Source organism: Pollicipes pollicipes, unplaced genomic scaffold (genome assembly GCF_011947565.3).
Source record: "Pollicipes pollicipes isolate AB1234 unplaced genomic scaffold, Ppol_2.1 Scaffold_7261;HRSCAF=8764_pilon_pilon_pilon, whole genome shotgun sequence".
In the NCBI taxonomy this organism is placed as follows: domain Eukaryota; kingdom Metazoa; phylum Arthropoda; class Thecostraca; order Pollicipedomorpha; family Pollicipedidae; genus Pollicipes; species Pollicipes pollicipes.
Window position 1 is genome coordinate 14,585,002 of NW_023597054.1, and position 71,045 is coordinate 14,656,046.

Here is a 71,045-nt window from a genome sequence, read left to right on the forward strand (position 1 = left end):
ACTTTTACACAACCCAAACGAGTAGTATCTTACGTCATCCACAATCTCGAGATCTGCTTCCTCAATCTAGGGTGATGCAAAGGCTGATACAGCTTGCTAAGTGCTGCAAACTCTGAGCGACACGCGCAGTTTTATCCTGGATTCTGGTTTGGCGTATTGATTGACGCGAGCACTCGGCCAAGCCGATATTTTGCGTGTTAGTATTTTGCGTGTCGTTAATTCGCGTGTCGACGTTTCGCAGTCGGTATTTTGTATGTCGTCACCTAGCATGTCGATATTTTATCCAGATATCTGCAGAAATGTAGTCACGAATTAGTGTCGATACCAGCTGCCCGTGTGCGATTTAGCATGCTGCTAGGCCAGCAGGATTGTATCATTTCAACACGTTTGGGACAGGATACGAAACGTGGGGCGCTGTCGGCGTGTGCAAACGTTTACAATGCTTTACACTGGGATACACAAAATGTTCACGTTATCAAATATTGTCGCAACGAGTATGGAAGCTCAGCTCATCGTTCGGCAAACATCGAGGGAAAACGGGGCCAGCACATCTCGAATGAGAACGGAACGGGGAATCGAATGGGTAAAAATGCGGGCCGATTCGCACAGTCACGCATATGCACCCGTACACAGACATGAGATTTGGTGTTGTTTTGGTTTTGGAGCCCTTTTCAGAGTTGATGACCGATCAGATCGGCGACCCGAGCAGACAACGACGTGAAACAAACTGTACCGTGGAGGTACACGCACCGTCCACAAATCATCCTACAGCCCAGTATTATCAGGCCTATACCAATGCCTCATCTGACCGAGAAGCGACTAATATATCGTGCTCAAAAACAAGCTAGAATGCAAGGCCCTGGCGCCGCGCCTAAACCGAGCAACCTAGGGTCATGAAATTAACACAGAGGTGGAGAGCAGTTCATGGTGACCAACATCTTTCCAAAATATTGGCACATCGCACAATATCTTGGTCACAGTCCGTCAGTGCAAATTTTCCCGTTTCGTCATTGCGAGATGCCGCAATCATTTGCTAGCCTGCCGTCGCCTGCACGTTGTCATTCAAATCGCTACTTTACATCGCTGGTCCATTGTGAGGGCGGATATTCAGATGTGTTGCTGGGCATTTGGCGATCCACGGTCGTAGGAAAATGGTCGGTATAATGATCGTTGCTAAATGGGACGAAAACGATTCAGCTGGAACGGTAGCACGCATTTGCACTAATCATGCTTCTGTGTATCACATACCATTGCTGCGGACGATTACATGTATGAAGAAACATTCGGCAGCCCTGAGCCATGCCGACGTGGGACCAAAAAAAGCTCGAATGAGGCAAGAAAATGTAATTGTATTGGTACACATATTATCTGTATACCAGTTCTGGCGTAAGGATGGCCAAGCGTTGTCTAACGGAATGCGTGAAATGGCGTGTGCCCCAGTGAGCCTGTCAAATTTCGAGCGAAACGACTGAACATGAAGTACAGCTAGGTCAGCTGCAAGTAAATTGAGTACAGATATGCTGCTCGAAGCTCCCAAAAATTATCCTCGTATAATCTAGGCACGAGACTTTCAGGTCATCAAACTGTCAGTCGTTGATGCGATGAAACTCCAAAATCAAACGATACCTTCGATCAAAGGAACCACCCGTGAATTACGTTGCGCGTGAAAGGGGAGGGGGACTTGGTGGGGCGTAGCCAAAACGAAAAATGGGAGGCGGGTTTTGCACAGCGTAACAAACTTTACGCTGCGCTACGCTCAGGTGTAGCTGCAACTCTTGCCAAACATAAAAACTTTTGTTAAACTCTTATCTGGATGGCCTTGGCTCTCCCATGGCAATCATTACGTGTGCATTTGGCTCGCACCTCTAGCTCAATTAGGGGCCAAACGGCCATCACCTTTTCGACGCTACGCTAAACCCAGCGTACCAGGGAGAGAGTTCTGGCACAGCGTGATAGTGTATAAACTGACGGACCAAGCATGACCAAGATTGTTTAACATAATGTGTGGACGGCGCAAAATTGCCCATCGTGAAATGCTACTCCTCTATTGACTATCATTTCGAGCTCACGCAAGCGCTGCTAAGTGTGAGTTCTGTTCGCAGAAAACGAATGGATATTCCACAGGTTCTGACTAATTTTTTTCAAGTGTGTGGGTCTGTGTGCCTTGCACAGAAGTCGTTGCTGCTTAGTGCTGTGCCCGCTGGCCGTATAACATTAAGCACGCGGACCCCCCAGACGGGTCGCATCATTATTATTGTCGCATCGCGTTATTTGGGACTAGAACCGATCAGCGGACGCCGTTGGCGCGTGAAAACGCCTTCCTTCTCCCGCCCCCCCCCCCCCCAAAGGGCGACGACCAACACGGCATGACCGAAAAAGCTTAAAAAAGTAGATGAAGAACCGCAAATATTTTCGAGGCGCCATTTCCGAGAGTTTGAAAAAGGCTTCTCAAATAATGAAAGCACATGACAAATAACCACCCGAGCTTTAAGGCATGCATGTGTTCAAAATCAAACAATAGCCCGAGAATAATTAAGCACCGAGAATGTTTCAGGTCATGATAAGAGGCAGCGGGCATCTACCCTGACCTTGCCTATTCACCTAACGTAGCCAGACCGGACCGGACTGGACCGGACCGGACCGAACCGAACTGAACCGGACCGGAGCGGAACAGAACAGAACGGCACGGGACGGGACGGGACGTGACGTGACGGGACGGGACGGAATGGAACGGAACGAAATCGAACCGAACGAAACCGAAAAGAACCAAACCAAGCCATACCGAACCGAACCGAACCGAACCAAACCTAACATAAACAAACCTAACCTAACCCAACCCAACCTGACCTAACCTAACCCAACCTGAACTAGCCTAACTTGACCTAACTTAATCGAATCGAATCAACCCTTATCTCACCTAGCCTGACCTCTAGCGTATGTGCAGAAATACATCACCACAAAGTGCCCGCCTGTCAACAGTTGCAATGTTTTCCCGTCAGTGACGCAGCGACGAGCGTGCCTTTGCCTCCGCCGCGTGTCGCTCGTCGCCAAGGCGCCACATGAAGGAGCTATAGCACCACGCCGGCTGCATAACAGATTAGCCGTCATTTGCAATGTTGATGAGACGGGCACAAGGTCGGCTTTTGGAACACAATGGCAGTGGGCAGGGCAGCGGCGGGGCTGCCGCGGCTGCCGGCGGTGCCGCCCGGGCCGAGCCCCGTCCGCGGTGGCTGTCGCCACCCCGAGCCGGCCGCGTCGCCCGAGCAGGGCCGAGTCGCAGGTGCCGGGGACGGCGCCTTCCGGCAACAGGCGCCGAGGCCACGGCGCCGTGTACACAGACGGACAGGCGGACAGATGGCGAGGCAGAGGGGACCGACGCGCACGAAAACACCCACCGCTCACCGCGCAAACACCCACATGCTGATGCACAACTGTGGCACACGCTTCCGCACGGGAACGCGAGGGCGTGGGGCGGTCGCCTGACCGGGACTCATCTCGCTCCGCCCATCTCATTCCATGCCGCGATTTGTTGCTGAGCGTCTCCGGCATTAATGGCTGGAAGCAGCTGGACGGATTTACCGCCACCCCAGCCTTGCATCTAACTGCTGACCGCCGACTGCGGCCGCGGCGACCTGCTGCATTCAGGTCACCGTATCATTCAGCGGCTGTCTGCTCGGGGTTCGAGGTTAACAAGTGAAGCAGAACTGCGACATCAAATACGAACCTCGCGTGTCGTTGGAGGGTATTCGGATAAAGAATGCAGGCGTATTAAAGGCATTTACAACTCAACGAAGGGAGTGATGCGGGCTTAAAACTATATGTTTAGGCTGTATTAAGCCGCCAATCCAGCATTTTTGTTGATATTTTAAGCATAAGACAGAGGACGAGATCAGCATTCACAAGTATGCTTTTTTTGGTTCCTGGCAATCGATTGCTCGTCCTCTCGCACTGCCGTTGGCAATTTTTTTATAGCTCTGTTCAACCTTTGATATTATTGGGAATAAAACGAAGGTCCAGTTAAATGTCTCACCTCCATTTGATGGGGCTTACTCTTCAGGATGGCGAACCAGAGCAAACAAGGATACTCAAAGGAGCGTACGCAGGGTCTCACAATGGGGATGCAGGTGGGCCAGGTGGGCATTGTTCAGGAAAATGATTATTGAAAACCTGGTTTAACGAGTCGCAGGCATGGCTGATTTCTGGCGCTTCGTAAACAACATCACATGTACTCCATGGCTTTAGTTTTATGTCTTCACCTGATGTCTTCGGCTGCCAACATTTATTCATGTACATCTTAATGCGTGCCATACATACGGTACGGCGTGGGACACGTGCCCCCTAAGGCACGTGTGCACATGTCCCTGGAACACCACACGGAACCACCTCTATTCCGACCACCGGAACAGAGCTGCAACACGGAAGCACAAACCGCAACAGACCGCCACTGCGCACGGTCCGACAGGCGTCGGCTGCTTCGGCTCCTGCTCAGAACTGGCAGAAAGACGGGGATCAGCACCGCGCGGCCGGCGCGCCGGGCGTCGCGACAGCCGGCCATCTGTCAGCGAGTCGTCAGCGGCCGCGAGCCGTCAGCCGCCCCCCCCCCCCCCATTCCCCCTCCCCCACAGGACGCTCTGCAGCACTGGCACCGTCGCAGAGGTGACCCCGCTGCTCTGGCGGCGACCCGGCGGAAGGTGACCCCGAGCGGCGCCGGCCGCCGCCGCCGAGACGGCGGACCTGGCGCTGCGGCGCCCGCCGCCCCCGGCACAAACCGCTTAGTCGCTGGAGAAGCTGGACGGCCGTGTAAGCTGCTCTCGGCTCGGCAGTGGACTTGGCGTGTTATTTGGCACTGAGCAGATCACTGAGCTGCAGTCGTCCGTGGTCGCGAACTCTCGTTTCACGATGCCTTGCCACGATGCCTCTTTTCACGATCACGATATGCCTTAGTAAATGGTTAGCTTAAGATTTGGTTGGTTTGGCTGGTGATGCCACCAAACGGCCGGCCTTGAGCCCAGCCACTGACACGCCCGATGGGTGGGTTGTCGCACTCATCTAATTGGTGACTTCTGATATGGCTTAAAAATAATGCTTCGTTTCGTTTGCCCGCAACCTGGCGATATAACGAGAAGAGAAAAGGGAGTCAGCTTTAATGGGGCATGCTCGCTGCGTATGCGACCGGTTGACGTATGCATACACTGAACAAACTTCGATGTGTCAGCTACCAATCTTGCCTGGCTATCTGAAAATTTGCATCTTAGCGATAGGAAGAAATGATTCTGATGGCATCATGTTGCGTCAGCTGCCGTGTGAAAGGAGAGTTTTCGCAGCAATATCGCCGCTTTAAGCATCGTTGACGGATTGAAGGATCGTTGACGAGCACCATCAGCATCATCTTCAATTTTGACACCTAAGCACGCAAGAACATAGCGTGCTACACCATGTTCTTGGGAGCGGCGAAGGGGGGGGGGGAGCTCTGACCCGCGGTTACAGACCGCTGGCGCAACCGACGTCAGCACATCGGGTGCGCCAGCCAGCAATGCCGCCCGGCATACCAATCCCAGACAGCGCCCCGCGCGCCTCCCGGGCCGCGGACCGCACGGAGAGACCGGATCTCACGCTCCCCTCGGCCGGCGGCGCCCGTCATATGGACGCACACAGACATCTGATGGCCATGGACGGCTGTCACGGGACGTGTGTAACTGACCAGCCCGCTGGCCACGGCCGGTGAGGATCGAGCTCTCGGCGACGGTGCTGCTCGGGCCGACCGTGCCGGTCACCGGCGGCCAAGGACGGGACGCCCTGCGCCCGCGACGGCCACATCCTCCGTCGGCGCCCGGCACCGAACGCAGGCTTGTGTTTGCGTCCTGTCCGCACACCGGGCCGAGTTGTAATGGTGGGCTCGGACAGTGGCAGAGTAGCAGGCGGTTGGATTGACGCCATGCCTGTCGGTCTGTGGGCCGTGCTTCTGACTGCAAAAGGGTTAGTTAATTGAGTTAAGGGGCGCGTCGACGGCGGCCGTTTTGCGCTCTAACTGGCTTCAGAACTGCACCATTCCACTCACGGTCAGCACTGTAGCCAAGTTCGGTGTGAGGTTAAGTGCTGAGTGACTTCCAAGTCATACTCTTCGAAGTTTGTGACGACAGCCGGATTCTTAAGAGGGCGGGCGGTGTTTATACCTTCGGGCGGTGTTTATACCTTCCCACCACGGCAATGCCTAGGAGAGGTAAATTGGAGACATGTCTTTCATAAGGTCTCGATGTTTTTTCAACGTTAGTGTTGATGACGGTAACTGGGGTTTTAAAAACAAGAACACAGCGTTATGCGCCGTCAAATGTATTGTCTGCATTCTCTGGCTCGTTCTTGATGTCACAGTGCCTTATAGAGCTGTATTTGCATAACAACGCTCTCAATACCTAATGAAAGCCTATGTCATTGCCGAACAGCTCGACTGTATTGAATGTCACTTGTGGGGTTAGTGATTTATGCTACAATAATTTTAATACGCGTTATATCAAGGACATGTGGTGCACTAAGCATTGAACATGGGCAAGAACAGATGAAATCCTGACTAGTAGTGTTGTGTTTGTCCTTTTTACATCTCTCAAACAATCACTCGGAATCGTCAAACACTGATCAAAATTGATGTGCGTGAAGCAAAAAACACCATACCCACATTTTTAAGAACCGGTTTATGTAGTGGACCAGAATGGAAGCTCGGATCAGTCGCGCTTCTGAAATCTGTTTGATCTTTTGCGATGCCATTTGCATATGACCTTGATATTCCGACCATAAATGTGAGATTCAATCTCTCACCACGACGAGCGACAAGAACCATGCGGAAGGACATCCAGAAAACAAAGGTGCTTTCGCTCCAATTAACATAAAATACCTTGAGAACAACACAATAAGGATATCATGCTCCAAGACATATTTAAGTCACACATTCGTGCAATACCGTCGTGATCGTTTCCCGGCGCTTAAAAACTGCACTTCAGTGAAAGAAGGCATTTTCATTTGCCTATAAACCACGTTTGAACTGGTTGAATGGGCTGAATCATGTGCTCCTCCTCACTTCCACTCCTGTGGCCTTCAAATGGCGCTCAGCAGAAAGGGGTGGAGAAAGCCGACAAAAGGTGGTAGACAATCCCGTCATAATTTACACTTTCCAACAGGTGATACAGGCATGACCATCCCAATGAGAGGTGGTGCGACCGTCGCCACACTTACCACGCCGTATTCTCCATCCCTACTGGCGTGTCCTGCCCAGTGTCGTAGTCACGATCTCGCCAAGGAGGAGCAAAAATGGGACACAGGGGGCCCTTTCAGGCGAGCGGCGCACTTCGACGCTACAGAGACCCTGTTTCGGATTCGGTGTACGGTTTTTAGGTTTGAAATCCCACTTTGTTTCCCGACCACCGGTTTCAGTATCTAAGAAGTCCTACGGTTTTTAAGATGCTAAAGTACTGGGGTCGAACCGCCATCTCCAACAGGGGAGACATGTCCCAAAAGCCCCCCTCTTGCCTTCGTGACTGGTTCCGCCGGCTCGTGCCCTACGGCGCATTGGGCGCTCAGCTCCCTGGCGGTGGCACCCACCATTCTCAGCCTGCCGGCGACGGCGCTAGTGTCGGCAGTGAACCTTAAGGTGGCGCTATTTTCGCCCCACCAATGGCTTGGTGGCGCTGTCGTCGCTCCATTAACACGGCACGAGGTCAGCGCTCCCCGATGCTATCCGCCACACCCCGGCGATAGCCATTTACGTACATGATCAGTTCTGCTGGAACATAGATTCTGCATTGTTGCACTCACTTATGATGCAGTAAATATGTGAAGTTGACCCGACGGGCTACGACCCAGCGGGTGAAATCTGATCGCATTTTCAGCCGCTTCAGCTGTTGTTTGTACTGCTGCTGCTTGTTGCCAGGGGTGTGCCTGAGCCGAGTCTGTCAACGGCGGCACACAGCTGCAGGAGTGTTGTGAGGCAGCGGGACCCCAGTCGTGCCATGACGGATCGATGTACTAGACTGGATCGTCAGCGATTGTCCAGGCGGACGGCAGCCGCGGACAGGGGCGTGCCGATTGCTGTTTCTAATTGAGGTCTTAGGGTGCGCCGACTGTAGAGGTCATATTGTGCTCAATGGGTGCACAGAGTGATCACGTTGTGTTCAGGAGAAATGCATCCTGATCCCAACATTTCGGAAGCTTTAGTGAAGGACGTATGACGTACACGACAGGAAAATTAAAGAGCAAAATTACGTCCGGCCGAAATACCGCTGAGCTCTCTTCTCCACTGCTAAGCCCACATTGTTCGCTATGGTCTCGCAGACGATTTACACCAGTTTTGCCCAGTTACGCTGCCAGTTTCTTTATGGGGCACTGTAAAAAGTGAATGTAATATCCAAAGCTACCACGATAAAGCTCCACCTAATCGACTTGCGTCACACGCTTATACTTGCCTCCTTCGCCTTCCCCTCCCCCCGCCGCCGGTGACCAGTGACCTTGACCTTAGGCCCGAGGCTAGCCGACGGCGGTTGTCCCCGCAGAGCCCTGCCGTGGTTCGCAGTGTGGTGCCGACCCGCTGCCGCTCCGCGCGTGCCCCCTTTGGCGGCTGGGCCGGTCTGTGTCCCGGTGCGTCCGAGGTCTGTTTGTTGACGCTGCCAGGTGCAGTCGGGCCGCTTGTTGTTCGTTAGCTGTCTGTTGGCCCAAACAGCAAACAGAGAGCGGCGCCGACCGGCCAGCGGCGGCGCGCTGCCGCCACCCGCCGTTTTTGCTTGTTTTCGCGCCCTTTGCGAGGCGCTCCAGCGAGCGGTGGTGCGACACGGCTCAATTTCGGCGCGACATTGACGCTCTGATCGACGGCTGACGGCGACCGGACGCGGGCGCTGTGCCAGCCGTCAGCGGTGCCGCAGTCCGTGCCGAGCGTGACATCAGGGGCTCGCCGGGGCAGGGGTGACATTAGCCGGCGGCCGGCACGCGGTGACCGCGACGCCAGCCACGTTCGGCGTGGCCGGTGGCCCGACGCCGCAGCGTTAACCGCGCCGCGCTCGCCAACGCCAGTGTCAGTGACAGTGGGCGTTGCTGCGTCAAAACGCGTCTGCGGTAGTCAGCGATATTCTGGAGAACGGCTGAGCAGTGTCGGGGCTTGTCGAGGCCTCGAACTCCAGCGCCGGATCGTTAGTCGGCATCAGCTCCTGTGTCGGCTCGAGGTGCGGTCGGGAGCGTCAGCGCCAGCACGAGCCGGGTCCCAGCATCATTTCCGATCCCCGGCGTCAGTAGCGGTCGCCACAGCAGCCCCATGAGGTGGATACACCAGAGCCAGCCGGTCTTCGGCGGACCCGGCGGCCGGCTGCGTACCTCCCAGCTGTGAGTACGGCCGGCAGCGCTGCCGTGTTGCGGCTGGCGTCGCCGGTGTGGTGACGGGTGCGCGATGGTTGACTCAGAGATGCAACCAGAATGAACGCGAACCCGTCAAAAGTGCATTACCAGGTTCATGGCGTTATGTAATGGCTGGCTTAAGATGTCACACATGAATAATTCAGGAAGCAGTCGCAGGTTTAACATCGGCCGTGGATTTGGGACAGCACACGACGTTGTTTGAAAACTAAGTTGCTTTCTGAGTTTCACTTCATTTCTTATATGGTTGATGACATTTGCCGTACTGATTCTGCTGCAAGGGATAGAAGCTTGCAAATTGCACATGGCTGCGTGACATGCTTTGCCAATCAGTAACCTTTCCGGCCTTCCCCGCGATTTATGCAGGCACTTCACGCCATTTCGGTGCGTGCGTTGCAAAGACGTGACACCATACCACAAGGACGTGTTCTGCAACACACTTGTCACAGATTGTGCAGCTATAGTGATCATATTTGCTACTTTCATTAGTCCTTTGGTGTCATCCGTGTCAGGTGTGACTAGTGTAGATGTGTGTGGTGCAAGTCTGCAGTTATACGGCAGTGGTGTATGACGTCACCGGCCCGGCCGGTGGTGTCAATATCGTGCCTATGCATGCGCTGTTTTTATCGCTTCACACATAAATCGGTGATCGACGAAAAATCTTCAAACAATAATGCCAGAGTGACTAAGATAAAGCATTCAGTGAAGCTCTCCGTGGGCCCAGTGACAAGTGACCCCTGGGCCCGAAAATCGTCAAAGATCTTTTAAGTCATCTAGGCCTGCAGAAGTTTGTCGCCGTGAAGTGAGTAAACCCTCCAAACCTTCAAAACCTAGTCAAGTAAAACCGTCAAGCCTGTTAAGCGATTGCAGTCAACCATTCCTGAAACATTCAGTGAGGCCTAAGACGGCAGACAGTCCAAAGATACAACATTTTTCAAACCACCAAGATTTCTAATAAGAAGATGCGATCACACAAGTCGTTAGATTGCATTTGAAACCGTACACAAAACAGATTGTGTGCTCCTGAACATTGATGTGGTGAAGGTGGAGCTCCAGCCCCCAAACGTTCACACAAAAATGGGCCGAATCCAATGAGAAGACCATTTTTGCGTATTTTGAGGGTAGGCTTTCCGTTTTACCCTGCTGACGCCTTGCCAGGAAGGATTTTGCGAAACGACACCCCTGCGTTCACGCCTTAAGGTGGTTGGTGCCGAACTGTTTCTGCCCGGTGGGTGCCGCCAAACACCTCAGGCCAATCTAGCTGGACTAGCCTAAACTCAGATGAACTAGACTCATTGAGTTTTTATGCTTCTTAACAATTCAAATCAAGCGTAGCAACTTTGAAACTGCTTTACACACTTGAAACTCGAAACGGCGTGGGAGGCAGCAACAGGAGCCGATTTGGGAAGCATTTTTGCACATGTGGAACAATTTCGAAAACTGAAGATTAAGATGGCTTCAACGGTGTTGCGCCGGGATGCATTTGGCACACTCTACACTGATTTTCGTGACGGGGGTGTATTCAGGGCACACGGTGCTCGAACTATTTCAAAATTTATTTCAGAAAGACAATTGTTGGCATGCAATAGTGCATTCAAATGATTGATCCTTAACTTTCTCGCAATGCCTTCATTCATCTTCACTTTCTTTTATGTTTATGGTTATATAGCTGAGTTCCATGATGTGTTAGGGTTTTTTCTCAAACGTTTCAGTTGGATACTGTCAGGGTTATAGCTTGATTAATTTTACGTACGCATATAACTCATTTTACGGTTAACTAGGTGAATACTTGATATATAATCTATATCTTCGTGGCTAACACATAATGGTTGACGCGTATTTATTTCATTCGAGCAAATTTATGTCACACTTCTATGTATTTACATACAAGCGCACAAACCACGAGGTCAGTTCCCTTAAGGCCTCTGTGTTTTCATGACGAGGGCGAAAACTTTGTTTAACTATATTCTAACTTCTTCGCCGCCATGGTTGTTTTTGTTTAGAAAATATATTACAACAGTTAACCATTGAAAAATATCGGATGTCCAATAAACGAGCTCTTTGTTTCAATAACGTTCTTCTGTGGTTCTTTATTTCAGCTCAAGTGTAACAATATTGCAAGGCGCTGATTTCGCACGTTACAAACGGCTGAGTGAATTTTCGCACCCACCGACTTCATATTTGATTCCTGATTCATCTTCAAGCGGGCTGACCATGTTCACACACTGTTCGCTGGCGCTATACATTGAAAGCTAGCTTAACTACATAAGATTAGAGATAAAGATAAAGTTAGATAATAGGCGTTTCACGATGAATTAGTGCACTGAAAAGTTTCAATTTTTTTGAAAATGCATCTATGAAGTTTCAGTATATACTTGTCACTGTATATACATATATATATATATATATATATATATATATATATATATATATATATATATAATATATATATATATATATATATATATACACATACATTTCTCTCTATACTTGACACTCTATCATATACTCTATTTCACTCTAGTATATAATATGATATACTTAACACACAATCCACATTTCAAGCATGCTCGTAGTATTACGTCTGTATATCTGAATCACTGTATCATGTCATATCGATTTACCATAAGTGTCAGCATGAACACATACGCGCCATTTGCGATGAATAAAATAAAGGCCATACCAAAGTGATTTCGGAATGGCCTGTCGTCATTATATGTGCCGGCATATTTAGGGTGCTGTGACATTTATACCCATCCATAGAACGGCAAACGAGCATTAATTATCACCCCGTGTCTGGTGTCTGGGTGCGTGTCTGGTCCCCGAGCGCGTGTATCACGTGTCTGGTCCCCGGGTGCGTGTATCACGTGTCTGGTCCCCGTGCGCGTGTATCACGTGTCTGGTCCCCGTGCGCGTGTATCACGTGTCTGGTCCCCGTGCGCGTGTATCACGTGTCTGGTCCCCGAGCGCGTGTATCACGTGTCTGGTCCCCGGGTGCGTGTATCACGTGTCTGGTCCCCGGCGCGTGTATCACGTGTCTGGTCCCCGGGTGCGTGTATCACGTGTCTGTTCCCCGTGCGCGTGTATCACGTGTCTGGTCCCCGTGTGCGTGTATCACGTGTCTGGTCCCCGGGTGCGTGTATCACGTGTCTGGTCCCCGTGCGCGTGCATCACGTGTCTGGTCCCCGAGCGCGTGTATCACGTGTCTGGTCCCCGAGCGCGTGTATCACGTGTCTGGTCCCCGGGTGCGTGTATCACGTGTCTGGTCCCCGGGTGCGTGTATCACGTGTCTGGTCCCCGGGTGCGTGTATCACGTGTCTGGTCCCCGTGTGCGTGTATCACGTGTCTGGTCCCCGGGTGCGTGTATCACGTGTCTGGTCCCCGTGCGCGTGCATCACGTGTCTGATCCCCGAGCGCGTGTATCACGTGTCTGGTCCCCGGGTGCGTCATTGCTGTATACACAAGCACGTTGGTATGTAATGATACCATATGAAAGACTTATGACAATGGTTAGCTTCCACAACAATACCTGACAACATTTCAGGTACGATCCAAAACACATCAATTTCATTATGTAGATCTCCACCTGTTCCTCCTGTCACTGCCTGTGACAACACTTCTTGATTGAACATTCCGAAATGCAGACGAGGGTTCTACTTTTCGTTTGGGCTACATTGCACCAAAATCGTCTTTTTTGTTTAGAGGGTCTCGCGCTTTCGGAGACCTCACAAATGGATCGCATCTAACCAGAAGACCGCAACTTTAGCCGATGTAACGTTTGTTCAAGTTGTGTGTTTACTGAGTGCTCCAAAATGTAATATAATATAATATGCTCCAAAATAATCGGACAGTAATACGTTAAGCTGTGGGTTCGAAACATAACCAAACAATCGCAGATGAAATAATGAGTCGCACGCTTGGTGATCACTACAATCACTCAGCCCAGAAGCCAGTTCACTTCAGTTCACATATTTTTATAATGCAACATGTCAGCAGTTCATCGCAGTTTATTGGAGGGTATCATATGGGGTTCGGTGCGGATGATTGGCTGCTAAATTCAACAACTGCTTTCGCTCGGACGCCTTTTGATTGGGTGAGCGGCTTGCACGTGGAAGTAACACATACCTACACAGTCCTAATTGTTCAACTTTCACGGATGTTTGGGGCCGTGCCCCAAGCCAATATGGGAGATGACGCAGGCCATAAACGTCATATCGCGACACTTACCACACCGTGTGCTGCTCACATGCCATCGGCGTCAGTTACAAATGGTAAGAACCGAGCGGGATGCATTCCACGATCTGTAGAGAGAACTGGCACCAAACCGGCACCAAACGACACATTTGTCGACGCGTACAGCTGGCTGGCCGCCCTGCAAACTGACGGCGACCTGTGGAATCATCACTTTCGCTCCAGTCCGGAAGCAAGGCAGGACCATCCAGAACAGGCGACGGACAAAAAAAGATATGACGTCACGTATGACGCATCGCCTGGCGACAGCTGGTTCAAACGTCACACACCATCCGCCTTTTGCCACATCGCCGACGCCGACCAAAGGGCCGGACCGAGCCGCAGCAGTGAAACAACTTGGCCAGTTGCGTCATCACGTTACTACTGAGTCACCGCACCAATGCCGGTTTCTGGGACCGCGGGCTTCCCTGCCCGCAAGGCCACGCACGCCGGCATGCGGACGGGCACGTACACGTGCGCGGCGAGACAGGGCGATCGCACCGAGCTTGCGCGCAGCCGTGCATGCCTGCAGGCTCAGGGGCGGCGAGACGGAGCGTGGCGGTGGCGCGGCCGACCGTTCTTGCAGTCGCAGCGGACTGCGAGTCGCCAGTAGGGCGTGTTGTGCTGCGGACCGCCGGCGGGCGAAGGGCGTGACTCCTGGGAACCGCGCAGCTGGAGACGACTCCAGGAGAAGCCCTATCTCCCCACGTTCGCCTGAGGGCGAGAGACCCGTCTCGGACGGGGTTTCTCCCTCCCGCTGCTCCCGGACTCGTGAGTACGCTCCGCCTCCGTGAGGACCGGCCGGCAGCCGATACAACTGCTGGAAGAATCGCGAGAGGAGCCATCTGAGCGAGCTCTCTCCGGGCCTCACCGGCCGCCGTTGTCTCGTGACTGGACGTGGTTTGGGGGCGGTGCTCGCCAGAGCGCGCCGGCCGCCGGCGGCCGCTTGCCCTGCGGGTGGGTCGGCCCGGTCTCTCTCGGGGCCAGCACGCGGCCGGATGCGTCAGTCCCCGCGCACCGGTGCTGCACTGACGTCATCCGGTTCGAGGAGGCGGTGCGGTCACATGGCGTGGTGAACAGCCGGAACTCGGCACACGCCTCGTAGCAGTGTTGGACCGGGTCCAGGCGAACCGCCCGCTCGCTCACTAGACCTGGGGACCCACCAGGAGCGCCCGTCTGTCGGAGAACTCCCGCGGGACCCTCGCGCTGCCAGAGAGCGCCGCAAGTCCACCGCTGCGCCGGAGGACGCCGTGCAGTGACGCCGTTAGGAGCCCCTCCGGGCTGCCGAGCCTCGCGGGCCAGGGGGCTGTTTTTGCTGCCGACATGCTGCTGGAGAAGCTGTCGGCGCTGGCAGCCTGGCTGGGCGGCGGCGAACAAAGTCAGGGCCAGACCTCGCCCAGCTACTTCACGGCCGCGGCATGGAAGAGAGCTGCTAACACCGTGCTGGCTGCCAACTATATCTGCTCAGCAGGGTAAGATGGAACGGCCTGGGCCGCCCAGACAGGGCGTGGTGTCTGCTACGCGCAGTCGTCGCGCACCAGGGTGCCCGTGCCCTTGGGGTTGTTTAGACGGGACGTACGGAAGTGAGCGCACGTGGGAATGCGAACTGTGTGCGGCAGTGGCAGCGCAATGTTTTTGGCGTCGAGGGAAGGAGCAATGTAGCCTGTTTTCCATGAACACCACACGTTTGGCGCTAGATTATCGCAAATCTGGACGACGGGTTTCCCTCTTCCACATGAGGCCTGGTGCGCGATTGGGTGGGAAATAAAACGCCATAATAAAGCTGGGCGAGGATAATTTTGAGGCATTCCACATCCGCCCATGCCTTTTTACGATAGTGGTAAGTGTGCCGTGGAAACCGTCACCTAACTTCGAAAGTGCCTGCTACATTAAACATTCTAACCCACGATCGCATCTGCAATGCGTCGAGGACGCTCTTCAGAGGTTTTTACGCTAACTAGATGCTGTGCCAAGCAGGCGTAGTACGAATCGTGCACGTATCCTGTGCGGCGGGTAAGGAATCGTTCGCATTGTAAACGTTTTGACGTGGTGGGCTGTCAATCAGGAAAGTGTACAAATTAGCAACTGAAGACAGATAACGTGCGAATGGCTAATTAACCACGCCGTATTTATTGTTTGCAATCACTACATAATTTGCTCTCAGCAGGCTTCCCCGTTTTTCCACTGTTCAAGCACTTTGCGCCGCGGCTAAAACCTTGCATGCAGGCGATCGCGTAGACCGCTTACAGGCGATTGCTTACACGCTATTCTATAACAGCAATCGACCACGCGTAGGCGGCTGTTAATGGGCGCCTATAAGGTGTATCCGATTTTGTTACTGCGATGTGGACAGCCAGCACCGAACAAACACCACTGACAGCATTGGTTTGGGTGCCCCATTGGCTGGCAGCTCCGTGACTTCCCCGATAAGTAACAGGACATGCTAGCCTGCTCAGATCCGGCGAAGGATTGGGGTAACGGTCGCCGGTGCCAGCCGACCCTCGCCGGCTCTAGGGTCCGTGGACTGACGAGCTGGCCATGGATCGACACAGCCAGAAGGTCGATGCTGGTGCCACTGGTGTCGACCCCAGTATTAGTCGTATCGTCATTGAGAGGTCGATGCTGGTGCCACTGGTATCGACCCCAGCATTAGTCGCACCGTCATTGAGAGGTCGATGCTGGTGCCACTGGTGTCGACCCCAGCATTAGTCGCACCGTCATTGAGAGGTGGATGCTGGTGCCACTAGTGCCGACCCCAGCATTAGTCGCACCGTCATTGAGAGGTGGATGCTGGTGCCACTAGTGCCGACCCCAGCATTAGTCGCACCGTCATTGAGAGGTCGATGCTGGTGCCACTAGTGCCGACCCCAGCATTAGTCGCACCGTCATTGAGAGGTCGATGCTGGTGCCACTAGTGCCGACCCCAGCATTAGGCGTACCGTTACGGATGGCATACACTGGTGCCAAGCCTAGAGCCGGCCGCTGCAGGGGCGGCTCCGGGTTCTGGGCAAGTGCCGCATCTCTGGTGCCTGTACCCCTTTTTTAATTTCCTTACGTATACGTGAATGCGACGACGTACTCTGTGTGAACTAGTAAGTTCTATATACGAGGTGCAGCCGTAACAAGTGATCTTATCCTGATACGCGGTCAACTCGAATTACCTGGTATGCTTACGCCTAGTAAGATTCCGTGCTGTGATGCAACTTATTCGAAAGGTCACATTACTGTCTGCCAAATCATTGTTACCAGACAGCTTTTTCTCACAGGTTTTAGCAAACAAGTAGGAATTTGCCGTATTAATGCGAATGGCTTGCATAAAACCTTCAAAAAATATCACGGCAAGACGCTCTCTTGAATTATATCACTGTTCCTTGCGATCTCGTTCAGCTCAGCAAACCAGAGGAGGATCAGGCATAGTAGATGAAAGGAAATTTCCTGCATGACTGAGCCAAACTGCTGAACGTTGTAGTTAAATAATGCATAAATGTTGGCTGCCTTGGATTTTCTACGCAACGACACTGGGCACTGGGCTAATACGCTCGTATACCATAACCCTGGGTTATCCACCAAAGGTGCCGAAACAGTGCGGAAAACCCATGAACTCTTCGTGAATTCGAACGAAATGGCATTTGGCAACTCTCGCAATCAGGCTCTTAAGCCGTTCAAGAACAACTTTCAGGTAGCTCATCAACACTCAGCTTTGTTTTAATTGCGTCAGTGAGCTTAATATAGCGAACGGGCCGATGATTCAACAGAATTTTCGGTGACCTGGCCTCGCTTCGGAAGACCTATGCTCGACGCGTCACGTGGGGCTCGGTCAGGGCTCAGTAGCATCCAAGTCTCAGCCATGCTCGGCTGTACCTGAACACCAGAGGGGTGCGAAACCAGGAGGAATCCTGTGACTCGTCGGCCATGCGCCCCACCGGAGGCCGCCCCAGCAGACAGCGGTCCGTTCCCCGCGGCCGCGCCCAGCAAGGACCCTCCACGGACGTCTGAAGGCCGCCCGTGACGCTTGTGTGGACCGTCATGCTCCGATTCATCCTCCGCGGACGCTGGCAGTCCCCGATCACGGCCTGGTCTCACCGTATGGGAGCTCACCCTGAGTCACTGTCCCGCGACGCGGAAAATGACCCGTCGCCAAGAAACACAGCATCGGTTTTCCTCCGCATGTTAATGGACTCGGTGCCAGTTTGCCATCCTGGCGGAAACGTTTGCGGCAGGTCCAATCCGGGCGGCCATGACCAGACGCGCTCCACGGTGTGCGGTGCGCCTCTGCTGTCGGCTTTCTGCGCCGCTAAGATGCGAAGTCACGAGAAGGAGAGATGTCTAGGAACACAAAGCGCGGGTTTAGAATGTCGGCGCGCCCTGAATTCCAGAGTTCGATTAGCTTTCGTCGTCGGCGGCGTGAGGCTGCATCGTTCAACGAACGACCTCTGCTGCCGACGATTGGTTCTGTGGTGTTGTTCGCATCTGGGATTGTTACCCGCCGCAATACTGTGCAAATTTGACGCCGTGAAATATGACTGCTTAGATGCACTTCCTTCGTATTTTCCTCATGGTGAACGAATCACTCCTTCTCACAAAAAAGCTATGATGAGGTGGAGTACGACACACGGCAAATGTCGCGCGTAGCGTTTTGAGCATTCGAACATATTCATGACATCGCTATTTGCTGCTTCCACCAACTGTGCTGCTGTTCTGAGTGGTCTATAGGACGTCATCACTTAAGTTGCCTTCCATGATCACATAAGAGCTAAAAGGAGTGTCCCAGATTTGTATGAGGGGGGGGGGGGGGTTGAACTGAAACAGCCAACCTGAAGACCAGTCGGTGCAGTTCACAGCCCTGTCCTTCTTAAGAGACCGAACCCCGTATAGCTTCTGAGTTACGCGCCTGTGGAGGGGTACAGACTATTTCGGGGAGACCGTTTTAATTTACCCAGTCATGCATGACGCAATAATAACATCATTTAAATCCCGCCATTCCATTGGTCATGCGGCGATCAAGACCCAAGCAATATAGTTGTCATTTCCTTCACACCTGGCATTCGTGAGCAAGATTTCCAGACCAAATGACCGTCAGTTGGCTAACAGTCAATGTTGTGCAAGGTAATCGTAACCCGACGACGAAATCAAACAATGGCGTATTGAGGAGCATGTTCACTAAACGGAGAAATTGTGAGAAACTGAAAAAGCTCTGAGTAGTTTTTCCACTTCAAAGCATATGAATGCTTGAATGCTTCCGATGCTTGCTCAAGGTCAGGTCAAAGTTTGAAAATTCCCTTCACTTCAATCATGGGCTTTCATATGTCTGCCGCTGCATTAAAATACAGTTACACTTGCACCTGTGTGTTGATTGGCAGCAAACCGCGTATCTGCCGCCTATCGCAGTGAAGTGGAGCTGGCAACTATTCCGAAGAGTCGCAGGTGCAGTGCCGTCGTCTTGCGTTGGCCACGGGCTAGCTAATTTGGGTGTATTATTTAAGTTTTGTGACAGACATCGCACGCCGTAGTCCCCAACTTAAACACGTTTGTGTTTACATGCTCCTCCAAGCAAACTAAAACCAGTGAGATGCTATGTATAGTGTGGGGCGAGCGTGGCGACGGCCGACGTTGGAGTTGCCGAGTATTATCACACATAACGTTGATTCGAAAATGTCCGGCTATGGATCTCGTAAGACGCGAGATTTTCAGTCCCGAAATCTATGAACTTGCGGTGATTGACGACCGCAATCATGGCCAAACCTTTATCAGGAACACGCATCTTTGTGGTGGACATTGGTCATCATCAACGGCATCGCAAGCCTGCGTAATTTCCATGAACCAGTCTCCCCTGGCTTAGAGTCCGGCATGTGGTATTCGAGATCAGCTCGGAAGACGTGCCGCTGACCGTTTTCCGGCTCACTATTGGCGCGTCACCCCGGGCGCGCGGACAGGTTCGGTTGGCACGTGGTATTCGGGATCAGCTCGGAAGACGTGACGCTGACCGTTTTCCGGCTCACTATTGGCGCGTCCACGGGACGGACAGGTTTATGTCTGGGTGTGCAACCATTTTTGTTTGTGGTTGCGCTCTAAGTGAGAAGGGGTGCATTTTTAATTCTCCCTCACCGTGAAGTTCGTCTCACATCTCTATGGTCTCCCGCTTGAAACCTGGTCTAAATCCTTGAACATGACCCAAAACGACGAGCAGACTCATACTTTACGTACAAAAAGGTGCTGTGCCGGTGCCCGCTCACGTACATCGAATGGGAAGGTCAAACTGCGATGATATAATGTTGCAAAAAAAGCCCGCCTGACTAAGCGCGTTTAATGAGGCACGTGGCGTTCTTGGCATTAGTTTCAACAGAAATGTGTCGCCGCTTATGTAGGAGAATTGTTAAGGAGTTATCGCTGAAAACTGCTGAAACCTAGAACCAGTGATTGGACAAAATTAGCTTCTGGAAGGCCGGCTAACGTGCCGGGCTGGGCCACTCCAGCTGAAAATGCCCACATATATTGAGAGGAACTCGCTCAGTCTTCGACCTCGCTTGCAACAAAGGTTCAGTGTTGTCCTCCATGGGTGGGTGGGCGGAGCTCTCTGCAGTGGGATTTACATCGGACTCGTCATCCGTGAAATGGAGGCCGTTTCTGTCCAGTAGCGGGATGACGGCCACTGTCTGGTGTGAACCGGGAAACGAAAAACGGCCACCATTCGGTGTGAACCGGGAAACGAAAGACGGCCACCATCTGGTGTGAGCCGGGAAACGAAAGCCTCCATCTTCACGGACTGCAACAGCTGATTGCGGTGGACGTGCGTGGCGCCGATAAGTCAATTCGTGACAGACATTTGCGGGTGATGGATGTCGATGAGGGTGTTTCGGGTGAGGTTATTCATCCTCGGCGATCGTGATTATTCTTTATTTATCTCCAGATTTACATGTCTTCATTCGGTGAATGCGACAGCAATGTGATACTTGGCTAAAGGTTTCGACAGTGGTGGTTCTTTATAAGTCATGAACGACAAGGATAGCGTAGCTCCAGTGTTTGCCCCACGACCGTGAACGGACAGTCGTGGGTTCGAGCCTGGTCCTCAGTATCAAGAGTTTCGTCGTCCGCCGCGGTATTCGGCTTAAGATATGGCGGCGTCACGTAACCTTAGATGCTGAATGCACTGCTAAACCTATATAAGTACTGTTAAACAATTGGTAGCAAGTGCATAAGATGGACTCCTTATGTGAGACCTAGGTCAACTTTTATTCATGCGTGTGCACAGCCAAACCGTCAAAATGCTATATATATATATATATATATATATATATATATATATATATATATATTGCTAATTATCTTGCCAAACCCGTGCAGCCGTCAACACCAATGAGGCTGACTACAGAATGTTGGCACCCCTGAAATGTTGATCAACACCACAAATGACATTGGTGTATCGTTTCCCCAGGCGGTCGGACTTCGGGACACATGTCACCGACGAAATTTCAGAGCGTGACGGCTCTGTCAAAGCTGTCAGACGTGGCTCTGTGGGGAGGAGATTCCTTTGACCCTTACGAGCTATTACGGGCGGTCACGACAAGTGACGAGTCCAGCGTGACCCCCGCTTTAGCCGATGGTTGTATGACGGTCCGCCCACTGACCCCGCTCGCGCCGCGGTGGTTGTATGACGGTCCGCCCACCGTCTCCGCTCGCGCCGCGGTGGATGTATGACGGTCCGCCCACCATCCTCGCTCGCGCCGCGATGGCTGTGTGACGGTCCGCCCACCCGCGCCACCGTCCTCGCTCGCGCCGCCTCTTCCCCATCTGTCGTATTCTGGCGGCCTGGCCGGGCTGGGCCGGGTCCTGACCCGTGAGTCAGGGCTCCGTCTCCGTCCGGCGGCGCTGGCGGCGGCCAATTGGACGCGGCGGCGAGCTCTCAGACGGCCCCGGAGCCTGGCACTGGCGGCGAGTCAGCCGTCTGCACCCACCGAGTCTGGCGGCCCGGTGGTATGCCCCGGGCAGCCGTCTGCACCCACCGAGTCTGGCGGCCTGGTGGTATGCCCCCGGGCGGGCCGCGGTGAGGAGCCCACCGAGTCTGGCGGCCCGGTGGTATGCCCCCGGGCGGGCCGCGGTGAGGAGCACCGGCTGTTGTTGTTTTTACTGGAGCTCTTTGCGGCTGGGCCGACTGGCCAATGGCGAACTTGTGTGTCTATCGGATTGGCAGGCCTCAAGAGGCTGTCTTTGCTATAAGAAGTCAGTTGACTGCTCTCTGAATGAAATGCAGCCTTCCTGTAAAATATTCCCGAGGCCCATTTCTTGGCTTTTTGTAACAAACTGATTATCATCATCATCCATCACTGCGTCAGAGCGTGGTGGATAGTGCTAGATTTGTCAAAAGGTCTGTTAGAAATCTATAGCTATTTATCCCTGAGCGAATTACTTCACCTGGCGTTTTGTAAGAGAGAAGCTTTCTTGCCAGCAAATGGTTCAATGCATGGTGTCAATATCTTCCACGTGAACACACATATTTTGCTTTTCATTCGAGCCCGCAACCCAGCGCATGACATAAGTATTGGCTGCAGTTTTGGCAGCGTTTCACAAACGGCGCGAAAAGCGTGCCGCGTTGTGCGCACCAAAATCCAAACAAACGTAATCACAGGCTGGCCGCTACAACCACCAACCGACTTTAAAGAGCGCTAACACTACACAGAAGCCCCTGTCGGAAACACTCCGTCGCCCCGACCGCCGGCACTGTCCTGCTGTCGACACCATTAGCGGCATTAGTCTGGGCCGCATGGCGACAATGCCACCGAGCGGCGGTCAGCGGCGGCGCGGAAGAGGGCGCCACGGGCGGTCGGGCCGAGCGAGGGGGCGTGTCCCGGACGGCACGCGCCGTGCTCGGCGGGGCGTGGCGTGGCGGTGGCGGCCACGCGTGCTTCCCGTCCGCCCCGGCCCTGTCCGACCGGGCAGGGTCAAACACCCCGCGCCGTCCCACCGACAGGCGCGGGAGCTGGGGGCCGTCGCGGACGCGCTGATTGCCACAACGAGCGTCATGGCGTTTTTCACGTCGGCGGCGGCGGTTCGGTCTGCCCTGTCTGTCCCGTCTGGCCGGCGGCTGTCGGGCCGGCTCGCTCGGTCCGAGCGGTCGCCAGAGCGGTACGGTGGCACGGTGCAAGGCGGTGGTTGGTGACGGCTGCCGACTGCGGGGGCGACTACACGGTGCAATACTACCGGCCTCAGGTAACACGTGCTCCGGGCTTGCTCCGCGGTGAGAGGAACGGGAGAGTGCAGACAGACGAGGAGGGCGGCGCGACATCAAAAGCTGCAGTAGGGTGGCGTGACCGGCAACGGTGCAGCACGGAGCTGGAGACGGCACGTGGCGGCCTCGGTCAACGTCGCAACGGTGACTGCGTGGGAAACGAGCGATCCCATGACTATGAGACCAAACACCTGTTACGGTATTAGCAAGAGGCACGGCGGCGCATGCTATAGCTGCCCACAACAATCGCCGCATCATCACAACTATGCGGTGGTCTGATTAACTGGAGGGAACAAACGCTGCCTGACACCGGAAGTGGAGCAAGATCTTCCTAAACATGAGGTTCATGACCCGCTGGGGCCTGTGACTCGGCTTCCGTCGACATCAACACAAAGACCGGTAACCCGCCGCATTCGCCAGCGAAGTGCGCAGTCTTTAACATTGGAAAACTGAGCTTTCAGCCGGACCCCGTGACCCTCCCCGCTACCGTGACTCCCCCGTTACGTCAGCGGGGTGAACGGGCGCCAGCTGCGGCGCCGCGCCCGGTGGGCGGGCGAGAGGCGGGGCCGCTCCGGCTCCGGTTCTGATCACGGCTCGAACGGCCACCGCCTGCGGCCTTCACAGTCCAGCGGGCCGCGCGGCGGGGCAGACTGCCGCCGATGAGTCACGCTGCCGCCCCGGCCCCTGTCCCGGTGCCGCGGTTTAAATGGCCGCGGGCGGCGGGCCGGCACGGGCCGCCGGCGTACGGGTCACGCACAGCGCGCCGGCCGACCGCCACTGCCGCGCCGGCCTGCCGCGCGCGCACCACCGACGCCGGCGCGGTTCGACATAGCGCTGACAGACGGCGCGACGGTCCCGACGGCGCCGACGACGACGGCGCCGACGACGGCCGCCGGCCGGCCGCCGCCGGCTATTAATACGGCGCTGGCGGCGGCGATCAGCTGCGCGGCGCTGGACGGCGCTGGCGGCCGTGAACGCTGGCAGCCGGCCGACGCCGGCAGCGCCCGCTCGCACACCATGTGCGGCTTCGAGCTGGGGGAGCGGCTCGGGATGGACCGGCTGCGGAGGAGGCTGCGCTTGCCGCCGCTGCGCGCCGCCCGCGTCAGGCCCCTGTTCGCCCGCCCGGCGGAGCACTTCGAGCAGCATGTGCACAGGTGAGGCGAGAGAGAGAGCTACGCACCTGTCCACCCCCCACTGGCGGGCGCCGGGGGTAGCGGGTTAGGTGTCAGTGAACCGGTGTGGTCGGGCGTGGGGAAGGCCGTCACTCTGCTGTTTATAAAGCTGTCACCTGATCTTTTTTAATGGGATCGCGCCGCCGTCTGATTTGTTTTGATTCGTTCAGAGGCGTTGTTGGCGGGACGACGACGCTCCGAACTCACATTCATCCGAGATCTTTGAACGCTTATAGCCATTTCCGCACACTTCTTGTGCCGTCAGAAGTGCAAAACGATACGTAAGGTAAAGATCACTTGGCAAATCACCGATTGCGTTTGTACTGATGGTTGGTTAAAGTGGCTTGCTGTTGGTTCTGGTTTGAGTGTGCTGCCAGATCTTTTACAGTGATATCATGCCGTTCTTTGATCATCTGAATCCAATACAATCACTGCATAATCAATTATTCATATTACGCGCGGGAACCATTCTGCGTGACTCGCTCGTATCCACTGTGAGAAACAACTACATATTCATTTGTTCACTCTCCGCGCTGATTCCCTGTCTGTCTCCCTTCTGCTCACAAAGAGAAGAGGAGCAGGTGGGGTATGTAAACCTCAGCTGTGATTCAGTCTGCACGCTCTGTGCACCTGCATGCGAGCTGGACACACACAGAGACAGAGAGAAATAGGGCAACGCCCCCTACCGCGAACTGTTGAGCCCTTGTAGCATCGATTGTTGATACTGAGACTCGCTGGTTGCCATGACAGCCGTCCACGCTCGCTGCACATTCCGCCGTGATGGTGGACGGCTGGCCGGCATTGTCGCCCTGTCGCCTGGACGGATGTAGCCTATTCAGGGGTCGGTAGAGGGGGGTGGGGGGAGGGTTCGCTCTCCGCGCTCCGTGTGTGTCCGCGCATGGTCGTCCCCGTCACGTTCCACCGCGTGACGCACCGATCACGGCCGCCCGTCGTCACGGGGCGCTGCCCAGCCTAACGCACACCCCACGCAGCCACCTGCCAGCAGCGCCAGCCTTTTTGTCCCCGCTGAACGTCCGTCTGTTTGGCAGAGCTCGGGAGGCGCTGCTGTCCAAAATAGACCGCGTGCGACCCAAGTGGCGGCCGCGGTCCTCCTCGCTGCCCGGGGGCCGCTCGTCCTCGGACCGGACGAGCACGGCGGCGGCGGCGGCCGGCCAGAGCGTGTCCAGCGTCGATCTGACGCGCCCCGAGCCGCCGCAGCCGGACCTGCAGCCGGCGCACTCCACCGTCTCCGTCGAGACGTCGCACACCTTCCGCTACCGGCGACCAGAGAGCTACGAGAACATCCTGCTGACCGAGCGGCGGCGATGTCGCTCCGAGATCTCGCTCGACTCCGGCGACGAGGTGCTGGCGCGCCTGCGTGCCATGGACCGCGCGCGCGGCTTCGGCCGCCTCCAGCCCGACCTCAGCCTGCCGACCGCGCGGCCCGTGGAGGTGGTGCGCCCGATGCGCGGCCGTAAGACGCCGCCGCCGCGGCCGCCGCCGCCCAAGCTGGAGCCGTTGCGCGCCGCGTCCGTGGCTTCGCTGCACGCGCCGCTGCCAACCGTGCAGGAGGAGAGACCGGGCGCGGCGCCGGCGCGGCGGCCGGACGCGAACCACAGCGCTCCGCAGTCGCCACTGAAGAGCCCCGCACAGAGGCTACAGTACCGCGAGCCGGTGCACCCCACCACACCGCCGCCGCCGCCGCCGCCACAACCGCCGCTGCAGACCCCGCTGCCAAAGTCAATGTCGTCCCGGCCAAAGCCGTGCACAAACAGCCCCGATTGCTCGCGGCAGGCGGCGGGCGTGGGCGCGAACGGGTCGCCAGCCGGCCGGCCGGACCGGCGACTGTCGGGCCGCGAGGCGCCGCAGAAGCCACCTCGCTCGCGCTCTCCGCGCATTGCCTCGCCGGCGCCCTCGTCGTCGCCGTCGACGGCGCCGTCGTCGCTGCAGCTGGGCGCGCCGAGCGACCTGTCGGACGCGTCGACGCCGGTGGCGCGGCGCCGCGAGAGCGAAGGCGCGCCCTCGTCGCCCAAGAGCTCCGGCTACGACTCGGCTGGCAGCCCGGGGCCGCCGCGCACGCTCGGCGCGTCCGTTTTCTACACGCTGCCGCCGGGCGCGAGCCGCGGCGCTCCCGCCTCACCCGCCTCTCCGGCTGACTCGCGGGCGAGCACGCTGCGCGCGCCGCGCGACGGCGAGCCCACGCCGCCGCCGCGCACCCTGCGTCGCCGCAAGCGTCCGCGCATCACCGCACCCAGCAACCGCACCAGCGTGTTCAGGGAGGCGTTTCAGTCGAGCATCCGCAACCCAGAGTAAGTACGGTCGCACCGCCGCGCTTGCAGGCATACTCCGCCGACGGGCTGGCTGAGCGCGGCTGGAGCCACCTCGAGTCGGCCGCGCCGACGCACGCCGGAGGAGAGCGGCGGGCTGGGAGCGGGGTCTGAGTCTGCTGCGTGCCGACAGGGGGTCGGCCCTGGGCCAGATCGGAGACGGCCAGACGTGGCTCCAGACGTCCGGCGCGCCGCTCGCCGCCGCCAATGAGCTGCTTGAGATCGGTGTCGCCATCTCTGCCGGGACTTATTACAAGCAAGGGTAACCGGGCCGACCTGCGCTCCCAAGGCCACTCCCTGTGCTCTGACCTTGGCCCGGGCCTTGACCTTGGCCTGACCTGACCCGACCCGGCATGTCCTGGCATGAGCTGGTTCCCGCAGCGGCCAACCGAGTCCCCGCGCCCGCGGAGTTCGCCAGCAGTGCGCCCTGTGCCTGCGTGAGGGAGCCACGTGCTTCAAAACCGGCTTTGGTTGTTTACGTGTGAGATGTGCTGTCCATCCTGACTAACTGAAACATTTCAGCGAGGCTTCATCAGCTATGTCACATTGGCGAGTGCTAGGCCGGACTAAACCAATTATACGCTTTTAGGACGAACTAGAATGCACGCGTAGATCAATCACCATCCACTGACGCTTCTGATTTTCCTGGCACCGCTTGGGATAGATTTAAATCGTGAAGAGGCTGCTGATATCACTTCGCAGTTAGGCACTCAACTGCGCCGACGCCTGATCATAATCATCATCACCATCACGTCACCGACGTCATCATTTGACTCGAATTTGGCTCGCGTTCGTATTTCCAGTCTCTCTCCGCCGGGGCCAAATATACTGGAATGACGCAGAAGTTGGCCGAAGTTGACATCCTCCTTGGCAGACCTTGGAAGGCTCACACTGAATGGCCTCCTGGCTCTGGGAAATGACCGAGGCTTTCATCACTCTGTCTGGCTCGTTTGGTGGCACACGGCTGGGTCATAATTTACGACCGTCAGGTCATAAATCTTGGCCTTGACGTTTTGTCGCACTGATGGCATGATCCATTGCGAATGTCAAATTCGTCATGAGCAATAATAAGCGCAGTTAACGTTGGTTTCTCACACCGTCTGCCACCCATGAGAACGAATTACAGACACTTGTGAACGAAACACCAAAGTTTGCTGAACAATCTTCCAAATAAGACCAGGCATACCTTAACGAGTATTCCGTGGACAAAGCGAGAGCCCCCCCCCCCCCCCCTCCCACTGTCCGCTGACTGCCAAACGTCAGAAGTTACGACAACCCAAGTTACGAACTATGAGGCAGGACATCCCACTGGATAGATCGCAGAGGCTTAAGACTTGGTTGGTTGGACCGGCCGTTGCACGAGGCGTCCGCACCATACATACTTCATGGCAGCAGGAGGAAAAGCTCCGAAACTTATGGCTGTTCGCGCTCAGAAGACGTCACCGTGGGTATATTTGGGAGCGCGCGTGATTTTGAGGAAGTGATCATGCGTCGTCATACACAACAGATTGCGGGGACGGTGGACGACGGTGGGGACGGGGGGGGGGGGGGACTATCCAAAGGCCAGACAACTGATCCCTCGCAAGTGTATGTTTCCCAGTGGATTTAGGTCACTTTATTTTGACGACCTGCAATTTTATTTTTACATGTTTGCATTGTTTGAAATGTAATCATATATGCCAGTAGGATAGTAGTCATGGCCATCGTATGGTGCTCAAAGAACTAAGCTTTGTATGAAATTGAACTACTTCCTGAACTATTTTGTAAATATTCCAGCATGCGATGTTGGGTTTAAGATCAACGTCGATGGACTCAAACCAACATTGGGGTCAACGCCGTCACAAAAACGTGTAAATCGACACTCCTGTTTTACGAGTATCCTTGTTTACGTCTTTGTTACTCAAGCCTGTTATTCTGGCATTCTGGGCATCCCTGGACTCGAGCAGATAACGCTGCAGCCGTCTGCGCGGTGGCGTGCGTCCGTTCCTGCAGACCGTCAACACCCGATGCCCACCCGTGTTCCGCTGTCAGATGGCATCCGTTTATTCTGCGGCTAACGCGCCCACACAGCTTCTGGTCATTGTTGTCGATTCCGGAGAGATGGAGCGTTGCGATCAGGCAGAGTAAAACTCGACGCAATATGTTAGGTGCGCACACATAAACCCTCCAAAAACCTATTGATTCGTTCACCGACTTGACTCGTCGTTTAACTAATGACACCGACTGCTCCCATAAGTTTCCTGAGCTGTCTTAGACAAAGTTGTTTTTGGTTTGATGAAAGGTGACACCCAGTAGTATTCATGCGGTTTCCCCTATCCAACCGAGCTCTGCGTCTTGAACACTCTCCTTCTGCAGAGGCTCATGCCACTTTCGGCTGCCATGCCTCTGAATTCATCTCCTCTTTTCGTAGATTGGTGCTTGCATGGGAGAGTGTTTCTCTCGCAGGCTCTATCGCGGCCTCATCACCTGGACCTGTGTCCGATTCTCCCTGCTACTTCCTGCCATGTCTCCTGAGGGTGTGTTCGGTATTTCGGACCCTATTTTCGGGTGTGCGTTCGTCACCCGTGTCGTGTTTCCGCGTGCACTCTGCGCCTAGCGGACAGGATTCCTGGGTCGGCGTTCCGCGCAGGCGTCGATGGCCTTCAACAGAGGATCGCTAACGCGGCTGATTGGTAGTTTGTCTCTCAGCCTTAATGAACGCCAAATGGAGTGCCGAACTCGCTTTCACTTTGCATCCCGTCCAAACAGCCCAATACAACGCGCGGCGTTAGTCGGACTCAGCGACGCATCTGTCTCACCACAGCACACTTATCGCATCGCAGAAGGACATTACCAACTCCGCGGGGCCCCCTATTTCTTGAAGTTGGCGGGGTCCATCACTCCCGCCAAAGATCCCCGAGCTCCTCGCTAGCAGGACCCGGCCGCACAGGCGCGCAGCCGTGATGCACGGACGCGGAGGGATGACGCACGGACGTGCAGGGGTGACGCACCTCAGCTCCGGCCGACCGGGAGCCGGGTGTTGTCGGCGTTCCGCGCGGCGCGCGCCGCCGCCAGCGACGCCGCTGGGCCGGACGTCCGGACCAGGGTCGTGCGTTCGGCCCGCCGCCGCCGGCTGGCGCGGCGCCGCGGCCAGAGCTGTCGCGTACCGGTCCGGGGCCGGCTCCGCTCCGCTGCCGGCGCACAGTGCCCGGGACGCGTTCCCGGCCAGGGTGGGGGGTGGGCACCGGCCCGTCCTGATGGGCACAGGAGGGGAGGCGAGGCCGGCCATTGCTATTGAGTCACCCGCCCTGTGGGTGGAGGTCGCGTGCCGTGCCGGGGGGGAGCCGCGTGACGTTTGTTTCGTGGGGCTGATGGTGGAGCATGATTGTGGGCATGGCCATTCGGAAACGCTCACTTCCTCGTCGGCGGTCCAGAGGCGTGCCTCAGTTCCTGACCGTTCTCGGGTCGCTGGCGATCCAGGGGCATGCCTCAGTCCGGGACCGTTTTCGAGTCACCGGTGGTTCGGAGGCGTGCCTCAGTCCATGATCGCTCTAGGTCGCCGGCGGTTCAGAGGCCTGCTCAGTCCATGACCGTTCCCGGGTCGCCGGCGGTCCGGAGGCGTGCCTCAGTGTCTGTGACCGTTCTCGGCTCAGCAGGACGCTCAGCTGCACGGACCAGTAGCGCGCACGCCCCGGTCACCGTTGCACCGCCCCCGCCTGCTCGTCTTCCGTCAGACCGTCGCGGGTGCCGTGCGGAGCTACACGCGACGCCAGGGCGAGCCGCCCCGCCGCGCGCGGCCAATCGACACGCCGCGCCGCGCGTTAGTGAGGGGTCCGCGCGACACCGTGCAGGCCTCTGCACGGCGCGCACTGTACCCACTGTCACGAACGCTCGGACGGCAGCGGTAGACCGACACCTCGTGGGCGCCGTGTGGTGTGGCGGGAGGGAGAGAGATTCAGGTTACTATGTATATATATATATATATATATATATATATATATATATATATATATATATATATATATATATATATGCATATATTAACGGTTCAACGGTTGCGAGCAGAGGTGTGCCACCTTCTGACGACGAGTGAGCCTATGCCATGCGAAATTACTTAGTATTAGCCATGCCTAAAATAAGTCAAAGTGAGGCCGCGGCTGCTGGCCGATTCACAATGTTCATTATGACCCCTAGAGGCTAGGTTTGCTAGAGAGTTTTTTCGGCATTCGAGATGCAAAACCTTTTGGACGAATGGTCTTGAAAGCGATCAAAACTAGGTCTCGTTGTCCGATATACCAATTTACGGCCGTAGAAGCGAAGCAAATGTAAGACAAACACAACTTGATATAAAGACGCATTTAAACCGTGGCACGAACGAAATGGTTCCATGTTTGGAGAAGCATCATGTGGGTTGTCCTAAAACATGAGCAAATGAGGTCAGTTTCCTCCGGGTGCCTGTACAAATGTGTGATTAGTGTATTACGATGTCCATCTTCCATGATCACAGCTGGCAAAGAGGTCCACTGTCAAATTACGTGCGCACCATTTTGGAATTATCGATACTTGAATACTGGCTGAAGATTGGCTTACCAATTTTGAATGTGATGCGCTCCAAATTTCCAGTGACTGTGGCCACAACACCGAGAGTAGATCATATTTTGGGTGGATTTGAATCGCAATAAACAGGCGGCTAAAAACTGCCTGCGCGTTGCGCGCCACGCACCATTGCATTCCGCACTCACCCGCTGGACACTTGCTTTTGTCCAGTCTCTTCTGGCTTGGCACCACGCCGTATGCTCTCCGAGAGCAGGGCTCAGGACTCGACAGCGGCAGCTCTCTGGTCAGCCTCTGACATCGCTGTGAGATTGACATAACTCAGCTCGCTCGACGTAATGTGGTCGGTATTTCCATTCACCTACACTGTGCATCCGGTTTCACGTCTTTTTTCTAGACTGGTCGCAGGATTTGTCAGTCCAGTCCATCAGTCCTTAAGATTCGTCAGTCCTGTCCATTAGTCCTTAAGATTCGTCAGTCCGATCTATCCGTCCTTAGGAAGGCTCTTCTCCGGTGGATCCGGTCTTCACCCTCGTGCGGCTGCCAGGCTGCCCTCATCGGCCTACGCTTCCGCCAAAATCACCGTCCATTCTTTCCAGCACACATTGTTCATCCCGCGTCGTTGCGACCCTGGGCTGTCGGAATCAGGATCCGGGTTCGGCCCGTATTCGTCACCTCTTTCGCAATTTTCCGATTGCATGGTTCTCGACGAGGCAATATTCTGGCTGCACAATAATGCGACGGGAAGCACACAAGGGTTACGAATATCTGACCTACGTTCGCGCACAACTTTGATGAATAGAGGCTCGAAACATGGAATGTATTCATATATATATATATATATATATATATATATATATATATATATATATATATATATATATATATATATATATGTATATATAACATATAACATTGCCTTGGCTGTTTTACACTTCACCAACTCGGCCCGACTGTCAAGCTTTCATAAGCCAATAGTTTTGCTACCAATGATTGCAGGTTCGTCCAGTTTTCAGCAAAAACAAGCGGAATTCTTCAAAAGGTGTTCTGCATAAATTGTGGGCTTTCCATGCTAAATGCATGGGAGGTGCATTTTTTCTCCATCATTGCAATATCATGATTTCACCACCCCACTGCGTGGCGTTGTGCTCACATGGAAAATGTAAGATTTTAAAGCTGTGAAAAAGGCGAATGTAGTGAGCTGGAACCAAATCCAGGCCTCGTCGGTCGGCGCCGCAACGGCACAAGACTAGCATATTTTGATGGAGCAGGATCTGACGGTTGTGTGGGCGAAAGTGTGGGTCAAGGTTGGCGGAAGATCACACGATCTCGTGCGCGAACCATGGATCGCCTACTCTGGGTCGTTTTTGATGACCTGTCGTACCTCAGCGCCCAGAACAGATGAAGGCAAAACCCAACCACACTGTGTAATCGAATGTGTATCCGCTACGACTCGCTAAAGGACCTTAAAACTTCCGACCCAAAGGTGCGTCCGTGATTACGAGGGCAGGGGCCAGTGTTGCCATTTCCGAAATCGACCTTAGGTGCAAGTCACTGTGGTCTGCATGGAGCTAGATTGGGCCCTGAAAACTACTGAGGCTTAACTGAGGTTTAGCTCTGCTGTGACCAGCATCATCTTGAAACATTTACGTGCTTCGCAATACTCTGGTCATGATTTTCAAGGCTGTAAATCGTTAACGCGTCGACTGCACCTGTTCATAATACGAAGCCTGAGCGGGTCCACAGCCGGGCATTTTCAAGTAATGCTATTTTTAAACCAGCACGCGAAAGCTACATCGGTGGACCCTGTTAAATTCTCATAATACACCCCATAAAACAGATTGACCAAAGGTGTTTGCATCTGTGACCAAATGCATTGGGCCTTATTAACATATTTTTGTTTATCATACGCACGATTACAAATAACAATATCCATATGTAATATCGCCTGACTCGCCTTACGCCTCACAAGGCTTCTCACTGCTCCTCTATGCTATATTTGCGAGTAGTGCGTGTGAAAAAGGCAGAGGTGACTCATAAGGCTGTATGTATCTGATCTCTACTTACAAGCGTTCCCTCTCCTTCATGCTAGTCTTCTTTGCAAATGTAGCAAACCCTCAGCGTTGCAGCCAATGCCACTAGATAGACCGAAAAATATGAGCCGCCCGAGGTGCGACCATGCGATGTATGTTTATGCATCAAGTGACTTTGATTTGTATTGGTCTTCCTACTGTTTTTAATGAGGGCTCATGAAGTTTACGTAGTTGGTGCGTTGAGAATGATTTCACACGGCATGTTTGCATGCTTAACCACAGCATACTAGGAATGGTGATATTGCGGTCGTCATGCTATTCTGGATGGATCGCACCAGTAAGAACTGGGCGGTACCACGAATGGGGCCGGTGGGGAGCTGGAATGGGGGAGTGAGTCAGACTTTCCACTACTGTTGGTGGTATGTCCAGCGTGACCGAGGAAACCTTTGTTACTGCGACGCGATGAGCTTTTGCCAGAGCCTCTGTTTCGGGGCGCCGTCCATGACATCCCCTGCCGTGCTATAGTCAGGCCGTGCCACAGTCGGGCTGCGCTACAGTCACTCTGCTACAGTCGCGCCGTGCTACAGTCAGTCACGCCTTGCCACAGTTATGCCGTACTACAGTCCCTCCTTGCTACAGTTACGCCATGCTGCAGTTACGACGTGCTGCAGTCACGACGTGCTATAGTCACGGCGTGCTAGTCACTCCGTACTACAGTTAAGCCGTGATGCAGGCATGTGGTGACACAGCTATGCAGTACCACGGCCAGGGCGTGCCACAGGAAGGTCGTGCCATAGCCAGGTCGCACGATAGCCAGGCCGTGCCACAACAAGGCCGTGCCATGGCCAGGTCCTACGACAGCCGGACCGTGCCGCAGGCACGCCGTGCTGCAATCCCGCCTTGCTACAGTCCCGCCGTGCCACAGTCACGCCGCGCTACGGGCACGCCGTGCTACAGTCACGCCGCGCTACGGGCACGCCGTGCTACAGTCACGCCGCGCTACGGGCACGCCGTGCTACAGTCACGCCGCGCTACGGGCACGCCGTGCTACAGTCTCTACTGGTAGGGCTATTGTTATAAACAGAAATACCACCGCCAGCTGCATGATTTTAACATGACACTCCGTAATTATTGTTCTAAGTACTGTTTCCGTATTTCAAAAATGCATCTGCAATGCAACATTATTTTGAAATGTTAATTGCTATGGTGACTTCGTTTTCTGGGTTATATGTAATGCTTAGTGAGTTGAAGAAAAATGGTCAACATTTTCATAAATAAAGCCGGCTTTTGGTGACATTATCGCAATATGTTACGCTGGCTGTAGAGGAAAGTAGAAATGGTAGCTGTTCACGAGCTCGATCGCACGAACGCTGACCTAATGACCTCGAGGCCAGACCGTTCGCCCGTGTCGTGCGTCCCGATCCCTGCCGCCGGGACGCCGGCTGGGCTGTACCCGGGGCGCCCCGGGCCCGGCTGTGGGGGTGACACCGTCCGATAGCTGGTATTTCCGGCCGGCCGGATACCATGCCGGCCCTCGCGCCGCGCGGGCATTCCCGCACGCCCGCCGGGCACGTTCATAGCGTCGCAGACGCACATAAACAGTGCACGCTGGCGCGCGTGCCTTGTGCAAGCACACGCACATTGCACCTACCCGTATGGATATGCACGTGTTTACCAGCACACGCATACTCAAGCTCTCATATGCGCTCCCTTAAGCCCACGCACACACACACACACACACACACACACACACACACACACACACACACACACACACACACACACACACACACACACACACACACACACACACACACACACACACACACACACACACACACACACACACAAGCACACGCACACGCACACGCACACGCACACGCACACGCACACGCGCACGCACACGCGCACGCACACGCGCACGCACGCACGCACGCACGCACGCACGCACGCACGCACGCACGCACGCACACGTGCGTCACAAGTTATGTTGATTGTTCCCAAGCTCTCGTATGCAAACCCTTAAGCTCACATATACACATGCTTCATGCATTGTATCGACTGCTTCTCAACCGTTGTCCATCCCTGGCATTTTTTCGTGTTGACACACATCCCCGTAATACCTATGCACCATAGTGGAAAGATGGGCTGAGGACTACTGCTGAACAGCACCGATAACTGTCCTTAAGGGTTTTGGGGGCTCGAGTCACCGCGTCGCAGTTTCACGCCATGAATACTGCGCTGCGATACTGGAACGGCAGTGGAGCACCGGCTTTCGATGCGGTCCATATCGAAGCACAACATGCGCAGAAATATCGCTGCGGGCGACCGGCCGGCAAAACAAGAAAGAAATAATAGCAATGAGAGGCGGATGATGCGCCTTGTAATGCATGTCTAAACGATAACCTTCTGACGTGCGAAATTCTTGGACAGCATCGCTGCCTCCCGTTTTATGACGAAGGGTTTCGGTTGGGCTGTTTTGCTGTGCATTCCCAGCTCTGTGTTGTTATTGGTCACGTCAGTAGTAACTCAGCCGCGCGGGCGGGTAGTTTCGACACCACCGGGCACTATGGCTGTATCACCTCTCTGGGTGTGGGGGGTTACGTTACAACACTGCACGTTTCAGCGTCGGTCCCGCCGACAGGTGGCGCCTCTGGGGAGGTCGTCAGATCCGACCGCCCCCCCCACCAGAAGATCAACGCTTCCGCGTAGCCTCGATTCGTCAGCGTCTCTGGCGGCGACTGTTTAGTGAGCGCCGATTGAAGATTTGCTTTTGCTGCGTGCGGCGCCGTTGGTGCGTCCACGCGCACAGGTGTATGATTACAGTCCGCATGTGGGTCACGTCCGGCTGTTTAAACAGCTCGCCGCCTTAGCCGGGGAGCAGACTGCCAAGAAACTGCGGGAGGTCTGATTGAGCGGGATAGGAAGTGCGCCTCGTTTTGCTTTTGACATGACTCGGCGATAGAAATCTGACTAACCACTCTTTCTCATTTCATGGGACCTATTCAGAAATATGTTCCTTTTTCTTACCTGGTGGGATATGTTCAGTTTTTCGGGCATGTCCGGGGGCGGAAGCTTACACATTTATGCTTCAAGTTTGCTGTATAGTCTTGATGACAAGGACATTATCAAGAGACAAGATCGACATTGACAGGGACAAGGTTTGCATTTCGAGAACAAATTTGATTTGAGGTGGAAAAAGTCGCCCAGCGTCCGTACCACGAACAAGAGTTCATGAACGTCAAATTCCACCATCATCAGATGTCGATCATATTGATGTTCATGGAAGAAAGAACCGCAACTTTAAACGACATCACAATGCTGATGGACACACTGGAACTCCAGTTATTGTATATACGCACAACGTTGTCAAGTAAGAAGATGGCACACAAAACCTTGGTGTACCACCATGCCATTGCTGAAAAGCCAACATATACTGGATGGCACTGAGCTGAGGTGAAGTTTTTCTAGATAGGTCGGATTCCCGTTGTGTGTCTGGTTTCGCTTCTTGTGCGGCTGGTTCGAATTGGCCGGACCTATGATCCGTTGCAACAGCTGCATCACTGAACCTGACGCCTGGGCTGCCGCCGCGCTGCATTTCCTGGAAGTTGTTGTCGCCGCCTGCCACGTTCCCGGAGTGTAATCGGTGTGAATGCTTCGGCCTGTCGCCTGCTGGAACACGGCTGTTTGGAGCGCAATGTAAATGTTGCACGAGTTGTGTGCTACATGTGTGCGCATTTTAGACTTAGTGTGCTCCATCTGCTGGCTAGTTAGCCCTAGTACTGCTTAGTCGTCAGCTTTTGAACAATGATTTCCATCAACCAATTCGGCGTATAAAATAAGTGAGTTCTCTCATGGCCTAAACTCTTTCATAACCCAAAAATGCCGATGCGTTCGGGCGGCATATTGCCAGGTCAGTGCGGCCGCGCCTCGGGCCCCAGCTCACCCCGGGCTTTCGTTTCAGAGTGCAGGATGTGGACAACGGCTTCTTCGAGAACTTTGCGCAGCTGCCGCGCCGCCAGGAGCTACTGCAGCAGACGTCGCTCGATCAGGCCGAGGAGTCACTCCGGGACCTGGTGGTGCCGCTCTCCTTCACAGACGGGGCCGTACACCTCCGCCAGGACGAGGCCATCACCCCAGAGCAGGTGAGAGAAACTCGGGTCACGAGTCATCCACCTCAGCTCAGACGAGGCCATCACCCTCAATCAGGTGAGGGCAATACGAGTCACGAGTCAATTACTTCTGGCACGAGGAGACCATCACTGCTGAGCAGGTGAGAAGGTCGGGTCACGAATCGTCCACCTTCGCCGGGACGGCATATCACTACAGAGCAAGTGGGAGTGGTTGAGTCACAGGTCTTCCAGTTCTAACGTGGTGACAGCATCACATCTGAGCAGGCGGGGAGGAGTTCGAGTCCGGGTCTCCCATGCCGGGCGGTTCAAACACGTCACCCCGCGGGCGAGTGCGTGTCGCCGAGTCGTGTGGTCATGTGAGGTGACGTTTGCAAGTGGAACTGATATCATTAAGCGTTCGGGGTGCATCTGCGGCTTTGTAGGCATGCAGTGAGCTGAACTGGGCGAAACAAACGCTCTCAGTTACATTGATACCCATGTTTTCCTGAACTTCCCGATACTGGGCAAAGGGGCTTTTGGTCCGCTTGTTGAGACACACGTATTCAGCTTGGCTCCGCTGGACTGGAAGTGCATTTTTCGACACGTTTCTTAGGCTCAATTTTTTAATATCGAAACAAACACTGAGGAATCTTTGTCATTAATCTGGTTCCTTTTTGCTTTTCGTTTTCCGTTTCTAATCATGAGTTCCTTTGCATTTCACGTCGATGGTTTTCCATCCTTACAACTAACTATATCACTGAGGAAGTAGTCACTGGTCGGGTTCTAGTGTGACCCCGCCGGAGCCGGGTCAGCTCGGTCGCGATGGCGGTCTCGCCGGATACGGAACGGGGCTGCGCCAGCTCGCCGGCGCTCGGTGCGCCGCCTGGCGGCAGTGGCACGCGACGGCGCGTCTCCTCGTCGCCGCGCCGGCCGCCGACAGCGCCGCCTCGCGGCTTCTGGAACGCGCTTACCGTGCACATGAGCCTGAAGCGGTCGCCGCCACCGCCAGCCCGACCTCAGCTGCGCCGCAAAAGCGTGGCCGTCGAAAGCACGGCGGTCGCCGAGCCAGAGCCGGCCAACGACGAGCCGCCGCCGCCTCCCTTCGACGACGAGGTTGGTGCCGACGCGGCGCCGGCCGGACAGTCGCTTCCAGCCGGGTGCGAAGACCGCAGCCGCTGCGTTGGAGTCACTGGACCGTCTTTGTTCGGGTTAGGTTATCCATTCATTAAGTAGGCCCTGTGAAAGACGAGGCTTATTCCAGTCGCTACCCGCTTTGCTGTTAGAGTGTATTACGACGCAGTTGGGTACCTTTGCTGGCTTGGGTGCTACTTGGTCATGCCTTAGCTTTGCGTGTCTTGTTATTACTTCAGAAGATAAAACGAACGGTGCAACGCATGTAACACCACATGGTTTAGGAAAGCATCTGCTTGTTCGATACCACATTTGTTGTAATAGTGCGGCTTCGTACTTGAGTAGATGCTCTTTCAACCTCTTATTCTGCAATACCTTATGTCATAACGAAGTTTAAAAAGCGTCGGTACCGTGGTTAAGCGCCGTTTCCGCCCCAGTGCAGTACCTGCTAACTTTCTGCGTGTTAATGTTAAGGTCGTTCCGCTCGGGCGTTCGACATTATACCAGAGCACGACTCACCGTCCCCTTCGACGCGGCTTCGACTCGCCCCCAGCTCGGCGTCGAGACGCTGTCGCAGCATGACGTGACATAAATCCGGCGATGACTGCGCCCCGGGACCAAGGCGATGTCTGAAGTAGGCCCGGGCTGGGTCAGGCTGACACGACTGCGTGTGGCCGACAGGCACAGGGCCTGGGGGTCGGGAGGTGCAGCCCGATGCACTCGGTCGGTCGTCGCCGTTTCGTGGCTGACTTCTCCATGCTGGAAGGTGGGCTTTCATATCTCCGCGGCGACGTGCTTCCATGCCTCCGTCAACTCACTGGACCTTTGGCGGATGCTTGCCTTCGGGGTGATACTTTCCTTTGCTACGTGGCTGAAACACGCGCTGGGTCCTTGCCGGCTTGTTAGCGCTTTTTGAATGCAAAGGTCTGGTTCTATGTGTTCATCTTTCGGCTGGAAATGCCTTTCATGGCGGTTGTGACTGAGGAACTGCCTCCACCGATCATGCGCCCTCTCGCCGCGGTTTGTTCAGCCCACTCCTGGGAGCTTCTAGCGACGTGGGCCGGGCAGAGTAGAAGCAGTTTGCTTTCAGATTGCGGCCATTGCGTTTGCGGCCCAACTCTGGGACATTTCTTCCCGTGCCTGTAACAAAATGTTGTAATGGACCGTCCCATTGCTGTAGCCGTGCAGCTCTGGTGGGATTCGTCAGCGATCACTGCGCAATCGGCACCAGTCAGATTTGATGACGGTATTGATATATGCCCGATTTGATGACCCCTATTTTATGGCCTGATTGGGTGTTCTGGATGATCTTACAGTTAAGAGTGACTAATTTACGCCTTTAGCACAACTGCGTAAATTCTAGGCGATTCTTCTGGCACCCATGTCTTTTGGCAGAGTTTTGAATCTTACGTCGCAAAGTGTCGCGTGAAGCGGTGCTTTTAACGCAGTCCTTTCGGGACCGTGTTACACTTGTGATGCGATGATATGGTTATGCGATTCGCTGTTTGGAACTCGAACCCAGCACCAAACGACAGTGAGTACTCGATATTGCCTCACCGTGGATGTTCGAGTCGCTGCTGACTGCCGCCAGCCCTGTTACTGGGATTTTGTGCTCGGTTCAGTCGGCACACTTTTGTATTTCAACGTTGGAATGATTATTTCTCCACTCCAGTGTGCGTACCATCCAATTATCCAACATATTTTTGGTTCTGCTATAGCTCCTGTGACGGGTCTACACGTGCTCTAGCTTCGTTCCAGTGCACGGCTGGCATTTCACTCACCATCGCCACTGTTTGGGCGACATTGGCTTTGGTTTCTGAACTTGACAATACCAAACACACCGAAGCCATTCCTAGCCATTTTGGTGCATTTCTAAAGTTCTTTTAGACGCGCAGTTTTGTTTCATTCTCCCGGACGGAAAGACCATCCATGTGAGGATGTCGAAACGGAAGCCCCGACATGAGGTTGGATGGAGTAACTGTTTTAAGTCTTGACTGGAATCTGAAAAGATGCGTGATTATATTCCGGGTGGTTCTTTCCAGAGACAAAAGTTGCATCCTGATCTTTCTGTTTGACGTAAAAGGTTCAAAGGAACCTTGTGGACCTAAGTGACATTAGTGGTAACATCCACGAGCATACCCACTGCTGTTCTCCGACAACACCCCTTCGCCTTCGCCGACGATAGAAGACAAAAGATGTGTGTAACAACAAAAGCGCTGGCGTAACGCTTCGTCCAATCCCAGCCGCTCTCGGCCGTCAGAATCTTCGCTTTCGCGTCAGTGGACGAGCGTGTGAAGCCCGCAGGCGTCCATGTCCGGCTGTCATCGACAGTGACGCCGCCGATCACCACCCCGGAGACGCCACTCCCACTGAACGTCCTGCCGGCGCGATCTAGTGACTCAGGGCGGGGGGCACCCGCAGGCGGTACGGCGCGGAGGTGGGCCCTCTCTCTCTCTGACTCAGCTGCCGCCGATGAGCTCATCTGGGCCCGTCGGGTGTCGGCCCGGCGTGACCCAGCGGCCGTCGGACGGTCCTCCGGCCGCTGCTGGGCTACCCCGGTCATCCCCGAACGGGTTCGAGCGATGAGCCGGTCCGCGGCTGTCGCGTGACTCAGGGCGCGCGCGGTGATACGGACCGTCATGTAGCATTGTCTTGGATGGAGTGTGGTCCGACCCGACACAAGCCAGAGAAGCACGGCCTAACCTTGAGTGTTCGCGTTTGGCTGTCTGGTATGAGTACCACGAAACAACCAGACGTGAACGTATATCATATCTTACGTCTCTCCAATGATATATTTCCATCATATCTGTGGTGACCATGTGGCCTCGCTAGAAGCGGTGGTGCAGAAATGGCTGTGGGCTACCAGGGTTTGCACGGGCTGGTTAGCTCACGTCCGATATACGGAAGACTGGCAGAGGCCGCTCAAGACTTGTGGTTAAATCTGGCTGGAGTCCTTATCTACTCTGGAAATGATCGAATGGAAAAGTCAAGAGTGTCAGCTCAGCAAAACATGTATGAATCGTAGTGATTCAGATAACGGAGGCCTAGATGCGTTGTTGATAATGCAGCACACAAGCCATCTTTACCCGCAGAAATATCCAGACAGGGTGTGCAGCGGATAGACTGCATTATTAGGTTTCGTAAGTTGCTTGCAATGTATTCAGAGTAGACTCCGTCGAAGTCCTCAGCTTTGGCTGAGATCCTGAGTTGGCACCACGGCTGACCTCAAGTAGCACGGAACGGTGCTGAGGCGAAGCTAAATCCTGCTCCGTGCTCGATGGGCCGTTGTGGGCGCTGCAGCCCACGCCCTTCCTCGCAACACGAGACCACCCGCCCACGGTCCGCATCACGGGACCCACCGCCGACCGCAGACTGCCAGCCGGCCGGGACTTCCCGTCCGGCGTCCAGCGGCGGGCGGGTGGCCGTCGCCACCGCCGCCGGCCCGGGTCGGCCCGGCCGGCCTCGGTCCAGCCGGCCTCGGAACCAACAGTGCACGGCTGGCGCCGCTGCCGGTGAGTGCTGCGCCGCCGAGCTCGCGCCGAGACGGACCGCTTGTGCGCAGACGGCGGGTGGGGCGGCGGAGGACGGTGGCGGCGGGCGGCCGACCATCACGGAGGGGGTGACGGGGGTATTGGCCGAAGACGCACTTCACTCGGAAACGCCCGGCTGCCGTGAGTAGCTGGTGGGCCCGCGACCGCGGCCTGTCAAGCACGCGCCTAGAACAGGCTGAAGCGCAGCGATGAGTGTGCCTACTGTGGCCGTCGAGGCAGTAGAGGCTCAGGAGGTTCAGGACCACGCCTCCACGCGGACCCGGTCCACCTGGCACCGGGCGTCTTTGAGATTGAGGCGGGGTCTGGCCGAGACGTCCGACTTGGTCGGCCTGGGCCTCAGCAGGGTGGACGATGTCCTCCCGTGGCTGCTCAAGTTCAAGTCGGAGGTGCAGCTGGGAGTGCTGCCCGTGCCTTCGCTGGACTGGGACATCGACAGTCTCAACTCGTGGAGCGAGCTGTTCGAGCAGGAGCTGCCGCCGCCACTGGAGCAGGCCCTGGAGGAACAGGAGTTTGACTCTGTGGTACGTGGGCATCGGTGAACCATTAATCGCGGAGCTTCGTCCAGCTTTGTTCGACTTCGGCGCCCCATGATTCCTCATATGTTTACCTTGAGTTGCGACCAGGTCCTATTGGAAGTTTCATTTAGGAACGACGCTACTAGCTGGCTTTTCTCGAAACGTGTCAGGCGCGTTGCGTCACGTCAGGCTCTCTTCTAGTATGACGACTTCAATCAGTCACAGGTAACGCCATGATTCGGGCGCTCACGTCCTAGCGTTGACTGCTGTTCGCAAAACAACCTTGTGCAAGGTCACAGCCACCATAAGACACTAGGCACATCACGACCAAGAGCTGTGCGGTTCTGCTTTGGCGGCAAAGGCGCATTGGCAGCATGGATAGGTCACAACAACGCCCGTTTCCGCTTTCTCACCGACAACGGTCACCGCAGGCGATTTCAATACCACAGGCGCATCCTGCCTGTACCGCGAGCCGACCCCCACCTCGGCCGACCCCAGCTCTGCGACGCCCCGTGCGGCCGCGGCGCCGCCGCGAACGGCGCTGTACGCGACATGTGCCGCCTTGCCGACAGCGGTCGGCACGCGCCCCCGATGGTCTGCCTCCGATCCTCACAGCGGCCGCTCCTCCGCTCGAGCCTGCTCGATGCGTCGTGCGGTCGTGTTCCGCAACCCGCACGGTGCTGACCGCTCAGCGGCGGCGTCTCTCGGCAGGGCGCAAAGCTTTGACCTTGAGACGAACGTGTATCGCGGCAGGGTGCGCACAGTCGTTGACCTTCTGACGGCCGTATTTTGCGGCAGGCCGCGCTGCTGCTGTCTGCTAGGCGTGTTTCGCTGCAGCGCGCGCGCTCTTGACCATCCGCCTCCGTGTTTCGCGGCGGGGGTTCGCGTTTTTGCCGACTTGCCGCCGGCGTGTGTGTTCGGTCCGCGGCTATGAATAGCCCGGCCGGCGCGGCCGGCGCCTGGACGCCGTCGCCGCCGACGCTCGTCGCCAGTCTCGCGTCGGTGCCGACGGTGCAATGTGCCAGGCGGCCGGGGTCAGGTCATGGCCGCTCAGGTGAGGGGCGTCGCCGGTCAGGGTCAGGGTGAGGCTCGCGCAGCGTCGCCGGCTGCGCGGGGCTCGACGATTGGCCGGCGGCGGCGCGTTGCTGCGAAGTGGTGAGCCGGGCACGTGGTCAGAGGGTGCGGTACGCCACATGGTGCGGTGCTGAATGCGCACGCTCGCGCAACGACCTTGCGAAGCCCGGCATTGGCCCTACCCGAACAGATACCTTGCTTTCCCAGGCCAGGCCTTCCCCATTTCTTCCAATGTGAGGTACTCAGCGGTGCATTCAGTACTTATTAAAGCGAGCTGTATATGCAGCGCTCATATCACATTTTCCCCATCCCTGCCCATGAAATTCAAACTTCTTTTCGATCTTTTGCGCATGCATTACCATCCCCGTCATCCTGTGACAATCTGATCCCTCTGCGCGCAGGCGGAGGAACTGTATGTGGAAGCGTTGTACGCGGCCTACCACCCTATCGGCTGTGACGCCCCGGACGCGGATCAGGTCAAGGAGATCGAGCAGCTGCTTCGTGACATTTTTCACCCCAGCGAGGAGCAGCAGGAGGCCTGCCTGCAGAAGCTGGAGAACCTTGGGGTAGGTGGCCGACCGATGAAGATGATATTGACTCGTGACGGCTCCCCGAAGAAATTGGGCATTCAGCGTGTCTGCATCGCATCAGGAGGGACCATGTCTTTTAACAGATAACGTTTAACGACCGAGCTGTGCTGTTCATGTGACGGAGGGAAGTCGCATTAGTTCATCTCGACGTATAAACCCTTCGCGAACTCAGGATGATAGTGACAGATTAATTGGATTACGATGGTGTGCCTCCGGTTTTCCCTCTCATAGTAATACGCTAGCTTAAAAGCGAAGTGCTCCACACGTGCTCTAGCATGCACGCGGTGACTCGTGACGATTCCGACAAAAACCGCCTCGTTCGTCCTGCAGTCGCCGGACATCTGCCTCAACTGCACGGTGCTGGGTGCCAAGGGTCTCAAGGCGAAGGACGTCAATGGTGAGTGACCTGCTGTCCGGCGACGAGCCGACGGCCCTGTTCCGTGTCCACAACCAACGCGGAAGTCAGCCGGCTTATGTCTCAGTTGCACTCCCGGTCCCGCTGTTTACGTTTCGCCAGGTGCCAACGGAAGCGGATTGGCGATATCGCACCTGTCTGCGGTGAGCGGTAGCAGATGAGGTCTGCGTGCGGGCGTGGGCGCGGGCGTTTACCGTTCACACGCGCGCTCAAGCACGGCTGTGGATGCTGTGGTTGCATGTGGCGGGACTCCTCGCTGAGTCTAAATATGTAACGCTAAGCCGAGGGCATATGTTGTTTGTGGTTCAGCGCTTGAAGGTGTTGGCGCTAAGGAGATATTTTCTAAGCTTCCCTCAAGTAAATTTGATGGAAATACGACACTACGCACGGAATTATGGCACCCATTTGGGTCATGCCATGTTCGTGCTTGGGCAGACGCGAAGGGCAATGCTGTTGGTATCGCCTTCCAAAAGGTGTCGGTCATAAGTTCGTGAGTTTGCGCACGATGGGACTTGGCGTGTCGCTGTACATGACGCTGTCACCATCCACGAAACTTCACCAACTCCTCGCGTTGACCAACAGCAACTCGAACTGACTAACCGATCAAGGCGATCGCTTCCTCATCTCGGTCAGCTGGGGCAGATGACATGAACTGGGATGCCACGAGTATCCCGGATAGGGCACCACAGCTGGCAGATCCTTGCCCGGGACGTGCTGCACTCGTTACCGAGTATGCCATAGCGCGAGCCTCGGTGTTCGCAGAGCGGAGACCTCCCTTCCCTCACACCGACTATCACTTGTCAGCTGACCTTAAAACGCTCCTTGACTCTCACTCGAACTTGACCTGGTTCAGCAGGCTGAAGACATGGCTGACGGAAGTTGAAGACAAGAAGGTGGTCTGGGAGAGAGGTTCGCCTCTGGGACAAGCTAGAAGGGCCAGCAACGCGACCCCAGGGAAACTATCAGCTCCCTTGCCTTCTCCAGTGGTTATGCGTCGTGCGCGATGCGGACGTAAGACTCAAGACGAATGACAGCCTTAGCGGTCATTCAAAGCCCCAGAAGGCGGCGACAGTCATGCAGGACACGGACTTCACCACGTCAGGTCGACGGTTTGCCGATGATACAGCATAGTCTTGAGCCGCTCGCCGTGGTCCTCTGGTTCGCCACGCTCAATCACAGCGATGCAGTCCAGACAGTGCACACTCTGGTGTCTCCGACAGAAGGCTGACCGGTACGATCTGCTGAGCTGAGCACCTGATACCAATCCGGGTATTGCCTTGTGAGTTGATCCTGTCCAGATGGAACAGGATTCCGGCGATGTATCGTGACAGGTTCCGGTGCGATGTGGTGCTCCGCACTTCTAAGATCGACGACGCTGTAGGACTCGCTCCGGAGTGAGCTTTGAAGCCTTTACACGGTCGGCAGCGCAAGCACGTCAGCGGCGATCTGCGCGTTCGGATACGGCAGTTGCATGGGGACGAAAACTAAGAGGGAGACTCTCAACCGGTTTGTACCGTCCTTCTTTCCCGCGGTGGTCTTCCGAAGTCGGACTGACGGCGACCGACGGTACTTTGAGCGGACCCGAACCCATCACCGCGTCCTCACCAGCCTCTCAATGACGCGAGGGTTGGTGGCGGCGTGGCGTCCGCAGGCCGTCGCCATGGCCAGCATGACTCCGGCACTATTTAGTCGGACCTCGCCAGAGCACAAACAGTGGCGCAGTTAGCGGTCAGGGCGGCGTGCCCTTGAATGGCCGGCGCGCCAGGGCGACGCCCAGTGCCGAAACCGTGACACCGGTGTCGGCCTGCGCCCGCACCCGTTCACCCGTCCGTGTCAGCTGACACCGGGACGTTGCAAGTCATCCCGCCGGGCCCGAGCTGACAAACAAGTCAGCTCCCGGAACTCACGGCTCCCCCGCGAGTATGACCTCGACAAACGACTGCGCAATAGCCAACGCCATCCCGCTATCTGTAAGCGGCTCGTGATTCGGTGGGTTACTGGACACATTCCCCCTGCTGTTCGTCCGCTGTCCCTCAGCTTAAACGCCCGGATGCCGGTGGTGATTCTACATAGCACAGTGCAATCATTGGTTGGCTGGCTCTCACGGGTGCATCGGGGAAGGTTGCAGGCCCATATGTCATAACAGTGTTACGTGCCTAATAGGCTGATATGAGATGGTAACACCAGATAGCATCACTATTGTGGTACAGAGCTGTTGTCCGTCTGAGGGCGCCATATTTTTGGTCCTTAATGTGGTATTCCGCCGAGGTCGTGGCGAATGAGACAGTGGCGGAAAAAATGTTTCCGATAGTTGGCGGGCAAACATAACCATACGCCATAGCCATCCGCCAGCTCAGATTTGGACAGCGTCGGCAATGTCCTGAATGCGATATGACCTTTCCTCTCGCGTGTCGACGGCAGGCGAGCTGACGTAAACCGTGTAAATATCGATTTCACCGTTACGTATGGAAACGTGTACCTGTTCGTTTGGCAGTATGCGTGACGAACGGCATTGTGCACATAGCTCCGTTACCAATTGTGCTGTTATTTGTCCAGCGTAGGAAACTGTATCGCCATCGGCAAATTTCCGTTTGCTGACTCTTATTTCACGGTCTAGGTCTATCCCAGCTGTTTTGGAGGGATGGTGAGTGGTTCACATGGCAGGATGTTGGTATGGTCATGTGATCTCACCACCGCAGCTGGTGTAGCGGCGCTAAACGCTGGACACCGTCACTGTTAATGTTGGTTTATGGGATGATCGCAAATTATTTAGTCCTTTCAGGGTGAGATGAAACACCAGTTGTATAGCGTAGCAACAAACAAAGTCGCAGGCTGGGCTTGTCATATTGTCGACTAGTCGGAGATATTTTGGCCTGTCGTCCGCCCAGCTCTGCTGCATTGGCGTTTTTTATATTTAGTATGTCAAGGTGGGGTCAGGTTTTTGCTTGTGTGTACATCGCGTGTTAAATGTTCTAAAAACTTAACTGATTCCGTAATGGGGCTTTGGTCTGTGAATTGCTTAAGCATTAAATAAATAAACAGATAAATACAAAATCGTCGACGAATATTGTCAGCTCTGTTCAGGCCTGTGGTCAGTCTACTCTAAAACGGTGACCGTATAGTTTTGTGCACGGACGGTTCAGAGAAACAATCGTTTTACCCGCTCAGCTTGTCAAAAATGGGACATTACGATGCATTGAACATGCCCAGTGGAATGGATTGCCATTAAGCCAACTCGATTTGCTGAAGTGTTGGGTCCATTTTTATTATAACTCACACCTGGTATTACCCCAGCCGTCCAGCGCCACAAAAGCACCTTGCCGCTAGATATGCTGACTAAGAGATCATATAAATAGTAAATGAAAGGTAATGACAGTTCCTGGAATTTCACAACATTCGCGCAGAATCACCAATGCTCTTTCATTCGCTTCAACGTTCGTTCGCTTTAAATCCCGTATGTTCCTTCATGCATCACGTTGACACCCGATACCTGATGTTCCAGGGCTGAGTGACCCATACTGCATGCTCTTCATCAACAACGAGGAGCGGCGAGAGACTCACGTTTGCCAGCGCACGCTGAACCCCGTCTGGAACGATACGTTCAAGCTGTGAGTTAGTCGCACTCGCAACCTCACGGGAGGCCGCTTTGGAGAGCTGGTTTTGTCGCTACCTGATGTTCAAGGACTGCCTAATGCCTTTTCTTCGGACGGTTAGCCTGTTTTTTTTTTGTCAAACTATTGGACTTCAGTCTTCTGCTTCTTTCCAACGGTGTTCAAGGTGAGCACGACGTTGCGTTTTGATAGATGCATTTAGCCAGAAAACAGTCGTAGCTTTTCTTGAATGCGCTGCATTTGGGGATCTTTGTTTGGATGTTCTAGCATTGCGATGCGAATTACGAAGAACTACGATTATTTTGCAGGTCTCTCCGGATGTTCGGTTGCTGGAATCCGCCTGACACTATTTGACCCTCTTCTTCGCAGAGCCCTCAGCAATCCGGCCACAGACGTGCTTAAAGTCGAGGTGTGGGACTTCGACATGGACGAGAATCTGAAGCAGCGCATCGGCAAGTTTAGTGAAATCAAAGATCTGAAGGGCATGACCCGCTATATGAAGGAGGTTACCAAGGGGAAAACCCATGACTCCCTCGGCCACGTGCAGATCCAACTGAAGGTAAGCCTATCCCACAGGCCTGCCAGTGCACCCATCGAGCTTACCGATTGTACTTGTAGTTGCAAGCAACTCTGGGGTCGCCCCCTTTAGCTTTTGAAGGAGGCGTCTGCGTCCAAGCGCCGCAAATCAGATACGCACGACATTAGTTTCCCTCAGCCCGTCTCACGCCGTCTGGTGACCCTCACCTCGGACCGGCAGGAGGTGCCGGCGCTGGGCGTGGAGCAGTCGTACAAGCTGCAGCGCCGCGCGCGGGAGCTGACCTCCAAGGAGCGGCCCGGTCGGGCCGAGAAGGACCGTGGCACCGTCCAGCTGCGCCTGCGCTACCACAACGTGCGCCTCCAGCAGCGCGCCGACCACGTGCGCCGCCACGAGCGGCTGCAGCTGGCCGTGGTGGGCGCTGCGCGGCGCCAGTACAGCGACTCGCCTTACACATGGCACGAGCAGCTGCTACCGGCCGCCGCGCGCTCGCTGCTCACCCAGCATGCCGCCTGGGGCAACATGAGCCGCGCCGAAATGCTGGTGGCCGCCTGGTCCGCCTACGCTGAGGTGCACTGCACCGCGCCGCTCAACTACAAGTTTCTCTTCGGCACGCTGCAGAGCGTGAAGCAGTGCCTGCTGGAGGGCGGTGCCACAGCCAGCGATGTGAGCGACCGTTCGGGGACCCAGCGTGCGGTCTCGACCGTGGTGTGACGCGGGGGTGCAGGTGGTTCGGGCTGTTAAGTGTGCAGGACTCGGTACAGCGGTGTCCTTTTAAAGGACGCTGCCTCACATATGCCAGAACGTGAAAATGACGCCTCGCCGAAAGATTGGCTAGTTGCATAGCAAGCCTTTAATCTGTCATCTCGTCGCTCCCGGTCACATCAATCTCATTGCTAGGTTCAGCATTCTTAGAAGTGCACCATGAAATTAACAAAGGCAATCAGCCACACAAAATTAATTAATTCGGCTGCGCCTGTTTTATGCCAGACACTTAAAGATCGTACAGGAACTACAGGTGTATACAACGTGGCAGATACCCCGTGAGCTCGACCATCCCACTGGCCAGCTGCCCCTCTCATGTGTTCATCCGCTAACGCGACACCCACGGTCATCAGTCACATCGTGAGGGTCGGCGTTCTAAAGACAGCGTCCATCCGTCTTTCAGGTGACGCGGTTCCTGGACACATTCCAGCGGTTCACGGACCACTGCTACGAGACGATCCACATGCACCGGCATCTGTTCAGCTCCCAGGGCCCGGCCGGCTTCTACAGCATCGAGTACCTGCTCAGGTCGGTGTGGCGGACGCCCGGTACTGTGGGCGAGGTTACGGCGGTTGTTTGGTGTGATCGGCCGGGTGGGAGGTGAGGGCCACGCGGAGAGTAGCGCTTCTGTGACCTAGACACACCTGATTGTCCCCGACTATAGCCTGTTTGTTCGTTAGTGCTTGGGACACGAACCTGTCTGTTCTAGTGCTATTTTTTAGCATTGATTGTCCTGTTGTCACATGGATGAAACCGAGACGGAAGCTGAGGCTGCCCCCCAATCTTGAGAAGCTTCGCAGGCCGCCGCTGCCACACGCGTATGGGTTCCGTGCGGCCGCAGGTGCTTGGTGCTGCTGTCCGAGTTCCCGGAGCTGATCAAGAAGACGGCCGAGAAGCTGGAGACGCCGATGCCGCTCATCTCCAACGAGGAGAAGGCGTGCAACCCCAAGCGGCATGTGCTCACAGCGCTGCGCCACGGCAACGAGGACTGGTCCGTGGCGGCTGCTGTCTGAGAGTCTCCTGAGTGTCATTGGCCAGTTCAACGTAGAACATGTCCTTTTCAGTCACAGCGCGGATCGAGTGCTCTGCAGTGCTGACAGGAAAGGTCACTACTGTTTGGCACCCCGTTCTAATTTCCGCGTGAATCTCTTGTCCAAGAGTAGTTAGGATCGGTGTCTGTTAGAAATCCCGCAAGCATGCCTTTTTGCCTGGACGCTGATGAGTGATCCAAACTAGGGCATAATTTTCGGAGCACATGAGCCGAATCGTACCTTGGAATCTGTGTTGCATCATGCGCCGCCGTGGCGCGGCAGGGCACGACGATAGCCGTTGGTGTGGCCGGAACCGAGCGGTGGCGGTCTCCCCCTGCTCGCGAGTTCAGCACCATATCCATCTGACGACACGCCAGGATGTTCTGTGGTGTTTACTCGGAGGCGACACTGTAACTCCAGACCATGCCTTTAGGAATGCTTTCTGAAGCGTGCGTTGGTGACTGTCACCAATCACATGCGGGCGACAAGCAGAAACGTCCGCCACGATCACCAATCCCGCGCGTGCAGGTACAGACACGTCTACGCCTCGACCAAGAAGGAGAGCGAGGACCAGCCGGGGCAGGACGCCCGTTGCCAGAGCCTAATCCTGCTCATCAACATGCTGTATAACGACGTCAAGCGAGGCCTAGAGAGCTACAACCAGATCTTCAGTCGCATTCTGGGCATCAACTACTTCTCCATAGCGTACCTGCAGTTCGCAGAGAAGGTACCAGATAACTGCGTTGATAGCTCGAAAGCGATCAGAGATATATAGATTATTGTATCGTTTTGCACCAGATGAAAGGGCTAAGGAAGTGCCGCTTTTGGAACAGGAGGTAATAGGCTGATCAGCTTTCCTATCCTTAGCTATCGGTATCATAGAAAAAGAGGCAGTTGCTCTGGTTTGCCTGAATGCGTTATAACTCGCCTCCGCATAAGCTTCCACTACGTCGCCTTCCTTTGATTCCATCCCGGTCCGACGTCGCCCATCCCCGCCTCCCCGCTGGCTGAAACCGGAGGTCGGTCCCGCCCCTCCCCCTTCCAGGTCCGACCCCCTGGCGCAGGCCTATCTCCACGCCACATGCGGGAGCAGCTCGGCCCCCAGCCTCGTTGACTAGGCCGCGGTCTGACCGTCCTGTCCCCCGCCAGCTGGAGCAGGAGATCGGCCCGATCGTAGCCGAGATCTCGCGCTCGCTGCCCACTGTGGAGTACAAGGAGGGCGCCACCCAGAACCTCTCATCGCCTGAGGGGCTCGATATGGGCACTTCGCTCTTCGAGCTGTACCTGGCCGTCCAGCTGTTCACCAGGTGCGAGCTAAGCCGGGCTTGAGTGTTAGGAGGCCTGCGGGGACGGTCAACTTCAGCCGATGCTACCGTGTGAAAAGGTGCCTGGGAATGTTCCGGGAAGCGAAAGTTTTTAAATGGTGGTCCTGCTGGGTCGACAGCAGGGCTTTTAAGGCAGCCTTTGGACATAACTTGGTATGTCACAGTATACCGGTGCTTTACGCGCTGGCAGCTACAGTGCAATCCTGCGCTGAAGGTGTGTCGGACTTAATGCATCCAAGAGGTGTTGACGGAGCTCCTGAATGTTTGTGTGCGTGTCGCTGCTGCAGTCTGCGAGAGAAGCTGCCCGAGACGGAAGTGGAAGGCGAGGAGTCGCCCCTGCAGAACGCGTACCTGTGGTTCGCCGGAGCCGTCAATCGGTGGCTGGACATAGCCTGCTACAAGGCCATGCATCGCATCAAGCGTGCGATAGAGCTGGACCAGGCCAGACAGGTGCGTCAACCAACGGAGCTGCTCCAACCCATCCCGTGCCTCTCCTCCGGCTGTCGGTCAACGTCCACGCAATCTTACACAAGGAGTGCGACACTTCCGAAGGGAATTTGACGACTTACTGCCAGCCCACATCAGCGACTCTCGCCTTCTCCGCCCAGGTGCACACGTTCGTGAACCACAGCAGCTCGGCCGTGGACACTGTGGCTGTGTTCTATCAGATCAAGACGTTCTGGAAGCAGCTCAGTTGGCCGGACGCCATCAGCTCGTACGGCTTTGTCACCAAGGTGAGCAGCGGCCCTTTGTCCGGCATCTGTCAAAGTGGTACGGCTTTGTCACCAAGGTGAGCAGCGGCCCTTTGTCCGGCATCTGTCAAAGTGGTACGGCTTTGTCACCAAGGTGAGCAGCGGCCCTGTGTCCGGCATCTGTCAAAATGGTACGGCTTTGTCACCAAGGTGAGCAGCGGCCCTGTGTCCAGCATCTGCCAAAGTGCTACTGATGTGGTGGTTGTGTGGATGGAAACATGATGGGTGTGTGGAAGGGGTGGTGGTATTACATCAGCGACGTGCTATTTTATGATTTTGCCATCTGCATGAAATCTTCAACGAAATATTTGTGCATCTCTATCTATATGGTTTCACCCTGACGAAACGTGATGTATGAGTCTTTTTGTTTTAGTTTCCTCCTTCCCTGTGTCTTTCAGCCTTTCAGCATTTCGGCAGATTTGACAGCAAAATAGCATCTGTACAGTTGTGCCGATTTCAGCGTTTCGGGTGGAACACAAATGTGGTTCATGGCTACCGTGCGATGTGATCTGGGAGATGCCGCGCGCTAAATCAGTTAAACGACAGAAGCTTTTCATTCTTGAAAGTGATTTGAGCCGGGACGAGAGCGAGTCAGCGCGGATGTACGCGCATGCCATACTAGCGATGCACAGTTCATATTTCCACCGAGGCGACCACGTCACGACCCCACATTCTCCATCCAGCAATACTGGCCGGCCGGCCGATTAACGGGGCCTGCCTGTTCCGTTCAGGTTCTGGACGACATCACCAGGAGCGCCACCTTCTACGTGGCGCAGATGCACCGGCACCTGAAGGCATGCGGCTACTTCTGCGCCGCCCGGCCTTTCAGCTTCACCCAGGAGCTGTGCCTGGCTCTGAACAACGTGGAGTTCGTGCGCGAACAGATCCATCCGCTGCCTAACGAGCTCGGCTTCGAAACAGTGAGTAGCAAGGCAGGGTTCCGTCTCTTCCCGCAATCAGCGGCGTTTTGCGGCAGCGGCGAAAGGACGCCCCGGGTTGTCTCATGATGAGTCGCGCTTTTTGTTTACTGTTCAGGGCCGCGTGCATGCACCGCCACCCGATATCTGGTCTCATGTCCAGACGCGCAGTGGCCTTGTCGTCATGTGATGAACGTTACGCTTCGGTGCCGGTCGATGTCGTCATTGCATTTCCGGGTGGCAACAGAGCAAAAAGCAAGCTCAATGCAGTGGGTGGCCGGCGTATGTAGGCCTCTCCTGCAGCAGCGAGCCCTTGTGCTGAGGCGCTGCACCGGCGGCTTGTGACTGCTCGGTGACTTGTGCAGCGCTCACGCCCGCCCCCTCTGTGGCCGCTGTGACAGCGGCGGCGTATGTAGACCTCTCCTGCAGCAGCGAACCCTTGTCCTGAGGCGCTGCACCGGCGGCTTGCGACTGCTCGGTGACTTGGTGCAGCCCTCACGCCCGCTCCCTCTGTGGCCGCTGTGACGGCGGCAGCGTGACCGCGCCCTGCTGCCGCCGTCGTCAGGTGTTCTCGGCCATGGAGGAGCAGCTCGGCTCGCAGGGTACCATCCAGTGCCGGATGACGCTGCAGAACGTCATCGATCAGGCCATCGAGGACATGGAGCATGGCATCAGCGACATGGTGGACGGATCTGTGGCGCAGGTCAGTGTGTGATGCAGGATCTGTGGCGCAGATCAGTCTGTAGCGCAGGGTCTGTGGGACAGGGTCTACGGGGCAGGCTAATGTGCAGGGACTGCATGACAGGCTAGTCTGTAGCTCAGGATCTGTGGAGCAGGCCAGTCTGTAGTGCAGGGTCTGTGGAGCAGGCCAGTCTGTAACGCCGGGTCCGTGGGGCAGGTCGGTGTGTAGTGTAGAGTCTGTGGGTAGGTCAGTCTGTAACACAGGGTCCGTGGGGCAGGTCAGTCTGTAGTACAGGGTCTGTGGGGAAGGTCAGTCTGTAACAATAGGTTTGTGTGGCAGGTAAGTCTGCACCACATGGTCTGTGGGGCAGGCCAGTCTGTAACACAGGGTCCGTGGGGTAGGTCAGCCTGTACTACAAGGTCTGTGGAGCAGGCCAGTCTGTAACGCCGGGTCTCACCAGCCCTATGGACAGTGTCTGCGAGTGGCACAGCTAGGAGGCGGCTCGTCGTAGGGCAGGCGGAGTGACTGCTGACGACAGTCGCTCGTAGTCGAGGCGTGCCGCAGGCGCACCCGTATTCTTTGCCTACCGGGTTATGACTGATGAAATGCATTTATATTCTACGAATATGGCCTTTGCTGTGTCATCGTTGCTGACTGAGTGCACACATATTTTTCAGAAGTTTTGTTCAGCGTAGCGTGAAGCAGCACCAACGACGTAGCATCGGTTTTCCTTGTTGTAAACACTGAGAGTTGTTCTGTCCCGCTCGTCACTGCTGACGCGTTGTAGACCGGTCGGCAACCCGTGAACGCTGTGCCCCGCCCGCAGATGCTGCCACAAGTGCACTCCTACCTTAGTCAGCTGACGCAGCCTCACTGCCGCCTGGTGCCGGCCGACAACATCATCTCTTACCTGGACACGAACTTGATGCTGCTCTACCCGCGTCTGCACCCGCTCAACCTGCGCCGAGTGCTCGAATCCATCTGGGTGCAGGTGCTGAAGACGGTGGTCGACAACACCACCCGCTACAGCAAGGTGCGGTAAGCAGGCTGCAGGACCCTGGCAGCCGCGTCCTGCCCGTGATTGTGCCACACAGGCGGGAGAACGCTGGGGAGGGGGGGGGGGGGTAATTGCTGCAGGCCCCTGGCAGCCGTGTCCTGCCCGTGATTGTGCCACACGGGCGGGAGAATGCTGGGCAGGGGGGAGGGGGTAATTGTTCCGACCCTTCTACCGACAATTAACTTTACTTTGTTACACCACGCAACGTACCTGTGTTGTTTGTTCAAGCGATCTGGCGGATACGTCAGTCAGTGTACTGATGCCATCCTTGTTACTTCGCAGAAGGAGACGGAGTATTTCGCCACAATCTCGAGCCTGGTGAACGCGCTGGTGGAGTTCATCAACGGCGACGACAAGGGCTTGGCGATGGATGCCATTCACACAGACACCTACAAGAAGTTTGTGCACTGGGTCAACATCTACAAATGCGACCCTGAACGCCTGATCGCCATGTACTACGCGTGAGTGGCCCTGAGAATGCTGATGGAGACCTGGCGAAACCTCCAGAGTGGCTGACGGCAACAGACTATCACTCTTTTGTATATGGCACAACTTGCCTCAGGGTTTGCTACCACCAGAACGCACAATGGCCAAAGGAACTTCCACGTCTCCTTAAGCAATGTATGACAAGTGATACGCAATGCATTGCCCACTTTCGTCACGTTTATGACATAATGTTGCAGTTGGTCGTCCTGGTTTTCATCTATTGAGTGTAATGTGTCGTCTCCAGGCGTAAATACGACCTTCAAGAGGAGCTGGACGAGTCGCTGCACGGCAAGCTCTCCACCAAGGCCTTCTTCGTCGACAACGTGCTGCGTGTGGAGGTGCTCAACGCGCGTGGAATCCGGCCGTCCGACCCAGACAGTGAGCACCGGCCCGCTCGTATGACGGCCAGCCCGTCACCGAGCGCACGCGTGTAATCGGGGTATTCAGACATCAATGAACGTGGTTGCCTCTCATGTTCGCCAGAACTCCTGATCATGATCTTTTAGGATATTGCTGATGAGACAAATGAGTAGCATCCTATGATATACGGCAATACGTGCTAGGAGGATTAAGTTGCAGAGATGCAATATGATCTGTGTCTTTTTTCAGCCTGTGACGCCTACGTGAAGGTTCAGATTCTGCCTGAGACGCTGGCGCCCAATATGGAGAAGGTGCAAACCAAGGTCCAGAAGAAGACCATCTTCCCGCTCTTCGACGAAGTCTTCGAGTTGTAAGTTCAGTGAAGAGATATGTCTTTTCCTGACTACCTGTAATTTCTCGAACCAGTTTGGACTAACTTCATTGACGCAAGCTAGGGATTTCCATTAGCTTCCTATACGGCATGTTACAGGCAGCGCTAGTGCATTGCCATCCTAAAGTTACCTCGGCTCCATTGAGCGGAAAACGGAAATCCACAGACGGCTTAGTAGTGTTCGGGCATGGTCATCACAATCACAAAGACGTCGCTGACCCGGCGCACAGAGGCCTTGGCTTCCTTCCCTGCCGTGGCAGCTCCCAACTCCAATTGACGTCATGACCTGGACCATAGCTTTCTGTAACCTCTGCCCATGATGGAATGGTGACCTCGACCTCCATCTGACATTGCCCGTTAGTGCTGACCTCCACCTCTCTCAAACTGGTACCCTGACCTTGACCAGGCTTGTCATCTCCGATCTCGGCCCGACACAGCATCTCCGACTTCCAGTTAACTCGAACCGTCGACTCGAGCTTTCTTCCACGACCAAGCCGTAACACCCTTGAGCCCCATTCGGCCTGAGCCGATACATAGCTCTTCAGACTGACTTGAATCGGCATCTCATATCTTCATCTGACCTGACCTGACCTGGCATCTTACCACCGTCTGACCTGTTCCGTCACCATTGAATTCATCACCCGATTCACCCATGATCACCTGACATACCTCAGCATGCCTGACTTGTAGCTAACCCGGCCTAGGGACTCGGATCTCACTCGACACCTGAACGGGCGCCTCTGGCCTCTGCGTGACCAAACACGGCACCTGTGATCTCCACCTGACCTGACCCAACAACTCTGACCTTCATCCAGCCCAGCCGGGTAGCTCTGACCTCTGACCTGTCACATATGACCACCATCTGATCTGACCGGTCACATCTGACCCTCACCGGGCCTGACTCGGCAGCTCTGTGGACCGGGAGCGGCTGGTGGCGCGCGACTGTCACCTGCTCTTCACGGTCAAGGACCATCACACGCTGGTGGAGTCTGAGCTGCTGGGCGAGGCCGTGTTGCCGCTGGCCCGGCTCCAGAACGTCGCCTACAGCCAGGCGCGTCACGTGGACCAGCAGCTGCTCAGTCTGATGCCAGTCCGCATGAGAGGTGGGACGCGGCGCGCGTGGTGGGGATGACGTGGCCAGCGGCCATCCTGCATATTCGGCCATTCGGACGGGTGTGCGACTTGAAGAGGAAACTCGAAGGTGGAAAAATGGGATTTCTTACATTTTTATCAGTTCATACCATTAAAAACACATCTTAAGTATGGAGCAGGTCAGCCAGGGATTATTTGTCTTCATTGGTTTATGTTATGAACAACACCGAGGCTCTCAGGTTAGATCGGATTTTCGTGAAGTATCCACCGCCGTCTGCCCTTTACAGCCGAACAGCAGGAGATCTTCCGGGCGCTAGTGGACAAGTCCTCCTGGAGCCCGGTGGCAGCCGAGTTCGTCCGCAAGCTCAACAAGCGACTACGGCGAGACAGCGCCAATCCCGGCGGGCCCACCAGCACCATCTCGCGGCGACTCTTCAGGTCCTAGCCGGCCGCCGGCCACGCGCCACCCACATCTGTGATATCCTCGTACCGAACAATGCTCATGCGGTGACGTAAGCGGCGCGGCCCGCCGTGCGTGCGACCGGTCTGCCCGACCAGTGGTGAAACCAAAGACGACATTACTAGCCTGTATCGAGCTTGTAAATTCACCGAGTTCGACCTCGGTACGGTTCTGAGGCCGGAAGAAGTCGTCTCGCGTTCTGTTTGGTGATTATGTTCGTGATTTGGAATGTGCGCGTGTTTACTGTTTCTTTCAATGCGCCATCGAGAAAGATGACGACGTCTGCAGCAAGCCGGGCTCCAGACAACAAGTATTGATGTACTTGAAAACGCATTTTATACAAATGTAAAGAAAGTTCTGGCGTTTACTCGCTTAGACTGAAGTGCAGGTTGAGTTTTTTAAGTAGGGTGTTAGTACCTCTTCAGGTATCTGTGGAGTGGGCGTTGCAAATAGTCGGCAGTATCCCGGCCTGAATCACAAACAACTTACGCCGGCGGAGACCGTGAAATTTCGACTCTTCATCTTGCTTATTTCTGCCCCTACAAGAAAAGTGTAGACGATCAAATAATCCGCGCTTGATGTGGCTGACGGCTGGGGAAATTTGAACTCGAGGCAATCGCATCGAGTTCAAGGGCTGAGCAGGAGTACGTTATTAGCAAACTTAATGTGAATTGACGAGGTTTCCCCACCTCCGAGCTGGAAATGCCATGCACGACAGATTGCGCGGGTTTGCAAGGTAATATTTTCTTGGCGAACACGCTTGTCAAGGTTGACGAATAACTAGGACCACGCCTGGCAGGGTTTATCGTTTACAGCTTTGCGGAACGATTGAGACGAGGCACAAGTGTCACGAATTGACTAATTGTTCGGGCAATCGGTCGCCTGGTGTGTTGGTATGTGCACAAGGTTTCGGCCGCTTAATTCTCCAGCTGCTTGAAAAATGTTGTTGGAGGAATGTTTCACATTTAAAAACATTGAGGCGAGCATCAGATAGGATGAAACAAGCTCACTTATAAGCATTGGTATGCTTTTTAGGTGGAAAAGACTGCTCTGGACAGCACAATTCTCTGTTTGTTAAATATTCCCCTTAACGCGTCATGGTTTAATTACGTCATCGTACCTCGCACAACATTGATTAAGAGACAATTGACGACTGTTATATCTTGAAATCTTGCTTACAAACGCCAGATATGAATGCCTCGACAATTGTATTTGTCTTCGCTTTGGTCGGCGCACGGCTTATGGAATGGCAGTATTTAAATGACGTTGTTATGACCTCATGAGTGCCAGGGTTACTTTGAAACATTCTCCCCGAAATACTCTCGACATTTTCGCGGGCCTGCAGCTTAGAAACTAAGGTGGCCTAGGTCCTAAGTAGGGCAGGATTGTGAACAGCACCGGAAGATGTTCAAGATAGCTATTTCAGTTCAAAGCCCCATATAAATGTGGAATACTCACTTAACAGGTGCACATGCATGCTGCAGTGACAGAGTTGTACCGACTGTCTCACTGGTTTCAGGACCGAAAATATGCCTCATGAGATTGGAGCTTCTGTAGAATCGTTTGAAGTCCAGTAACGGACCACCCTGCGGACGTGATGCAAACCGCCCAAATCAGCATAAACATGGCACGTATGCAGACCGTTTGTACCGGGTGACGTAGCACGTGTGCATGTGTGTGAAAATGCAAAGCTATAACGACCGTCTCGTCGATTTCGAGTCCGAAATTACGCATTATAAGACCGGAACTTCTGCTTAATTGCTCCAAGTCCGGTGACGGACCTCCCTCCGGGCTAGTTGAATATCGGCCAAAGCGGTACAAGCCTGGCACGTAGGCACGCATGTGAAATATGGAGACACGTGCCCAGCATGTCCACCTCTCGGCAGCTCTCTTGACTGCAAGTATCACCCAGGCACGACCAATCAGCCGTCGCCGGCTATGACCCCTGCCCCAGCAAAACCCGCCACGACAGAAACAATAAAGTCACGGCGTGTGGAGGGCAGGTGGGCCACCGGTCTTCAGAGGAAGCTTTGTCGGGATACAACTGGAGATAATTTATGTCCAAACTTAGCACCAACCCCTTTGAAAATATTCACACATGGTGAAAAGAGCAGTGTCTTCCGCCTAAGTGGGAGGGGGAGAGGGGGATGACTCGAGCCAGTGGATCAGGGACCAGTGGGCGGCGCGGTGTACCCGCGCCAAATTTTGCATAGCTGTAGACAATGGAATAGCAGATCGGTTGGTATACAAATCTTGATATACCTTGAAAGGTTGCTGACCTATGGCAGGTCAAAGTCAAACCATGGTTTCTGCGGGGTCAATTTATGGGAAATCATTCAATCTGATGCAACAACGGAGTGTTAGACAAAGTCATACGTCTCTGATATGCTTTCTTAGACAGCACGACAGTTGAATGAGCAAATTACGTTGACTTAGGTCAGGTATGAAGGTCAGACCAAGGTAAAAAACAACCTGTTTTATTACTCCAAGGCCTGCTGTATGGGATAGTTTCTGGTGCTCATTTCAAATTTATTGGTGGCAGGAACCGCATCATATATCTTCCATGGACTTCTTAAACGTCAGAATAGGTCATTGACCTAAAGTGACCCGGGCAACATTTTGTTTTTAGGAACAAACCGTCTAACATAATCTTTGTCGCTTATTCAGAACCAAAACTCAGAGCAATCTTGTATGATATTGGTCACCATGACCTTCAAAAGGTCGAACAAGGCCGCTGACCTGGAATGAACGTGCGACCTTTTGCTAAGAAACTGTTATCTAGGTTCTGGGGCACTTTGGAGACCAGCCTGGAATTTGACCTTGCTTGACCTTACCTGACCCGAAGGTCATGACCTAGAAATCTGAAACTTTGACTTAAATAAGTTCACGTACAGGTCAACACACCCTGTAAATTTGGTGTCCCTAGCTCCCTTAGTTTCGGAGATCTCAGAGAGGGGGTCAAATTGACCCCCCAGAGCAAAGGATATCCAGCCGGGCCCCCGAGCCCGTGTTAACTGCGCAAATTGTGGCGACTTTTCAGCGAATTGTGACGCGATATACCGTGCAGTAAGGATGTTGTCTCTCTGTCTGTGACATTGGCATGTTTTCGCCGTTGCGGGCAGACGCCTTGATGCCTCCAGTGCTGCCAAACACAACCATCCAAACTGATTCTTAATAGTTCATCCTTGTTTGGGGCACCAATTTGCTATCTTCATTATGATCGTCACTTTTTCCATCGTTCACCATTCCCTTCCCTCTAATGACCATTTCTGGTTTAATATTGTGATCGGCAGCACGCTTGGCGTATCGGAACTGATGCACGCACGTACGCACCTGAGCGGTGCATTTCTGACAGACCATTGGTCGAAGAGAATTGCCAGAGCAGGATGATCACCTTTCATTGAGATAGACCCTTGTAGATATACGAAACCAAGGCAAATCATCACATAACCTGTCAGTGAAATGTACAGTTTTCTTTGATTTCTAGTCTGAATCATTCAAGCTCTAGGTCATTCAGGGGCAGCGCCAATATGGCTTCGGGTGACCTTTGCCATCTCTGGGACACGATCCTGGTGTAGGCGGACGTGCGATAACACTACCCAGGACTTGCAACAAATGTGAAGTTCATACAACTGGACACGATCGTGTTTTACCTGATCTGACGCTTGGATCTGAAAACAATCCGTGCAAAAGTCATAGAGCTTGACACTAAGGTTTCTTCAGGCGTTTGATTTGGTCATCCATCTTGCAACCCATGGAATCCGGTCAGCCAGGCCATATTTGTATATTGACAGAGGGCAAAACGCACCTCGTGAATACGGGATCATAATGTTCTACGCATCCAAAGCTCATCATATACTGTCATCCCAATCTGGCCTACGCGTTGCAAACACGTGTATAAACAACCACTTAATGGCTAAAACCATATATCTTTAATTTGACGCTATCAACTCAAAGGATAGGTTAATGTAAAACAGCAAAACCATCATATTTGAAAAAAGGCTTGAAGCGCACGTTAATGATGCAAAAGTTGTTAGGCTTCAATAGCTTGACGCAAGTTATGGGGATGTTAAAAAATGTCGATGTTAGATGATACTTAGCTCTGATTCCGAATTGACCTGAGTTCATTTGTCATAGGGTGTTTTTTTTCCCCAGGCTCCATCAAAACCGGAATTGGCACGTGTCAATGTGTTTCTTTCTGATCGGTCTGGGGTGAAATCAGCCCTGAAGCTCCCACATGTAACGCCTGACTGCCGCGCCATTCGACGGGGAACGGCCTGGCCGATGCGTGAAGCGGATCTTGTTCCACATCAGCCTGTCGTGACGTGGCTTGTCCCTTCGGGCCACATGAGCTGCGCATGTGACTGTTGGTGGGACATGACGGCCCGCGGAAGACGCTCGAGTGTTGCGGCACCGAACCGCGGTGGTTTGAGAGCCACCTGGGTGTACGGTGGTGCACATGTTCCTGCTCACCACTGACCAGAATATAAACTCAGCATTGACACATTTTGCGGAATGGAACCGAGCGAATGACCTCTAAGCCGTCGGCGAGAGGAGACCTCGCTGACCTCGGTGTTTGATGTTGCAACGCTCCTAGCAGAAACATGCCGAATGACATGTTTAATGTGAAGGCTTCTGTTGTTGTTACCCTCTGCCAATTTTCTGACAGCGTTTGCAATTATCGATGTCATCAAATCACAGTCAAACGAGTTTCATGAAGCTGTTGACGAACCTTTGCGAGTGCTCAAAGATGCAGTGAACGGGAGACCTCAACGCTAATCGCTAGGTTTGCTGCTAATTTCAACCATGCTGAGCATATACTAACTTAAGATAAGATAGATGTGATGTTTTGGCATCTTATCCATGCGCAAAATTGCAGTACAAATTGGCATGGAACAAATAATTTTCAAAAGTATGTTTAAAAGTGAAACGCTTTGTTACAGACCCGTCTACTGTGAGTTGTGCGTAAGACGGCAGGTATATGTGACAGTAAACGATTTTGTGCAATCGACTTCACTTCACTGCAGACGGACAAAGGTCATATTGCAGTGGCTGTGTATGAGGTAGGTAGGCAAGGGATATTTCGTCTTTACACCCTGTGGGCATGTTGGTGTTGCTTATATTACTGTGAAGCCCCAACTTATACCAATTGCTGTTAGTTCTGGCGTGAATTGAATGCGAGCTCAGTGGCCTCTTGCAAACCTGCAGCTTTCAATATACACATGTTTCCAACTTCCATAAAAATGATGAAGCATTCACTCCTACCGTGCGCCTATCTCGACACTTCACGCTTTTGCATTGCTGCATAGCTATACTCCCAAAAAACCGTTCCCATCCCGCTTGTCTTTTTTAGAGCGAGTGTCCCACCTTTGGACATATTTCAAAACCATACTCTAAGGCAGCCTCAGAACTAGTTACGTCTAATGATAGCACCGGGTAGATCCACTGCGCCACCGTCAAAACATAACGAGGATAGCAATTCGAATTATTTTTGGGGTAAAATTGCACTGTCAACACTTTGTAACAACACTGCGCCCTCTTCGCTGCAGTCAGGACGCCATCGCCATGACAACCGCCCGTGCGCACCTCTACTGGTGCAAAACAACAAGTTGGTGATTAGCCCAGCGGCAAGGCCCATTACCGAGAACTTGGTTGGTTAAAGTTTGAACCAGTGCGTCACATGGGCCATGTGATCCCCTCATTCCCAAGGCCAAAGTGCGCCTCGAAAGGAGCGACTGGGGTGAACCGCCATGGAGAAGAAAGCAAAGCCATAGATTACCGTTTCGCTGAATTTTGGGATATAGCTCATGTTGGCGTATTTTTGTGTCCAAACAAAGCATTTCCAAGCTTTCGTAGCATGAATTACACGAACGTTTTGAGACATTAGTGTGTTGCAGACATTATAGAACCACACGTTGGGCAAATCAAAGCAAATGAAGTGTATAATTCTCATAGTGTCAGCAGGTCAAATGAGATGTCTCCCACAGAGTCGGCTACTTTAAATCGAAAACTATAAACTAGTTAGAAAGATTTTGAGAAAACCGGTTTTTTGATTAAATCACACGCGTCTCTTAGTTATTGAGCTTCAAGAGCGCGTCAATTGCACTGGTTATTTGCATCTCGTTCGCGTCTGATGTAACAATTAGTGTCAGTGCAAAAAGGTGGGAGATACTTCCCTTAAGCGTGCATTGCGGGAATTTACGGGCTCCCACACGGCTGGCCTGGCAGCAGACCGCGGGCTAAATCAGCCGTTCGGGGCTACTTTCACGGAACATCTTCATACGGGCTGGCGTGGATTGGTCGATGCGAGCTTCCAAGCCGAGCGCGCAGCAGTTTGGCGCATGGCATCAGTTTCTCCGGAGCGGAGGTGCATCGGCACGCGCTGTCGGAGCGCTGCGAATGCGCGCTTGGTGACGGGTTGTTTGGTGCCTGGACCCGGTTATAATATGAAGGTGAGCACCGTGGGCTGTTGTCGATGTGTACGGGAGATATGCGTTTATCGGCCAGTCGGCGGAGCATGCTGTCACATGCAGGGCAAAAGGCCGCGGGTATGCTGAGGTTCGTAAAATGATGTCAAAGCGTCGTGTGAATTCTCTGATATATAGGCACCTTTATATCCGGCTTAGCAAGCTGCATGCTCGGTCTCGGTCGTGGCGATGCAGTAACCCTTGTCATGGAGGACAAGGACTGGCCACACGTGAGACAAGAAATTGTCTCATAATCACAATCATGGGAATATGGTGATGCATCAACCATAATGTGGGGTCCAAATCTCGGTGACCTGATGTCGCAGCGCCAGTATCACAACGTCGTTATACGGAGAGGAGAACAAATAGGTCGGGGGTAGCGCTGTGTGCAGCAGGCACACGCGTTCAAGCACAAACCGTGGGTCGCTCCGGTCGGGGGCGCTCGCGAGGGCTGATCTCAGATTCCAGCTGCCATAAATAGAGACAGACATAAAATCAACTGCGTAGTGTAGATAAATATACCGTTCTGGAATTACCGAATTTTGGCGGCCAAGAGGAGAACATATGTTCGCTTTTTCAATCGATAGTCGAATGTCATTTGGCTGTGGCCTCGGGCTGAGAGAAATGAGACATAAAAGCTGCTCATGAGTGTAAATCGTGAACATGCTAGCATCCCTAGTAATGGTATACCATTATTTCCCATCATTTGTGTTTGTCTGTTTTTTTGACAAGAATTTGGCCACACTCACGGTAGTCATAACTTGCTCCAGTTCATTTTTGTGTTGAAATCGTCAGCCCTTCCCAGGCCAACAGCGAGTCAATTTTCCAGCAGTGTGTTTTATGTAGCCATGATGTGTGTGATATCACAGAGCCCCTTTGCCTACTGGGAAGGCACAGCGATTTGGTTCAGGATTTTCTTAAAAGGCGATAACATCACTGCGCTCGTAAGACTCGTTTGGACAGGTTGTCAGTTATCCGGTTACATTTGCTTAGATTCCGTGGGACTTTAACATCACTTGAGTGATACACTTGCCACTGTCCCCGCCTCGCCTGTCTCACATCGCAAACAGGTCTTGTGGTCTCCTGTCAACATCTCGTCAGGGACTGGTCACAAGGTTTGGTAAAACCGGTGGAAAGTTTATTACTAATGGACGCCTATACCCACTTCATGTTCCAAGCAGCGAACACGCCATGAACGTTTCATAATTTGATGTTAAAAAATGTTATGCCCAAAAACCTCAAGTTTTAAGCGGTGTGAAATTGATGGGCATGCTACAGTGGTAGCAGTATTTGGGGTTGTAAGGGGCGCACCGACTGCATCGGTCATTTAGCGCTCACAACTTTGTTTTAACGGCCTTCACTTATTTGACGCATGCGTGGACAGCGCGCTACGTGCTCTGAGTCATCAGGCATGAACTAAGCCTATCAAAGCTAGAGTTACACATCATCACGGAACATTAGACAGGCGAGTAGACTATTTGAAATAAATGTGCTTCATAATATAAAACAATCCTCGCGTCACAGATCGGTTCCTCGAGCAGAGACAGTTTTCGCCTGGCGTAAGAGCCAAAGTAACTATGACGCTAAGCTTCGAAGTGGCGGCACACGCTATAGATTATGAAGCTCTGTCAGACATTTGTTGTTAATTTGTTACGAGCCTGTTTCAAAATAACGAGCGCGTTACAAAGATAGCTTTGCGTTCGTGCTCTTCCAGAATGAGCGTCACCAGCATATCTGCCTCAAAACTTCAGCAAACGCGTTGTGGTAACGTTGCACGTGGCGCACGGTTTCGCACATGCTACCCAAGCCATGAACTGTGCATCGACGAAGATATTGCCAAGGCCAAGCAACTTTGTCGTCATTTTTTATTATACTCTGCGGACTGGATAAGAATATTTTGAAACAAAATGTTCGTCTTGTAGTGACAAGTGACACTGAGTGACACACTTCTTTGGTGGGCTACGACGGACATGTGTGATGTAGGCATCCAATAGCGCGGTTGGCAAGTACTAAGCCAGTTGCTCCGTCACAGCCAGATTAATCTGTTTATTAGAAGTGATTGGCGAGTGTCGTCCAAATGGAGCCAGAAGGCATTACAGTGATCCCGCGTGTTAAATAAACCTAAGCATCCTGGTGCAGAATTTCCGGCCGTGTATCGGTTTTAGCGAGTAAATCCGAAGCATACAAACATTTGTAAGAATCAACATCGGTTTTGGACCTAACTACTACATAACCCTGATCTCAGAGATCCCATAACTCGGATCCCAGAGCCAGTGTCACAGTCCCAGCCCGGTCACGGCGCCCTTGAGTTTTTACTCCGCAGTGTCTATCAGCGATATTTTGTGCTTTTTCGTGTTTTTAAGTGTCTACGCATGTTGTATTAGACCTTCTTGAACACTTAGTTGCTGAAACCAGGCCAAAACCAGCTCAGGTTTCAAAGCCTATCTCAAAATAACTGTGCGCAGTCTCCAGCCACATACTAGAGCAGCGCTTGCCGGTTGCCGGAGGGCGAGGAGGCCCGCGCCGGCACGTCCACGCTCCGCCCAGCCAGGTCACGCTTTCCAGCGCCTTCTACTGGCGCGCGCAGCTTGATCCTGCTCCCCAGCCTGCCATCTTGATGGCATCTAGATGGCCACTCAGAAAAAGCTCAGGCGCCTGTCGTCGGTGGGCGCCACCACAGAAGCCCCGGCGGGGGTGCGCCGTAGTTGGAGGTGAAATTCGGCGTTATCTTTCCCCCCGGCCGCGGCTCGTAACGACGGCCGGCACACACATCATTGTGCCGCCCCGGGCGCCGAAGCGCCGTGTCGCCTCAGCCGTGGCGAGGCGGCCATTCAGGGACTATTGTTGTATGCGTGTGTGGCTCTTCTCGCCTGGACCTGAATTGTTTCACGCTGACACGACCACCGCGTTATGGACGTGGTTGTGTCTTGTGTGCGCTCCAACTCCTTCGGCCGTTTCCTCGGGCATTTTCACACGCATTTTACGGTAGTCCGCTGGCTCTGTTCTCCGAGTTCCTGTCAGGAGTACGCATCAGCATATCTCATCTTATGCGTCGCGTACCGATGCTGACGTTTCTCATCACGCAGCTTGCATAAATGCCAGGTCAGGCGTCAAGCCAAACGAATAGCGCGCGGGAGAAGTCACGTGCAATAAATAACAATTCGCGCATGGAAGCTCAGCTGAGAAAGTTTCAGACTTCAGCTCCGGCCTGGCCAGTTGGCCACTTGGCGCCGCTCGGCCACCGACTCGTGTGTCTAGTACGGGACGCCTCCGATTTCTCGCCACGGTCAGCGCAATTGGTGCGAGATTCTCTCCTCTCGCCGCCAATTACGCACCGCGCCCCGTTACAATGGCGATTTCGCGGCCGGACGATTGCACGTGTCTGCACCGGGCGCGTGGCCACTCAGTGCGACCGATGAGCCGTGTTCCCACGCGATGCACGGGGCGGAACTGATTTCAGCGCCGGTTCTGGTCGGCTTGTCGCCGAGTCGGTCCAGGGCCGCTGTGGAAGGTAGATATGTGACTGCGGACGATGGACACGTGGTGGTGGACGGTGGGCATGTGGCTGTGAACGGTGGACATGTTGGCTAGGGCCGTTTCCTTGTATGTTGTTGTAGAAGCACGGCTTGGTCGAGTTTGGTCAAGTCTCCTCCGTCAGTCTCCTCCTCGTTTGGACAAGTCTCCTCCTCGTTTGGTCAAGTCTCATTCGTCAGCTGGCTACGAAGCTCAATATTAGTGATGTCTGCTGGGAACAACGTCAGAGCTTTTCCCAACCGATAGGGATTTTCATGAGGACGGTGTGTCAAAAAGTTGACCGATTTTGCTTCAAGTCCAAACTGACCGACTTCTAAAACGTTTTATGGTTTCTGTCTATCTGACTTTTCCTGAACACTAATGAATGCGGTGATGAACTGATCGAACGCACAGCACATACATCTTCATGAACAGTGATTACAATTCATATATGCATGAACAAAAGCAAGCATCCTAAGATCCATGCTCCCTCTACCACGCATAGTTATGCCAACGAGAGACACGGCATTTGCAAGATCAACTTCTGTACACCATAGACCAAACAAGGTGAGAAGTAAATGAGCTGATATGGGAAGGAGAAAACGAAATATCTACACTTGGTTTTGAATTGATGCCTACACTAGTCGCCCGATTCATGTATTTCTCCGGACGTAAATGCTGGTCAGCGTTACTTTGCGTGTTTCACTGGTCTTTAATAACAGGGATAATTACACGCGATACCGTCGTAAGCCGTATTTGCATCATGTGCGCTATAATCTTGTTAGCCGCGATCCATCGTTCGCTCACTCATCCGTAGGCGTAGCCAGGAGCCAGGAGCGGGACACTTGGAGTGGCCAACGGATGGTCTGGGCGGGGTCGAACTGGTGCTGTGTGGTGAAAAGCGATTATTTACACGTCAAACAACGGAAACAATGGGATCGTGTGCTTTTCTCCCACCTGCCGCCAAAGGTGGGGAGCGGGCGCACGAAATCCCTCTTGTTTTTCTGGGCTGATTTATGGTGGCTCAGGGCCGTTTTGAGCCCTTACTAGGATACCTTTAAAGCAGTAACTCAACACATTTAGACCGGGATTTTGACCCATCGGCATAAGATGCACAAGTTAACCATGGACGGGAACGGCTGGAGCTGTGGGAAGGAAAACACCGGGGACTGAAACCGCAGCAGCACTGGGTCGACGGCGGTGGTAGTTTGCTGCACCTTTTAAAATGCACGCCGACACGCGCACTCGCGTACACACATGATCACTGTCCCACCGCCTAAAAATAGATGAGGAATGGGGTCATGATAAAAATAGACCAGAAATGTGATGGTGCGGGACATGCGAGGTGGAAGACTCTGAAGATAGATTGACGCCGCACTGCAGAAACAGAGCGGCACGGTTCCACAGCGCCATCGGTCTAGTTTTTCACATACCGGTCGGATCACAGATAAATGACGAACATCATGTGGCTGCAGTGGGATGACTCATGCTTCGGGGGAGGGGGATTAGCACTCCCAAGCGTCTTGGGTTTATCACTAGCGGTTTAGCATTGTTTCCGTCGTGATTACCGAAGAGCCTTTACTGCGTACCTGGGCCTTCGACTATATCGCTTTCAGTACAGGTGGTCAGATTTGTGCTGCTTAATTCCCTTTGCCTGCCATATGTGAGAAGCAAGCCAGCTATTATTGCGTGCTGCAAAGAGGGGTTCGATAACGCGTGTTCAATGAAGGTGAAAGCACCAGACTTCTCCTATGTTTGTTGACGCCCGCTGAACATTCGACGGGAAGAGCTGGGGTGCAGCCCGCCAAGCGGAAATGGCACCTGCCAAGAGTCCCCGCAAAGCCAAGGCCCACAACCTCTTGCGGAGCACATCCAATCGAGCCATCCCCGCCAGCGGCGCCGAGCCGACGTCGCCGTGCGAGGAAGCACCCTGAACACCTCCAGCCGTCTGCAGCGTCAGTGGAAAGGAAAGCAGCGTTGTCATATTCTTTCCCGATGACTTCATCTCTCATGACATTGATGCACCGCTGGGTGAACCAGACATGTTGCACCGCACCGCACCGCATCGTCGCACCCTAACCCAACCCTGGTAAGGACCGCCATGTACAGCAAGATCCCGCACCTACAATCCTGAATACGGATTCAGTCGATGGTTCGATTCGCTTAAATTGAAAAGGAAATTTAAAAAAAAAAACGAAAAATCGTCTCAGATCTTTAGCAAAAGGAGCATTGTATAAAGTTTTATGTATAAATCCGGCGTGCGCAAGCCACAAATTACAAAGAGAGTCACATGTAATTTTCCACGTGCGCCATCGATCGACCTTATTCCACGGCCCAGTGTTCGTCGCGCGAGTTGCTGCTGTCTGAAATCTCTCCGCCATGACACACGTCATGCAAAACCACAGGAGGACCGTCCGGAGCGCTCACTCGACCTTAGCCAGCGCGAGGCAAGCCTGGTGTCTAACCTTGCTCGAGCATGGGCGTCACACCTCAGCACCCAAAGCCGACAGTTACAGCACGACTGCCACCAACCACGGGGTGGAACGAAATGCTGACGCGCGGCCGAACAACAGAGCGGCAGGTGAACCTGCCGCCCACGACAGCTCAGCGCCTTCTTTCCATCCTGCCCACCGGAGGTCTTGATTTGTGTTCGCTTGTGAAGGCTCTGCTGCGCTGTCGGGACGGGCGTAACACTCCCTTTATTGATCAGTTGTTTAATAATGCGGGCAGCTGTAAATCTAAGACTGGTGGTAATGTATCCAATGTCTATTGCAAAAGTTTGTGGGATGTTTAGTCTCAATGCAGCTGTTTAAAATACATAAAACATACCTACGCAGGGATAGCCAGCTACAACAGAAAGTTCAACAGCGGCGTGGACATGCCGCTCTTGCCACGTGAAGGGCGCGACACGCCTGCTGTTTGCTGTCATTCTACGCCTTCGGACTGCAGAGGCTTTCGCTATCAGCGATACCCGTGAAGCCGGTGAGTCGGTGATTATCCCGGTCTGGGCAGATGGTGCGCCATTTTCTAAGGTGACTGTCGGCACCGGCCGGCGCTGAGAGCCAGATGGCCGGCTGCCGGCGCGCCCGGCGCTGGGGACTTCCGGCGCGCCGCGTGACCGACAGAAACCCCACGGCGGACTGCCATAGGTCTGCCATCTCACCGTCGGCTAACCTGCTGAGAGCGGCAGATCGCACGGCCTCTCAAGGCAGCTCATACTCGCCGACGGAGACAGGGCTGCCCGCTGAGAGCAGCAGATCGCACGGCCTCTCAAGGCAGCTCACACCCGCCGACAGAGACAGGGCTGC

At 54.3% G+C, this 71,045-nt stretch overlaps 1 protein-coding gene across 1 annotated transcript; it reads left to right on the top strand.

The window, feature by feature from the left end:
- Nucleotides 1–14,940: 14,940 nt before the first annotated feature.
- Nucleotides 14,941–59,699, top strand: LOC119111083 (protein unc-13 homolog 4B). The gene is made up of 26 exons (XM_037234909.1): nt 14,941–15,089; nt 23,842–23,994; nt 25,062–25,686; nt 25,963–26,127; nt 26,209–26,321; nt 26,473–26,601; nt 36,870–37,050; nt 43,690–43,854; nt 44,209–44,275; nt 47,796–47,901; nt 48,274–48,463; nt 48,662–49,105; nt 49,608–49,732; nt 50,046–50,195; nt 50,764–50,962; nt 51,385–51,542; nt 51,848–52,010; nt 52,169–52,294; nt 53,044–53,232; nt 53,795–53,932; nt 54,738–54,944; nt 55,251–55,429; nt 55,699–55,832; nt 56,064–56,184; nt 57,115–57,308; nt 57,585–59,699. Exons 1-26 carry the CDS (start codon nt 14,941–14,943, stop codon nt 57,740–57,742), a joined length of 4,728 nt encoding a protein of 1,575 aa, XP_037090804.1. The 3' UTR covers nt 57,743–59,699.
- The last annotated feature ends 11,346 nt before the right edge of the window (nt 59,700–71,045 follow it).

Excerpts from the sequence above, each read along its gene's own strand:
- LOC119111083 (XM_037234909.1), top strand. The coding sequence starts at position 14,941 with ATGCTGCTGGAGAAGCTGTCGGCGCTGGCAGCCTGGCTGGGCGGCGGC. Across the intron at positions 25,687-25,962 it reads GGCTACAGTACCGCGAGCCG|CTGGGCGCGCCGAGCGACCT; the intron begins GTGCACCCCACC and ends TCGTCGCTGCAG. Across the intron at positions 50,963-51,384 it reads ACCTGCAGTTCGCAGAGAAG|CTGGAGCAGGAGATCGGCCC; the intron begins GTACCAGATAAC and ends GTCCCCCGCCAG.